Source organism: Phaseolus vulgaris, chromosome 8, assembly GCF_000499845.2.
Source record: "Phaseolus vulgaris cultivar G19833 chromosome 8, P. vulgaris v2.0, whole genome shotgun sequence".
NCBI classification, from domain to species: Eukaryota; Viridiplantae; Streptophyta; class Magnoliopsida; order Fabales; family Fabaceae; genus Phaseolus; species Phaseolus vulgaris.
Genome location: NC_023752.2, coordinates 3,739,565 through 3,802,185, shown reverse-complemented (window position 1 = coordinate 3,802,185; position 62,621 = coordinate 3,739,565). Strand labels below are relative to the sequence as shown.

The 62,621-nt window shown below is 31.1% G+C and overlaps 5 protein-coding genes across 14 annotated transcripts; 3 read left to right on the top strand and 2 right to left on the bottom strand.

Moving 5' to 3' along the window:
- Window positions 1-6,538: 6,538 nt before the first annotated feature.
- LOC137825999 (beta-glucuronosyltransferase GlcAT14A-like) lies at window positions 6,539-9,687 on the bottom strand. Its single transcript, XM_068631833.1, has 4 exons — window positions 8,892-9,687; window positions 8,735-8,810; window positions 7,804-7,919; window positions 6,539-7,241 (listed from the first exon to the last, which is right to left on the bottom strand). Exons 1-4 carry the CDS (start codon window positions 9,475-9,477, stop codon window positions 6,727-6,729), a joined length of 1,293 nt encoding a protein of 430 aa, XP_068487934.1. The 5' UTR covers window positions 9,478-9,687; the 3' UTR covers window positions 6,539-6,726.
- A 776-nt stretch (window positions 9,688-10,463) lies between these two features.
- Window positions 10,464-12,912, top strand: LOC137826000 (uncharacterized). Of its 2 annotated transcripts, XM_068631836.1 has the most exons (3): window positions 10,464-11,242; window positions 12,041-12,329; window positions 12,650-12,912. In XM_068631836.1, the coding sequence occupies exons 1-3, from the start codon at window positions 10,667-10,669 to the stop codon at window positions 12,652-12,654; spliced, it is 870 nt and encodes a 289-aa protein (XP_068487937.1). In that variant the 5' UTR covers window positions 10,464-10,666; the 3' UTR covers window positions 12,655-12,912. The 2 variants fall into 2 exon arrangements, with proteins under 2 accessions (XP_068487937.1, XP_068487935.1); XM_068631834.1 differs by lacking the exon at window positions 12,650-12,912 and having other exon boundaries at window positions 12,041-12,456.
- An 11,477-nt stretch (window positions 12,913-24,389) lies between these two features.
- Window positions 24,390-46,762, top strand: LOC137826626 (inositol hexakisphosphate and diphosphoinositol-pentakisphosphate kinase VIP2-like). 6 transcript variants are annotated; one of them, XM_068632674.1, is made up of 30 exons: window positions 24,390-24,843; window positions 24,994-25,057; window positions 25,496-25,538; window positions 26,315-26,398; window positions 27,630-27,693; window positions 28,755-28,908; window positions 29,447-29,517; window positions 30,145-30,249; window positions 30,369-30,461; window positions 31,940-32,014; window positions 33,237-33,322; window positions 33,422-33,628; window positions 33,706-33,805; window positions 33,908-33,978; window positions 34,273-34,351; window positions 35,139-35,297; window positions 35,442-35,484; window positions 37,033-37,115; window positions 37,297-37,359; window positions 37,448-37,522; window positions 38,472-38,597; window positions 40,654-40,895; window positions 41,432-41,476; window positions 42,099-42,165; window positions 42,735-42,806; window positions 43,164-43,417; window positions 43,489-43,546; window positions 44,384-44,551; window positions 45,574-45,648; window positions 45,957-46,762. In XM_068632674.1, exons 1-30 carry the CDS (start codon window positions 24,766-24,768, stop codon window positions 46,212-46,214), a joined length of 3,162 nt encoding a protein of 1,053 aa, XP_068488775.1. In that variant the 5' UTR covers window positions 24,390-24,765; the 3' UTR covers window positions 46,215-46,762. The 6 variants fall into 6 exon arrangements, with proteins under 6 accessions (XP_068488775.1, XP_068488773.1, XP_068488774.1 ...); XM_068632672.1 differs by having other exon boundaries at window positions 24,398-24,861; XM_068632673.1 differs by having other exon boundaries at window positions 24,417-24,843; window positions 44,384-44,555; window positions 45,578-45,648.
- A 2,478-nt stretch (window positions 46,763-49,240) lies between these two features.
- On the bottom strand, window positions 49,241-50,191 carry LOC137826627 (thioredoxin H2). Its single transcript, XM_068632678.1, has 3 exons — window positions 49,905-50,191; window positions 49,681-49,803; window positions 49,241-49,568 (listed from the first exon to the last, which is right to left on the bottom strand). The coding sequence occupies exons 1-3, from the start codon at window positions 50,043-50,045 to the stop codon at window positions 49,437-49,439; spliced, it is 396 nt and encodes a 131-aa protein (XP_068488779.1). The 5' UTR covers window positions 50,046-50,191; the 3' UTR covers window positions 49,241-49,436.
- A 7,963-nt stretch (window positions 50,192-58,154) lies between these two features.
- LOC137826624 (serine/threonine-protein kinase PBL34-like) lies at window positions 58,155-62,406 on the top strand. 4 transcript variants are annotated; one of them, XM_068632665.1, is made up of 6 exons: window positions 58,155-58,908; window positions 59,550-59,890; window positions 59,993-60,128; window positions 60,524-60,663; window positions 60,751-60,874; window positions 61,490-62,406. In XM_068632665.1, exons 1-6 carry the CDS (start codon window positions 58,725-58,727, stop codon window positions 61,993-61,995), a joined length of 1,431 nt encoding a protein of 476 aa, XP_068488766.1. In that variant the 5' UTR covers window positions 58,155-58,724; the 3' UTR covers window positions 61,996-62,406. The 4 variants fall into 4 exon arrangements, with proteins under 4 accessions (XP_068488766.1, XP_068488767.1, XP_068488770.1 ...); XM_068632666.1 differs by having other exon boundaries at window positions 58,241-58,908; window positions 59,553-59,890; XM_068632669.1 differs by having other exon boundaries at window positions 58,248-58,908; window positions 59,553-59,890; window positions 60,527-60,663.
- The last annotated feature ends 215 nt before the right edge of the window (window positions 62,407-62,621 follow it).

Here is a 62,621-nt window from a genome sequence, read left to right as displayed (position 1 = left end):
GGTTTGTACATCTAATTAAATTATCGTCTTACGTCCTATAGATAACCGATTTTCGAATTCCAAATCTAATTTTGTAAACATTTTTTTTATACAATAAACTATGATAACAACTCTTTTATTTTCCAATTTTGTCATTCCCTCCTTATTTCAGTTGTGTAGTTCAATATTGGGAAGTGAAGTTATGTTGGATATTTTTTATTCGGTCCTTGAGAAGTATGACAAAAGTGTTAAATTAAGATGATTAATTATCTAAAACATGATATGTAACGGTTCTTGTAAAAGATTTACAAACTGTTCTCCTTTTCAAAAAAACACTCCACTTACGATTAAGATGTGTATATGCAAGGTACTCCGATGTTAAAGTCAAAATTAATTTTATATAATTGTATTTTTTTAGATAATATAGTCAAACGAGTATGAAGAATAAAAAAAGAATAATAGGAGAGATTATTAATAAGAGTATCATAGTTAATTCTAAATTTGTTTTTATTTTATTAGTAAATGGTTTAACTTAAAACCAATGGAAATATGGTGAAAGATGCATATAATTATTTATGTATAACTATCAAATCGGTTAAAATTTCCATAAATATTGGTTTATATAAACATTATTGTGTTACACGTTTTGAATTGCCGTTTCTTTATTTGTTTTTTTTTATTTGTTACCTTTATCGTATTGTAGGAATTTATTTGTGATTTACCTTTTCTCTTACTAATGTAAGATAGAAAAAGTTACAAGAGTTGTTATCCCAGTAGAATTTTTATTGAAGATTGTCATGGTCACATTTCATGGGGACGTTAACGATATAGTGGAAGCAATTAGAAAAATTGCCATGGTTTGATTGGAAATTTTATACAAAATTAACTAAGTAAAAATAGAAATAATTATAAACTTAATTATTGATTTAAAAAAGACGAAAAACATTTATAAAGTTAACTATGTATCATGTTTTGTTTTGCATATATAGCAAAGATGAAAAGGTCTAATTCATTGATTTTGAATTGTTCTGTAGTTGAATCATAGAATCTTCCAACTCGTAATTGAATAGGACATTGTTGAATCATTCAATCGCATAGGTCAATTCTTCAATTAACCGATTAACGTGGAAAAATATAAGTTAATTTGTTTTAGGTGGTGAAACTAACTATTAGTGATTCTAATTTGTTTATAATTTGTTAGGTTTCTGATTCTTGGAACTGGATGTAATGAAGTTGAAGACCATAATACACTTTTTGAGTTTTCAATGTGTTTATGATTTTAAATGTTATCTTTCTCGAAGAAAAATTTATCTGATAAAAAATTTAATTTATTATTATTTGAGGTGTGAGTGTCTAACTAAGATGTATAACACACATAAATTATGAGTCGAGCTTCTTCATATAGTTGATTTTAACGATGAAAGTCACAGCATCCGAATATTTTATTAGATAATTAAACATATTTAAATTATTGCATTGAGAAACTAACTAAGGAATTAAGATTTAATAATTGAAGTTAGAATCTTACTTGTTCTGAGATTCCGATTTGAATAACTTAGTGGGTGGATGTTATTTTAGGTACATAAACTACATTAGGTTATTTTCTTTGAAAATTTCTTCCTCTATTATATAAATTTGAACTTACACTTAAGATTTCTTACTTGACTTTTCAGTAAAATAATAAAAAGGTATTCACGAAATGGTAAAAATATCTTAAATAAAAGAAAGTACAAATAAAAAATATATTTATAACTTTTTTTTAATAATACATTTCCATATTTAATTTTTCAGAAAACATTTATGAATTTTGAAAAAGAATTTCTAGAATTTATTTATAGATTGTATTCTAGATTTTCTTTTCTGAAATGAATTTTTTTATTCTTGATTTACCTTTTCATAATGATATTTTGCTTTTCAAATTGTATTTTTTTTAATTTTGGATTTTCAAATTCATAATACAAAATAATTTTAAAATTTTTGAAAGGTGACCGAGTGTAGATTCAAAATGGTATGATGAAGTAAGAATTTGCCATTTTCTTTCTACACTTTCATGATTTTTATCATACACTCTCATAAAAGTGTTAAAAGTATCTAAATTTCTATATTTTAGATGCTAAGATTTAGAACTATATTTCAAAATACAAAATTCAGATATTTGTATTTGAAAATAGATTATGAAGTGGATTTGAAAAAAAATTATGAAGTGTGTGATTTGAAAATGATTACAGATTATGAAATATATTTCAACTTCCTAGATTATGTAATTTAAAATGAATTTTTATATTATAAAAATATATTTTGAGTTATAAAATCTAGTAATATAACTCATAAATATATTTTATATCATAATTTTTTTCACGTGGTATAATTTAAGATCTATTTTTTAATTTTAATTATACAATTTAAAATAAATTTTTAAATTGTAGAGTTTTAAATATTTCTAATACATAGACAATTTATACTTTTTTTTTCTATAAGTGTAAATTCATATATTTTTTATACATGAACAATTTAGATTTTTTTCTTCTATAAGTGTAGAAAGAAAATGAAAGTATGGGATTGGTAAAAGTATTTGTCACTACATTAATGTCTAGTTGATATATGGTGTAGAGGTTTCCTAAAGTCCATTTGAAAGTTTCTTTTTTAATTTTTAGTCATTAATGCATTTTTGTTGTCTTTAAAGTATTATTAAAATACCAAAAATATTTTACCACTCTATCTTTAAATTTCAACTTTTTCTTCAATTGAGTGAACTGTACTATCCCAATTTAAATCAATTTGTTTGTTTTCAAACATTATAGTTAATGGTTTTTTTTTTTTTATGTTTACACATATCTCTTAGAAAATGATAAAAACTCACTTGTTAGTTGTGCAATTGGGTATTTGCAATTGCTACCACTTGTCGACATTGGACCCAGCAAGCATGTGTACACAAAAAGTGAAAGAAAGAGGACAATGACACCAAAACAACATCTAACCTTGCTAATGAAAAATAAATAAGATAATATATTTAATTCGCATGATAAATTTTAATTAGAAAAAATATAGGAAAAAGAGAAGAAACCATTTATCCCATTAGGATGATTTTCTTACACCTACATGGTTGTAATATATTAGTGAGTTGAAAAGTTTTACATATTAAAGTTAGAATAAATAACCAGTTTTCTATTTATTTATTTATTTGTTTAGTACATATATGTCTCTATTGGTCAGCAACACAAGTCCAGAAGAGTTGACCGGCGTTGCCAAAAGCCTTTACACAAACCCCATACGTATGCAACTTTGGTGACGTCATATTATTATTATTATTATTATTATATTCAAAAAATATTTTATTATATTAATTAAGAAAAAATAAGAAAAAAAATAAAATTAAAAATCATGTGACTATTACTTTTCAAAAAAGAATATATTTAATTATTTTGAAATAAAGAAATGTAATTCAATTATTTATTTTATTAAATTAATTAATTAATTAAATAAATAAAATTATTCAATTAAAATATAATACCAACAAAATTATTATGTATATTATCTTTATATAATGATATAAATAATTATTAAAATAAAAAATTGTCAAATCATAAAAATTTCATAAAAATAAATATAAATATTTTGTAGATAAATTTTGTTATGGGTAATTACTTCAATTTATAAAAATGACTATAGATTATTTATTATTATATTATACTATATTGTATTATATTATGTTTATAATTAGCATACTTTTCTATGATAGTAGCTAGTAGTACAAGTACCCCTCAATTTGATAATTAATTATGTGAAGACAAAAGGTCAACATTTTGAATTTTTCAATTCTCATTGACCCGTGACTAGGTCTGTGTAAAGAAAACAATAATTCTATTTCCATCAGTTGTGATGTGTGAGAAATCGATCAACCATAACGAATTGCGAATTAGACCATTCAAAACTTTGGCTTAATATTATTCCGTTCTTTATCATCATAACAATATGTTTTATCTTTTACTTCTAATAATTTCAATTCAAAATATATAAAAAATAGAAATATTTGTATAAAAACTTATAAGGTGAAATCATCACTACACAATAGCTCAATAAACTTTTATTAAAATATATTTTAATACTTTATTAAAAAGTGAATTTTTAATTTAATCTTATAAAATAATATTTCTATTTATTTATATATTATAAAATATATTTTTTTAGTCAATATAGAATTTTAAACAAATAGTATAATTTTTTTCCGTTTTAGAAAAACACTTAGAGATTGGTTTCAATTGAAGCCTTCAAGTTTTGACTTGTCAAAACCATTTGTTGGTGTACCCCGCCAAAGTTAATAGCAACTTTATGAGCAATTAGTATGGGTTGAGAACTATGTGTCTGCAATATCTATATATTCTTCATCTTCTGGCAATGGAGTTTGTAGATTCAGAAGAGAAAGAAAGAGAGAAAATAAGAGGTTGAGGAAGTCTTGTCGCAGGAGAGATGACATTGTACATGCACTGTAAACTTGCATTGTAATTAACCAATGTCATTCTCATGTGACACGATTCCCTTCAATCACTTTCTCATAATAATCTCTTTATTATGCCATTTCTGTTTCTGTTTCTTGTGAACTTGTGAGGGATCATCAAAGTGTTCGCTACCTAATCCAAGGTAAAAGTTAGCAACTGTGTTTTGCTTTTCTGCACTATGTTTCTGTGTTAGTAGAACATTATTAATGTATTGGGATACTCTTTTTGGGTAATATTTCATGTCTTTATTTTATTATTAATTATATTTTAACTTTTATAACTGTCCTACCTATACAATAGAAAGAAAATAAAATAACAGTGAATATAAAGTATCTATTAATTAAAAATGATTGTACATGCTTCTACTACTTCACAATAAGTTATAGTTTTTATAACATAAAGTTCTAACCTGTATTACTCTTTCAACATTATTTTCATTGAATTATATCTTGCACTTCAAATGTAAAAATAATAATGCATATGTTTTATTTAAATAAATATATAAATTAACATAAATATTAAACTTTAACTAGATAACATAATGGAAAATATAAACACGGTAATTTATGTGTATTCTTTAGTATTGCTAAAAAAATCAGAATAAAAAATAGTTACTTGTAGAACAATAATGGCCCAATTGTTATTTCTGAAAATTGGGCTCATTTGAGTGCCACACATTCCACTGCTTCAATTATTAAATTGTTTAGGACTTTTTTTTTATTCAATTCATAGGTGGAGTTATTAAACTAAAAAAAGATAAAACTACGATTAGATAAACTTAGTTAAATAAATTTATTCATGAAAACTTGTACAAAAAAAATTAATATTTTTTTATAAATTAAAATTTAAAATTGAATATTTAAAAGAATTTCTACACATTAACTTATATATAAATTCATTTTAATTTATAAAATTCATTTTTTATTTTTTTATTAGAAGCCTTTTTACAGAAAAGTGTCAGTCCTGAAACAAAAATCACTTCCCCGTTTCCAACTGAGTTTTACTATAATTTTGTAAAAGTATATGACTGGGAAAACACCCTCAACTATTTTACTAAAAAAAGTGTTTGATGGATTTACAGTTATATTCTAATTAAAAAATTCAAAACTAGTTTGATCCCTTAATTATATTATTCCTATAGGAATATAGTTCACCACGTGTAATCGGTGGTCGCCGATGTTGGTTATTTTTTGGGTAGGATTTTCTCACTTTAAGGTTATTCTGCTCCAACCATAAAGGAGAATTTCGCTTGTGGATGATATAGGAAGTCCATTTCTGGTTACTTTATATGGGTTGGGATACCCCTGAAGTATTCCCTTTAATTTTATTTATTCTTTGCTGATAAAAAAAAAAATATATAGGAATATAGGTTTCTAAATAAAAGAAAATTTAATCAATTTTTTAACTGAGTCTAAGATTTCCAAAAAAATCGCAAGTTGTTATCCTTTGATAGTTTTAAGTGGCTATAAACTAAACTCAGCACCTATACTTTTAGTTCACAAGTTCAATTAAAAAAATAATTCAAAAACTTACTTGAAAAAATCCAATAAACTAGGAACCAATCGAGTAATTTAAACAAAAACAAATTATAAAACTAGAAAGTGAAGTACCCTGTGTCTTGTGTCAGTGCTGTATCTAACATGTACCAAACCCTTTGGATTTATTACAACTAAGGCATTTTGTTCTGTGTTTCTCTATATTTTTTTAAATAAAAACAAAATAAAAGGAAAAGAAAATAGATAAAAAAACTAGACCTGTAAAACTCAACCATCAAGCATCAACTTACTCATTCTCAGTTGTATGCAACACCTACAAGGCTACAACCTTCAGCACGTGTTGTTCATTACTGAAGCAAAGTAAAAAAGAAAGAATAAGCATATATGTATATATCTCGCATAGGTCAGATTTCAGCTCTCACCTTCTACACACCTACACACTACCTCACACCAAAGTGAAGTAACATGCACCAAACATTATTCAGTGGTTCCATGGTCAGTTGTTTCACTCATGTCACAAAATTGCAGAATGTGATCCAGCTCTGCTGTCAATATCATGCCACCAGATAGCCTCAATTCTTGTCAATATATAAAAAAATCGAGTTTGTGCTTTACACTCGCAATATTTACATTTCCTACTGAAAAGGTACAAGAATTCATCGATGAGGTTAACTAAATATAGAGAGAAAAAAAACTGAAGCAAGTGGCAAGCGACATAATCTCTAGAAATCACTGCTGTTGGCAGTAGGTTTTTGTCATGCACACTGTTTTGGTCGAAAATTTTCATCAGACATCATCGAATTGATCAAAGTTTGAAGCCTTTCAGAACCTGGGCCAGGCCTAAGGACAGTAGTATTACCAACTACAGAACAAGGATCGCTCCCATTCTCCCTGCTTCCTATGCACCAGCCACCAGGAACAACCATCCCAGGACCTCTAGACAATAGCTCTGCATCGATTTTGTCCAATACTGGATCATCTCCGTGGAACTTCCTCGCGAAGGGGGCGTTGCTGTCAACCATTCTGCTCATCTCATCGACAGAAAGGTAGTGGGGATGTTGCCTGGGAGGATTGTCCCAAGAAATGAAGTGAAGATCACTATTAACGGTTGTGTTCTTGAACTCTTGAGCATTACAAATGACAGTGTGGAAGTACCCTTCAGGGGAAGATACGAAATTTGTGTAGTACATGAGAACAGTACGAGGTAGGTTGTCCCATCCCCATATACAGTAATCAATGAAAGATCTTGACAGTACCATCCAAGCCGAACCTAACATGAGAAAAAAGATTTAGGCAATCATATATGAGTAGGTTCTCGAGCACATAACCTGGACTTTAATATAATTTTAAATCTTTTTGGGAAATCTCATTTCTCAAATTTTTCTACCAATTCATACATTATCCTATGTCTTCTTATCCAACAAAGGAAGTCCATCCAATGGCACAGCAATCACCTAAAAACTATAGCAACTAAAGCTTTCTTCCCAACAAAAACCAAATAAACTCTTAAGCTCCAATAACTTAATTAATCCCAGTAAGTCCAAACCAAAACCGTTCTTCTGATGAAGAAAGCCCTGACTCCCTATAACCCATAAAACTAAAACAGCAACCCACAAGCTAGAACATATGATTGAATTCACAGTCACAATTTTGCTGCAATTATTGTCATGGTAGAAAATTGCAAACAAATGCAGCCACAATTATGATCACATTGTGATTGTAAAGAGTCCAAAAAGCTTGACGTCACGGCCAGATGCAGACCAATTTATAAAACGTTTGCAACTCATATAAAAGCCAGAGAGCAAAAATAGACATAACAAATGGATGAGCACCTGTGAAAAGTTTGAAGGCCGTTGGTCTACTTCTCCTCTGCGTTATCCAAAACACATCTTGCTTCTTAGTCATATACAACGCCGGATCAATAATTATAGGCCTTGCCCGTTGATGACTACAAATAAGCATAACAAAGCTTTAAAACGTATTCATATAGTTTCACACGAAAAACAATTTATTATTAAAATTATACTTAATTGTATTTTCAGTTCCTGGAATATGTGATTGTGCTATGTGTGTGTCCTACATTCCAATTACAATGTAGTGTCTTTCACATTTTCTTCCATTCACAATCAGGTTCTTCTATCCACATTGCATCCAATTCAGATAAAATTATAACTTAAGCAAATGGAATCAAGCATCTATGCACAATCAGCACATAAAAATAATAGTTCGTAATTGGATGAAAACGTTTGAATCATCTCACCGCAGAATATTTACTCCTGTAAATAAATGAAACTCAAAGGACCTCATTGATGCAATAAGAACTTGAAAGATCAAAATGTACATAAACACTACTTCATACTAAATATGCAGTCAAGTAATAGAAAAGATGTTTAATTACTCATCTAGTTTCTATATATTAAAAAAAAAAACTCTTAATCCCTACCCTATATTAAAAAACATCCCTTTTAACCCCCACTAAGGAATCAGGAGTTGTTACTGTTCCCTGGATTATTTACAAGGATTATTATAGTTCTAATTTCTGCTACTTTAACTTGTGCTTATACAGGTGAATGAATGCGTATAATAGAACATGGAATGATTGAAAAGTTGTGTGTAATAGTGTGAAAGGACTAAAAAGATTAAAAATTGTATGTTTATGAACTAAAAAGGAATGTTTTTTGGTATAAATACAAAAAAGGTATTATCTAACTGTAAGGAGAAAATTAAAAAAAGGGGAGAATGCAGTTGATTGAGTATACTCACTCTTTCCACCCAATGTCACTTGTATGATCAATGAAATTAAGATCGCGCGGCAAATGCGACAAGGCGTGCAGCAGATCTACCCAATCAAAATAAAAAAACCATTCCGTTAAAAAAAGAAGAAGCATAGCAATAATAGAAAGAGTTTGAAGTGACGAACCGTCTTGGGTAACGAGGGGGTAATCGGAGGCGCTGAGGTTGATGAACCAATCCCAGTGATGGGTGTCGGAGAGGGCGATGGCGGCGGCGTGGAGGGTGTTGGCGACCATGGTGGGGCCGCGGTAGGTGACGAGGTTGGCTTTGGAGACAAGGCGGACGTTGCGGAAGTGTCGGAAGGTGGGGTGGCGGTCGAGGTGGGTGGCGAGGAGGTGGCGCTCCTCGGGGGAGGAATGGCGGTCGAGGTGGAGGATGTAGCGGTTGCGGGGATGGTAGAGGGCGGATAGGGTGCGGAGGAGGGCGGGGGCGTCGCCGGCGGAGGCGGAGATGAGGTAGGCGAGGACGGGGGGGAGAGGGGAGGGGGGAGGGAGGGGGAGAGGGTGAAGCTTGGACTCGACGAAGGGGGATGGCGGAGAGATGACGGCGGAGAGAGGGAAGGGGAAGATGAGGGTGGCGTCGGGGAATGTTAGTCTGAGGGCGAAGAGGAGGATGAAGTTGAGGGAGAGGAAGGAGACAATGGTGATTACTGGGACAATGCACTTTCGTTGTTGTTGTTGATGATTGTGGTAATAATGTTTTAGTTTCTTCATGGTTTGGGTTTGGGAATTGTGATTTGTTTGTCAGAGATTACTGAAGTGAGTCTGTGTTTTGTTTTGTATTTCCTGATTGGAAGGAGAAGGAAGAAGGAAGAGAGAAGAAAGAATGTTGGTGAGTGATGAGAGAGGGTGAGTCACCACCACCTTCACTTCTTCTTGATGATGAAGAGATGGTAGATGGACGAGTTGGGTTGGATAGTTACTTCCACAACTTTATTCATCTTTTTAATTTAACTATTTCTAGAATTACAAAACACCATAACAGAATTTTTTAACTCAAAATACACTACATAATTTATTAAATACATTGAAATAAAATTAAAAACTAGGAATTTGGTCTAAAATTACCCCTGTTTTTTTTTTTAGATTACCGCATTGTTAACGTGAAGTATCTTTATTTTTTCTATAATATATACAAAAAAGACGTGCGGTTTGCTATTTAGGTGTCTCATTTGGTAAGTGATCCATTAACTGGTGTTGGTGATCAAACTTCTAAGGATAGTTATATTTTTGTTATTATTATTTTCCTACACACACTATGTTTTGTTATTAATGTCAATTACTTTTCAGATTCATTGCAATTATTTTTAGTAATACTTCAAAACTTAACTTCTTTCATATCAAGTCACACAAACATTAACCACTTAGTTTAGAAAGGAACTTGAGTGTTTCATCTTAGTATAATACTTTTTTAAGACAAAAAAACGGGTTTTGATTTAAAAAAACATATATCTTATATATTTTCTATTATGATACATTTTCAGGTTTCCTAACGTTGAAATCTAGATATTTTCTATTATGACACATTAACTGTTTTTATTTAGAAAAATACAGGGCGTCGGTTTGGTGCCACACAAAATTGAAAACAGTTCACCAAATAATTGATAATTTTTAAAGTTCAAGTCATCCAAAATAGTTGATATTTTAAAAGTTTTATGTGGTGGTTGAGTTAGTGATGATAATCCAAGTAATGAAAACTATTTTTTTCATAACCAATCATTTAGTTTCGTTCATAATTAACATGCAAAACAAACACCCTAAAACTCCTTTTAATTTGCATCACTTATTTACGCCCAAACCTATTAATACCAAACTCCACAGTGGCCAAACAAATTAAACTTGTGATTTCCCCTCTTGAATTCATAGTTGTTTTGGCAAATCATCTGTGAGATTTGGTTTTGACATGGAGTTCTTCGAAAAGGCAGAAGTGGTGCGTCTAAGGAGCCACCATAACAAATATTTGTTGGCAGACGATGACAAAGAGGGTGTTTTCCAAGATCGAAATGGGACATACAAAAATGCTAAATGGAGCGTGGAGATCGTGGAGGGTACGAACTTGATAAGACTAAAGAGTTGCTATGAAAAATACTTAACAGCCTCCAACAAGCCATTTCTATTAGGTGCCACAGGGATGAAAGTGGTGCAGACCCTTCCCACAAGGTTAAACTCGTCTTTGAGTTGGGAACCCATAAGACAAGGTGCACAATTGAGGCTTAGGACTCGTTATGGACAATTTCTACGTGCCAACAAAGGCTTACCACCGTGGAGACACTCCATCACCCACGATGTTCCACATCGATCATCATCGGCAAATTGGATTCTGTGGAATGTGGACCTTGTGCAGCTTCGACTAACCCCTCCCAAACCAATTACTACACACCCTTCAGAGGATCCTACAGAATCTCCTTCTCATTCTCCACCATTTCAAGATGATGCCTCCTTTAGTATATATCTCAAGTCTCCTCATCTACTAACTAAGGTTAGATAATATCATTCTCATTCATATGCAATTCCAACACATAACACATTAGCTTGGAGATCCTACATCAACTATAGATTATAATATTTCATAGTATATATGTGGGTGCAAATCTCACCTTATAAACCGGTTTTATGAAGTTGAGTTAGGTTTAAAGTCCACTTCATAATGTGGTATCAGAGTCATTTCGAATCTATCATAACGAGTGTTTGTTGGGTTTATCAGGTCACCCGTTATCGGATCACCCATAATATATAGTCTCACACACGAGTTGACAATCTCGGCGTAAGAGAGTGTTAGAGATCCTACATTGACTAGAGATTAGAACATTTAATAATATATATATGGGTGCAAACCTCACCTTATAAACCAGTTTTATGAGGTTGAGTTAGATTCAAAGTTCATTTCATAATATAGTATCAGAGTCATTTCGAATCTATCCTAACGAGTGTTTGTTGGGTTTATCAAACTGTCCGTTATCGGACCATCCATAATATATAGTATCACATACGAGTTGACAATCTCAACGTGAGAGAGTGTTAAAGATCCTATATTTACTAGAGATCAAAATATTTTATAATATATATGTGGGTGGAAAACTCATCTTATAAGACGGTTTTATGAGATTGAGCTAGGCTTTAAAGTTCACTTTTAATAACATGAATCATATTATTGTCAAACCTCCTATTAAATGCAAAAAAAAAAAAACAAATAATTTTATGTGCATATGGTGATTTAGAACTAGGAGCCATGGATTAAATTGTAGTATCCTTCTTACATGGGTTCCTTTTTATGCAGGATGAAGATTCAGAGGAGACTGGGACACCATTTAAAGATGGAAGGATTATATTTTATAATGTGGATGATGAACATGGGAATGTTTCTAATCAAAGTGAAGAAAAGTTCTTCACATTCCAAGGAAGTAGTGTGGAGGATTTGAAGGAGAAGTTAAAGGAAGAGACAGGGTATGATGAGATTGATGTGTGTTGCCGCAACCCATTCAATGCTGAACTTTATCCCCTTCGTTTACAATTACCTCCCAACAACACTGACATGCACATTGTTGTCATTACTCCTTCCTATAATGGTCAGCATTTTTTCTATCTCTTCTGCAGAATTTAGCAATATTTCGTAAACTATGGATCACAAATGTTGTTTCCTTGATGAACCAAACACATACTTTACTCAAAACTTTAGATTGCATTTGCAAGATTTTGCCAACCTTCTTAAAAGATTCACCATCTAATTGATTGCTTATTTTTAAAGTTTAGTGATAATGCGGGTTAACAAAATTACTTATATGATTGGGTAGTAGTATAAAATTGTTTTATATTGTTGATACTATTATTTAATTACTTTTACATGCATGTACATTCTTATTTTATTATACTAACTTTTGTCTACTAGCATAAACAATCAATGAAGATGTTGACAATCACAAGTTCATCCATTGTTGGAAATGCTTCATGAGAAGAAGGGTTCGACTCAAAATCCATGTTTTTACTTCAACACATAGAAGATGAAAACATAGAAAGCAAAAAAGAAAAACGGCTAGACGTTATAGAAACACCATGAAGAAGTAATGTTATTTTCCAAACTTAGTATTTCTTTTATGTATTTACAACTTTGGAATTCAATATTCTTTGTTCTGTAATCTGTAATTTTCTTCCTCACGCATATCAAATTATTGTAACATTGTAAATGATTTTTCTTTTAATGTACAAAAGATAATTTCAAACTATTATCTCATTTTTAAAATCAACTTCTTTTATATTCAATAATTCCTTCTTTTGTTGAATTTAAAGTAATTAAAAATGTCATATAAACTTATTTTTCTCTGGATTTTCCTTAATAGTAAACAAAATTGATGTATTTAGTTGCCTATTTTGTACCAGATAGATGTTATTTTGTACAAAGACAACGATGAACAAGGATTCTAAGATCTTATGCATGTTATTCAAATCCTCCATCATTAAGAAGTCATTTTATATAATAGAGATGCTCGTAACTTACTCTTAAACATATCTTCTTTATAAACTATAAAAGTTGAAATAAGATCCACTATAATATGCATAACACACATTTTCTTAAAAAATTCAATTAAATATATATATATATATATATATATATATATATATATATATTAGTTCAAAATCATTTTTTTTATGTCAATTATTTGAATTGTGTTATTTTGATAATTGATGTAGATGCACACCTTCATACCTTCCTTATGCACCTCCATATATTAATTGTGAAAAATCAAATTTTTAAAAAAAAATTTAAATAATCCTAAATAAAGCATAAAACATAACTTCATATTTTTAATAACCTTAGTTGCACCTATATACTCCATATCCTTTCAGTTGCAACACTTTCATTCTTCTCAAACCGCAGTGTTTGAGAGAAAAGTTTTATAATATGAGTGTGTATTTGAGAGTTGTCAAGAATATTCGTTATATTTGACATTTCCCAATGTAAAAATAATTTTTTTTTAGTTGTGTACTTCATATTTGCACCTTGCTAGTTTTTTTTTTTCAGAGTTTTATAACTTCCAAAAAAATGAAAAAAAAAATAAGCTAACGAAAAAAGAATCACCACAAGCAAAAGCATCACAAAACTTACTTCAACCACAAACATTCACCACCAGCTATCATAAGCAACCACCACTTCAAAATGAAGAAGAATACACCACACCCTCCACCATACTCAGAAGAGTATTGTTGAAATTAAAAAATATATGGAAGTGTAGGAGGAAAGTATGAAGGTGCAAGGAGAATTTATCAAAATAATTTATTAGTTATGATCATGAACAAACATAGAATGAAACATACAAAGCAAAACTTTTCACATTGGATACCATCTTACTTTAACAACAAAATGTCATATAATTAACTATGCACTATAAAAATACTTGTATTACTTGTAAACTTATGATCATCTTTTCACTACAATAAAATCATTAAATAAAAACTAATTTCAGAGACAAAAAATAATTAGTTGTTATAGTCACTAAATTAGAGATCATTTTAGAGACTAAAAAAATTATTGGTTTCTAAATTAGTTTTTATTATGGATAAATAGTTTCCAAATTGGTATCTAATTACCTACCAAAATTTTAACTACTAATTAACTTTGGTTTCCAAAATGGTCTCTAATTTAGTGACTATAACAACTAATTATTTTTTTTATAAAATTAGTTTTTATTTAATAATTTTCTTGTAGTGTTTAATATTGACATATCAAATATACTAATATCAGCCTATATAATTTTTTTTTTTACAAAATGTAAGCATATATACCAATTAAGCAAGTTTAAAAATACTTATTTTAGCTTTAGAGTTATTTTATTTGTTCTTTTAATAAAGGTAATTTCAAGAAAGTATAAAAAAAAGTGAAACATTTTTAAATTATTTACTGAAAAATGGAAATTATTTGTTAGTTTAATTACAGTTATTAAAAGAAAATTATATTTCAAAGATAGTTATGATTTCATTTTCTTAAAATAGTTAAAGTGGTTTCTCAAATAATCACAAACAAATTGACTTTTCAGACAGCCTAATCTAAAAAATTAACACGAAAAAAAAAACAAAAAACACTTATGATATTTCTTTCAAATTAGAAGAAGTCACAGTGAAGTATGAGATCTCTAGAAAGAAAGAATCCTTCTTATTTCTTAACCCACGGCACCCTGATTTTTTTTTTTCTACACACGTACTGAACTTGAGGAAAAGATTGGTCGGACAAATTCTTCCTACACCCAATATTTTTGAACCTACACCCAACATAATTTTAAAATCCCAAAATATCCTTTATTTTGGAAATGAAAATCCAGTTGAAAACAATTCAATATGAAAAAGTAGATTTAGAAGAGCTTTTTGTGTTCCGGAAATAAAATTCCAGAAAAAAAAATCAAAAGTCCATTCCGAATAAGAAAATTCGTAATACAAAAAATAATATATTAAGGGCATTTTCACTGGAATGGGTGTAGTGATATGGTGCAGGAAGCAATTGTCTGGGTCCTGATATTGAAACCCAATAATTTGGCCCATTAAACATCAATACAACATCGACTCCTTTATTCTCTATCCCCATGTTTTAAACATGCATCCTTGTAGATTTCTCAATTCCAAATTTATTCTTATGAGAATAAATTAGGAGGTGATGGTTGATAGTGGTGACTATTGCGGTTGGTGGTTGATGGTGTTGAGCTATGATTGACGGTGAATGTTTGGTTTTTGTTTTGAAGCTTTAGTTGTGAAATGCACAATCAATCAGGTGAACTCTTTTACAATTTGAAACATTATAAATTAAATTTGTATATTTTCATGATTGAATTTTGGAATGCACAATTCATAAGAGAAATGTGTATTTTGGATGATACATTTCCAAATACATTTTATTGATTTTAGATTGTATAATTGGAATTAAAAAAATAACATTTATTTAATTTTTTTTGTTTTTTTAATACAAAATTTGATGGATTTAGTAGTGGTTGTTGAATATAAGGAAGAAATCTCATCTTTGGAGAAAGAGTCTAATGAAGTAGATAAGTTGTTTGATATGAATGAGTCTTTTGTGGCATCTAAATATGAAGTGGTTGGAGGAGACTCTGTTCGACCATGAGGTTAGTGTAATTGCATTCATTTGTAAAAAATGTGTGGCATGACATATACTTAAATTGTAATATATTTGTGCACGTATTTGGTACACGAGATAACCTACTTCAATGGGACATAAGATAGCCTTTGAACTAGGTTTTGTAGTTGTCATTTCAAGGTCTGACAAAGCAAATATAGACAAAAGGGAATGAAGACGTATGTGTTGATAGGTTGTGGAAGAAGTGATAAGTATAGAAAATACAAAAAATGATTTGATACTTACTATAACTAGTACTATAAAAGGTGATTGTCCTTTTAAATTTTGGGGGCAAACTAGTTCGCAAAAGAGAAGATTGGATATTGATAATGTGTGGAAGTCATAAAGATCAATTGGTCGATACATTGGTTGATCACTCTTATGTTGACAAATTCAAACTAACGGAACATTTCATGTTTATTGATATGAGTAAGAGTTTAGTAAAGTCAACAAACATATTACTTACTTTGAAATATAAGAATAAATATGTAAACTTACACTTTTATCAATTAAAAAAATATAATTTCAATCACAACCATCACATCATTTACAAGTTTTCATAATTTTTTCCTACATTTTTTACTCTATTTATCTGAAATCCAAACAACTTCAATTTCTTCCAACTTTTCCTACAAATCTTTTAAATACATTCTTTCAAATTAACTCCCTATCTAAACAAAACAATTCATATATGATGTGATCTTCTGCGGGTAGGTCAAACTCCTATTCAATAGCAAGTTGCCAACTAAAATTTCAACCACAAATTTTTCCTCCTTTTTAAAGGTCAATATAATAGCATAAAACAAAACAAAATGAGATCAACGTATTAAGATGTGATCTAAAACAATAAAAAAAGGTTTCTTTTAAGATACAAACTATACACAAATGGAGCATTAGCAACTCCCACTGACGATTACGACACCAAGCATTTATGAAAAAAGAAGAAGTATTCTATTATAAAGTTGTTCCAATGATCCATATGTTTTACACATGAAAGTGTTTTGACTCTATCCACTCTTATCCTCTTTCACAGGTCCATCTTTCCACTTTCCTTGGTGAAGGAAGAAGAGTAGTTAGCGAAATGATTTGTTGCTGGAGCCACAGGCACTATTATTATAGTTTAGTACCACTTTGTTGTTGAAAAAAAGTGGAAACTCACTCATTGTATGCTTGATATATTCTTAATGGCATGCTATATCTTTTTTGTTCTTTTCTTACGTTTATGAAAACAAGTTTATTTATAGTGTCTGTATTAATATGACAATCAACATTATCTACTTTTCAAAAAGTTTGTATTGGTATAAACCGAACGATCATTCTAGTAATTAATAGTTCTTTAGGTTCATTTTCTTAACGGAAACATCATCATCTACTTTTCTTTTAATAGCTAATAAGATTTTATTTCTGACTTTAAACAGCAAATAAGAGTTTACTCCTGATTTGTTTTCCTACCGACTATTTATATAACCAATTTGGATTTGAATAAGAGACTCTGGAAATCAGTAATTTCATTATAAATCATCCCTAAATTTAACTTTAAAATGGGGGAGCGTTTTTATCCTTATAGTTGTTACAGAGGAACTAGAGAAAAAATTCAATATATTAATATATACCGCTCTCAAGCTCTATCAGTATAGGAGAAATAGTTTTGTCAAGTTTGAGGACATTTTACTTGCATATTTGACATGTTATCAAAAAAAATAAAATAATAATAATATATATATATATATATATATATAACAAGTCACTTTAGTAAATATATTTATTATTTGTATTGTATCACTTATGGTGTGAATGTAAAGGCATACATTATAAGAGTTCCAATAAATTGATTTTTTTTATATAATTTTTATCAATTAAGTTTAGAGACTAAATTAAAATTTAAATTAAAAATAACTAAATATTAGTTGTTAATTTTTAAAATAGATTTAATATAACTATTAACTTATTCAATAATAATAGAAGAATATGTTCAAAGACTAACAATCCTCATTTTAAAATAGTTTCTAAATCAAATACTTGAATTTTTTTTGGGTAACTCAATTCTTTTAATGAATTATATTATAATATCTCTTATTCTCCTAATTTAAACAAAATTTGAAAATTCTAATTAAAATTAATTCGTTACTAAAATGTATCTTATTTGATCATTGTGGAGGCAGCAGTGATGGTTGGACCGGCCAGACCATCACAGGTTTCTCTTTGGAAGATTTTGATGCAGGGTGGACTTTTAGCAGTGAACTTAGACTGGGGTGCAGGGAAAAAGGGAAGCAGAATGGAAGGAGCAGGTGACATAGCTTTATGTGAAGCTGGAAGTAGGCACTAGTCTTCTGTACCCATCTAAGACAGGCACCAACTATCAACTTTCTTATGCAATATATGAATGTAGAACCTTGCAGAATTTGTGTGCTTTATGCTGGAGCATGAATTAATTTTTGGCACAGTAACCCCATTTGTGGCTCAGTGATGTATTGGGTTGGTTGCCTTAAGTATATACATGAATCATATGCCGCAGAGGTTTTAAAAATCAAAAGGAAGTGAAGGATTAGGAGCATGATAAGGGATTTGCTGATGTCCTCTTGCCGTCTTTGAAGGAGGGGTGATGATACTACAAGTTAAAACTTGAGCATTTCAGTCTTGGAAGCTTGAATGTAGTAAAAGTTGCTGTATTAAAGATGGAAGCTTGAATGTAGTAAAAGTTGCAGTATTAAAGATGGAAGCTTTGAATGTAGAGTACTGCAGAATCTGCTTCTTTTTGTAGTATAAAATGTGCATTATCTCTGTTATTGTGTGTCACGGGCATCACGGCTCCTATGCAGGTTGGAGACTTCCTTGGTGGAATTGGTTAAGGTGTTGGGTCTAAATTTGAGGACTAACTTCCTATTCCATCCAAAGTTCTTGCTGCCAGATTTATGATATTTGCTGTATAATGGTTTCTTTTAGTTTATATGTTGCACACTGCAGGAAAGTGCACATTATCCACATATAGTAGTCTTTATTCCCTCAGTCTGCAGTCACAATACATCCAAACAAGGACAGTTTTTTGCCTATTGATTTGCAGCATGTTCCATGAATAATATTTGCATTTGAGATTCTTTGATTGCTTTTCATTCCTCTTCTGAATATCTTCTGGAAAAAGCTGAAGCATATTCTGCTTTAAGAAAATAAGCTTTTTTACTGACTATATTTGATTTGTATGTCACATAAATTATACAAATAATCAAACCGCAATAGTTTACTAATATCTATCAAAATATTGAAAGAAATGTTAATGTAATATGAGAATAATTATATGCTACCTTCTTCACATTCCCCTTCTAAAGGAAATCAATCTAACAAATTTGGTATAACAGAAGAAAAAAAATAAAAAGATTTAGAAAGTTAAAAATACACTTATAAAGTATACAATAAAAAAATTGAGAAAGTAAAAATAAAATTAATACAATATTAATTTTATTAAAATCAATAATATTAGTTTATTACCAAAAAAGACGAACTCAAATGTTAAAACATGATAAAAGGAGAAATATTAGTTTAATGAAACAAAGTATAAAAAAAGCTTCTAATTCTCTCTTTTTAGGTTTCTTTTTACTTAAACTAAACTAATTTTAAAAATATTTCCACTGTTGTTTATTTTAATTATAGAAAGTTTTGATTTCTTAAAATATTAATTTGAATTATGTGTGTAAATATGAGCAATTATATATATATATATATAAAGAAAAAAAATGGTGTTTACATATTTTATTCTTCTCTCATGAATTTTCATTGGGATGAAGAATTGGTGGTTTATATGAGGAAGAGGTTTTTGTGGCTTGGATAAATGGAAGGGGTGAGATGTGTATGGATCAAAACCCATAGACAGTGTATTTCATCACTTCTATTAAACAAAGTTATGATGATTTGAAAGTGGATTCTTTTTCTTATATCAAGAATTTTATTTTTTCTTAGCAACTTGTTTATACTTTACTTTGACTTTTGTTAGATTGGCAACATCTTTCATGAGGTTAACGATGAGATTGTGGTAGGTGGTGTGTCCAAGGATTCAGGTAATTAGCATGCCTGTTATGGCTTTTTGGAGACGCAAGAAACCCTTTCAAAATGAACATGCAGAAAATATCTCACCTCACATATTGTTAATGCAAATAGGGAAGAGAAAGAGATAGGTTGAGTGAGTGAGACTTGTTTTCTCTTTTGCTTCATCTAAAATTTTGAGATAACCATCAATTTAAATTTCAATTACACTATATTAATACCTCAAACATTAGGAACATTTTCACTTCATTCTTAAAATATAAATAAACTCATTTAAAACCAAAAGTCATCCAAATCAATATCGGGTCCAATGTGAAGTATTTATTGATTTTATTAATTATTAATCTCTATTAACAAATTAATTATTCAATTTTAATATTTTTTTTTAATTACATGTGTACTGGTACGATCGATCGGGTCCCCAAATCCGACCAACTCGTAAACCAAACCCTAACCCAAACAATAAGGTCGACCACGTTGCACATGCAGTCGACCGACATTCAGTGCTCAAGTCAAAGGTTGACCGGATTAGTGAGACTAATCCAAGGTTAAGAGTGACCTAACTCAACCCTAATCGCAAACCAACTCCTTAATCTGGCCCAACAACAAGGGCCCGTCAAGGTAATATAAATATCACGCATTCCAAGAAGAAAAGTACGTCATTATCCACAGTGTTCTGACAACCAAACGTTATTACCCCACTGACTTGAGCGTTGGAGTGTCATCTGCAGGTACCATACCCACCTGAGGAGCTGCACGGCGAGAAAGAGGCAAGATAAGGAGTGTTGAATGTGAGAAAACCGACCGAATAGCACCCGAAGTCAATCATTCTCCATGTCTCCAAATCCGTTCGAGAACAACATGTCTGAGTTTTTAATCATATTATTGAATAATTAATTTGAGTAGTAAAATCCAATTCCTATTATGATAAAAACACATAATTAAAATAATAAATATAAATTATTCCTAACAAATAACATATTTCACTCTCTATTTTATTTTTTAAAAAATTTAAACAATTTTAGTTTTTATTATCTTTCGTTTCTTGTTTTACTTCCCTATTTTTCATTATTCAATCAAAGCAATAATTTCACTGTCACTGATAAGATAATCTCAATATACTTTTTAAAAGAGAGACTCCATCTTTGTTCCTTTTGACAATCCATCTATCTGTTTAGTTGCTTTAATTATTAGTGGGTCATTAATGGTAAACACTGTTCCTTCCTAGAAAAAATTGTTTCACCTTTTTGCCCTTGATTTAAGATATTTATGTGAATACTAGAACTAAAAGTGTTGTTTACTTATCAGAATTGGGTTGAACCAGACTTTTTACTATAATATGAATTGTTACGAATCTTTATCAATTTATTGCTCCAAATTGGAGGGTGTAAAGTAAACAAATTTATTTTTACTGTAACAAATAAATGCGAAAATATTAAATATGCTTACATGTATAGTGAATTAGGAAATATTTCCTGTATTTTACAGGTTTTTTTTATTAAGATGAATTTTAAAATAAAAATATTGAATATCCTAAAATACTAAAATATTTTAAAAATATGTAAAGTTCATTCTTTAAAATACTTAATTGATTTTAATATACTACTAAAATAAAGATTTAAAAGAAAGATTCAAACACTTTTAAAAGACATTTTAAGCAAAATTAATTAAGATAAAAAAATGAAACTTATTCACAAACACATAAACCAGCTATTTTGGAGTATTTAAACCAACTCAATTAAGTTTGTTTAAATTCAATAACTTCTTACTAAAACTTTCTAACAATCTCTAAAGATACCAAAACAATAGAAATATTTTTAACATATATTTTGGTATGTACTATAGTCTCATATTATTTATTTATATCGTTTCGGAACACATATAATTAATAACAATTAAGATTATTATTCTATTCAAACTCTCATAATACAAAAAAAAATCCAATAAATTCTAATAAAAACTTAAATACTAGCTTAATTCCTATAGGAATCAAGTGTGGAAGAATGAAAAACGTATATAAATTAATATTTAAATAAAAGGTTAAAAGAAGAAAAAAAAACGAGATGGGCGGGGCAAACCAGACCATTCTACATTGTCATTTATAATTTTTTTTTAAATATTTTAATTTAAAATCACAACTTTTAATCTATTATTTCGGTACTTGTTTGTGCTTTCTTAAATAAGTGTTTATCCAATAAAATACATTTTTTTTTCTTCATATATTTCTCTAATCTGTGAATCTTAAAAATAAGCAGTTATTTATTTAAAACATACGACTTACTTTAAATTTAAGCAAGATGTTCTGTCTCATTTTAACCTTACACTAGATAATATATATATATATATATATATATATATATATATATATATATATATATATATAATGTAGGTGTTGACCACGTGAGGAAACTGAGTTGAATAAGTTTGTAAGGTTCACAATCAAGTTTTGACAATTTTATACAACTTTATTTTTAATAATAAGATATTATATTTAAATGTGGTGATAAACAAATCAATAAAAAATATTATTTTAAGTTTAAATGGATTGTAGAAAATATTATCTCAAATTATAATAAGTAACAATTTTTAAACAATTAAGAGAAACTTTAAAGTCAAAATTATTGATTTGATATTTTTCAAAGCTAGATGAAGATGAAGTCAAATAATAAAAAGCTCACAACCAAAATAAAAAAACCTTCATTTATATTTGTTCAACCGAGATATAAGTTGAGTAGAAGGATAAAGTTCTTATCCCACATATAAAAGCAGTCAAAATGGGAAAAAATCCTTTAAAAAATTAACTATTGACTAAATCTCAACTAATTGCGAAGGTTACAAGTCAAAGCAGTTAGAATTTGAATTGCAAAAAAAAATCTGATCCATACTAGAAACATTTTGAGAATTACGTGATAAACCTAACAAACACTTGTTAGGATAGATTTGCACCTACTTATATACAATGAAATATCTTTAATCTCTCTGTGTGATTTTCAATACAAAATTTAATAAATATTTTGTAAGCATGCTAATCTGAATGTTCAAAATTCTGCAAAGAATATATTATATATAGCATGTATATATATAACAGTTTAAATATTTAAAAAGGAAAGGTTACTATATTCTGTGATACTTGCTTTCTCGTGAATGGTATGATAAAGAGTCAAGCAAGAAAGAAACAAAACTTAGATAATTTATAATTTCAAAATCTCACTTGGCAAAATGCGTAAAGATTGGTTTACCAAAAGCCTGAATAAAATAATGGAAGCAGATGGATTCCAATAGACTTAAAGTGAATCTGAGGGGACAAAAATGAAAAGAAAGAAAGAAAGGGAGAAGCAGTGAGAGACATTGGTGAATGATGATGGTTGTGGTGCATGTGGGGGACCTGAAGTCATGTTCCACTAGGTGGCCAACATTTCCCATTCCACTTGTCCAATAATTATCCCCGTAGGCCTCCAAAGTTACCCGAAAGCCGATCACCTCATAAAATATAATCGCGGTGTCACGTTGAGATAGCGACACAGAAAGCAACCAAAAATTAGGTTCCACTTGGATCCTTCCCACTCAGATAAAATAGAAATCACAAACACAATATCCCACTCCATCACCTTCCAAACTCCTTTCTCACCCCTCCTACACCTAAAACTTTACCACCTCACTTTCCGTTGCATATTCCACAATCCCTCCAACAGTTTTCACATCAATCCACGCACGCATGCGCCAACCCTTTCTCTATTTTACCAATCCATCCTTTTCTAAACTCTTTCAATAACTCACATCCTTTCTTCTATTTTACCAACCTATCCTTTTCTAAACTCTTTATCCTTTTCAATACTTTTCATTCAAATTAATTACTTTCATTTTTTTCTTATTTCATAGAATATACTATAAATTATAATGTAATGCATTTCACAATAAATCGAGAAGTCGACTAATTAGACATGTGCTTCTGAGTCTCTCGATTAAGACAAATTTGGAGAAAGACTTCTCGAAAAATTATAAATAAGAGAAAATTAATGATAAAAAGTAATGATTGTTTTAATTTTGAACTTGCGAATGAAATATTATTACAATTGATCTGAACGTTGAATGTGTTTACAAGTATCTCATGTGTTTACAAGTATCTCATTTTTAACATTAGAGAGAAAAAAAATCAAAAGAGATGATAGAGAGAAATTAAAAGAAAATGTGCGAAAATAAGATAAGTTTAATAGGAAAATTCTACTAACTTGGAAGAATATATATTAGTATTACCTCTCTATAATAAGTAATAAGTAGATAAAAACTTTATGATTTTTTTCTCATAAACACAAGTTTTTTCAAATAGCACAAGGAAAAATAGTAGAGGCACTTGGTTGGGTAACATTATGAAAAGGGTAAATATTTTTTATTTTTTTTTATAAATTATGGTTCGTTTCTAAATTATTAATTTTATTAAATGTTTTTGAAAGAGGTAGAAAAAGTTTTTTTTTTTCTTGAGAAAACGAAACGAAGCATTAAATTGGCTGGTAGAGGGATTCAGCTAACTACTCTACTCTCGTCTATCTTTATTTTCTCAGCTTCGCCCCGTGAGAACTCGTGAGTTGCGTGCTACTGTACTAGTCTTTTGACTCGTTTTTCCGCCCTCTTTCCAGTATAAATACAAATCCAAGTCGGTGGCTCAAGTTTCCGTCATTTTTCTTCTCATGCTTTCTCTGCTTCGTTTCGGCATTCTAGAGATTTTTCTGCTCCGCATTTCTCTCTCGCACCGCGCTCGGACCTTCGTCTTCTGAGTTCCGTGCTCGTCACTTCTTGTGTTCGCGAAGAGGCGTCGATTGTTGGAGTTTCGTCTTCATAGAGTTTTTTCGGTCGCGATGGCGGAGGAGATGGACGAGGAACAAGTTTTGGCTGCGAATAAGATAACTATTGGTGTCTGCGTCATGGAAAAGAAGGTGAAATGTGGCTACGAGGTTCTTTCTCTAATTTATTATTTATTATTATTTTCACGCTGGATCCTGGTTTTTCATTGTGTGGTGGTTTTCCTTTCACTCGCAACCAGTTTCGTGAATGTTTTGATTGAGTGGCTCTGTTTTGTATTGCAGGTTTTCTCGGGGCCTATGGAGCAGATTCTCCGGAGGTTGCAAGCGTTTGGTGAATTCGAGGTAGGTGAATGTTAACTATTTTTTTCCGACATTCTGGTTAACACGATATTGATTTGGAATTGACTTGTTAATGAAAGTACTGGTGATAGCGCCTTTCGTATTGTTTATTTTGTAATACTAATACAATATAATAATATGTAGTTGATGCTATTTTTTCTTTGCCATTTCTCATTGATTTTTAGAAATGCTATTTTTACAGTAGAGGGAGAGAAAAAAAAGAGAGGAGAGAGAAACATGAGAGATGTAATTAATGATATGATGGAAAGGAGTTAGAAGAGAGAAAATAATATTATATAAATTACTCTATCAACTTATTAAAAACACAACTATTAATATTTTTTCATATTTTTCTATTATATTTTTGTTGTATATGACACAGATGGTCCACGGTTGTGCTTTTTTGAACTTTTTCTCACCAGTACGTTGTAATATATGCAGGTAGTATATTTTGGGGACAAGGTTATTCTTGAAGAACCAATTGAGAGGTATGATTAATATCAGTTGAACTTGTTTGATTCTACATTTTGAAGAACCATATATTGATCTATTTATTGTCCTTTTTTAATAAGCTAGTATCTGTTTGAAAGACTACCTACACAGTACATACTGTCTTATAATAACTTTTCTAATTTTTATTAGTTTTTCTTTTTAGTTCCTTTCTGATTTTTTTAATTTGCCATCGGTACTAGACTCTTTTAGTTGATCTGAAAGAGTCTTTAACTGTGTGTCTGGTGGCACAAAGAAAATAAAAGAATGGTAATGATGTCAAGAATAACTTCTTTGTGGGGGATGTTTACCTCATGGAAGTAGAGAGATTTTCAAATGTATATTTGACAACACAAGAGCATATTCTTTAAAATACTTTTTTGGATACACTCTCTTTCACTGCATGAAATACACTAAAAACTACAAAACCTGGAGAAATAATCATTTGAATAAGAGGTGCCTCCCACACTTTTTTTTTTTTGTGATTTCTTATAAATTTTAACCATTGAGAGAGAATATGTCTAAAAAGTATCTTTGGGAGTGTGCTTGTAGCATTTTTGTTCCTAGAGAACACTTTATTCCCTCATCGTGCATTGTTATGCTATCCCAATACATCCAATCAAGGGAACCATTTTTTGCCTATTATTTTCCAGCATGTTCCTTGAATAATATTTGCATCTGAGACTTTATAGCTCAAATATTTCTTGGTGTCAACATTTAAGTGTTTAGAGTTTCAGTGTTAGCATACTAAATTTATATTATGCTATTATTTCAGCTGGCCAGTGTGCGATTGTTTAATTGCTTTTCATTCATCTGGATATCCTCTCGAAAAAGCTGAAGCATATTCTGCTTTGAGAAAGTAAGCTTGTTTATTTACTAATTATATTTGATCTGTCTGTATGTCAAATAAATTATATAAATAATCAAAACCGGGGTATAGTATATTATTATCAAAATACTGATGCTATTGTAAGATGTTCTGGAAATATTATTGGAGCCTAGGTCAGTTACATAGGATGGAAAAATGCTGATGTAATATGAGGACAGTTACATTCTAGCTTCTTGACATTCACCTTCTAAAAGAAATCAATCTAACAAATTTGGTATGAGTGTTTAAAAGGATTTTGGTACAACAAACCATGCTGATGATATGTTTTCACGGTTTTGGTTTTGGCAAGATTAAGGAGGCTACTATTTTATGAATTTAACAGTGCACAGTTTATGCTATTTTCTGCTAGTTGCAGATAATGTCCCTTTTTTCAGTTGTGCCTCATTGGATGCACATTTGTTATGAGATAAATTGATTCATGCTTTGGCCTTTCATGAAGTAAAGTCCTATACTTTGTTTAGCATGCTTTACTCTTTTGCTGCATTTTATATCTGGCCCACTGTTCCTTTCTACCCGTCTCTTTTGTGATTTGTTATGAGAAGTGTGAATGTTAGATCTCTTGCAATTCCTGAAGTGTATGATAGGAGGAATAGGGAGGGTAGTAGCTTAATAGGGGGGCTAAGGACTTAAGATGGTGGGCATAATGTAAGCGATGTAATGGACATTTAGGATGTAACAACCTTGTGTATTTGTCAAGGGTGGAAAGTAAAGGAGTAATAATTAGGAGCAAGCCATTAGGGAGAGTGGAGTGGTGAAGGGCATTAGATTATTTATATATATCTTGTAACTTCAGTTTTAAATTTTAAGTTCAAGTTCACTGCTTAATCTTTAGAAAGAAAGAACGAACAGAAGATGTGATGATCTACCTACACGTAGGTGTGAGATAGATAGGTAATACAAAAGATGAGTTAACCTATGATAACAAGTTAACCTCTTAACATAAGTTCAGCAATTCTGGCATAAATAAAGCAAAATGGTGGGATTGATACAATTTGGATATCCTTTGATAACATTGTTCTATATTCCCCCTTCCCCCAAGACAATGCTGATGTTCACTTAAATATGTACTGGCATAGGAATAATTTCTTCACATTGTCTGTTTGTTTTAATTGTGTCCTGTTGTTTACTTCTTTTGCTATAGTTTCTTTAAGTTATTGGACGAGAATGCTTATTGATCTAAAACCTATGCACTGTGATTCAGACCCTTTCTAGTGAATGAACTGGAGCCGCAACACCTTCTTCATGATCGAAGAAAAGTATATGAGGTAAAAGGGGGTGGGGTCTTTTTATTTGTTTGGCCATGTTCTAATTGATTTGTTTTCATCTTTCATGTCATTTCACTTTGTTTGCATTAAGCTATCTCCGATTTTCATTTAAGAAATAAGTATATAGAAGATTTCATTTTATCGAAGCCTTGATGGCTTTGTAATATTTTATCTGGCTGCAAGCTGATTGCTGTGATATCTGCTTCTCATATTAAGCATAAGTTAGATGATGCATAATTGATTTGCATGTACAAGGGCATGATTTGCTCTTTTGTACATTTATTTTGTGTAACGCTTCTTTTTAAAAGGATGTAAGGAAGCAGATGTTAGAGATAACAAATATTATCTTGGGTTGTTTGTTAAATGTTATTTGAGCCTTTTTGACCTGCTATGTTTGGATTAGAAAAGAGATGGGATAAAATGGAATTGAATAGACTATAATGGAAATAAAAAACTCAATTTTATTATGTTATGATGGAATAAAATTCCCATTTTATCTCATTCCTCCCAAATTGGGGGTGGGGGGAAATGAGAAGCTAAAGTGAAATGGGTTCTACTAATCTTCATCATATTCCACCCTCTTTTTAATGATCTAAAAAGTGGAACATAATGCCATTACATTTCATTTCCCTCCATTCTATCCTCTTCCACCAATCCAAACACAGGAATCTAATCCTTGCAACATTTGAATTCACAAGGTAAAATGGGCTTGTGCATTGTGCGTTTAGGAAATTGGTCTCCAACAATGGACAAACCTACCTTTGACATTTTTTGGGATCTGACTAGCTCTTGTTGATCAGAAATCTGTGTTATTTTTAGTGTAAAATCTTACCCAGCTAAGAAATTCTAGCTGGAGTTAGTTTCAAGTGTTTTTTTTTTTTTTTTTTTTTTTCTGGGGGTGGGGGAGGCCACCCATATGCTCTCGACTTAAAAGAGTTTTAGACATAAAAAATATTGTATGTGTCTGTATGGTTGGTGTGTTAATGTTTGGCCTATTACAGCCAAATGTTTTTTACTATTTCTTCTAACAGTTCTAATAATGTTCAATTTTGTGGTTCAAGCGTCTTGAAAAGTTTGAAATCCCTGTTCCAAGATATGCCCTTGTAAATAGAGAAGTGCCATACCAACAGTTGGATTACTTCATTGAGGAAGAAGATTTTGTTGAGGTTCATGGTATGCGTTTCTGGAAGCCATTTGTGGAGAAACCTATTGATGGTGAGCCTATTTATTGTATTTAAGACTGAAACTTTTTTGCAATTCCACGTTTCTTTCTGATCATGGTTGAAAGCAATGTGTTGTGTGATCTAATAGTCTGCCTAGGATTGCAACTGATTAATGGACATTGCATTGGGTTGCTTTAGCACGAGAATGATATATGATTCTTTGGAAAGCCATTAGCATTACATGTCTATGGTATGGCTCTAAATACTATACTGGTACTTATCTACTGAGAAACTTATGAAGTTTGTGGGTATTGTAGAGTTAAGTTATCTAACATACTTTTGTGCCATATATTTATATGATAGAAGTTAAGCCCTCATAGATTCTCTTATGCTATTGTTATTTGATTATACACAGAATGCTGTATTGGTTGCAAAATTACCAATGGTTTTTCTTTTTGTAAAAAGTAAGGAAGATTCAAGTTCTCATGAAGACCCTCTATATTTATTTTCTTGTTTACTTGATATATAACCAACTAGACATATATTTTTATGGATGTGGTATAACCCTTATTTTATTTTATTTTGTGAAGGTGATAATCATAGTATAATGATATACTATCCCAGTTCAGCTGGCGGAGGTATGAAGGAATTATTTAGGAAGGTAAGCTTTAGGCTGACTTATCACTCTCCCTAATGAGGCAGGTGTAATGCAGTTAACATTTTAGAGCACATAGTAAGTCATAAAAGACAGCGATTATTTGATCATGTTCTTTGTCTTTCTTTCACCAAAAAATAAAAGCAATGAATGTCCCAAACCGACATGGATTCCATGCTGCATCCATGAAATGTGATTTAATTTTCCTTTCCCCATCATAGCCCGAGTAGTTTAAAAAAATGTATTTATTATTTTTGTTAAATTTAATTTGCTTTAACCCCTTAAGCAGTGGTGGATGCTACTGCTAAAGTATTTACATGGGCACATGAGGTTGTTGTTTCATCATCATCATTATTATTATTATTATTATAAGTATCATTTGTTCAATTTTAAATTGCATTAAAAAATTAATTCATTCTATCAAACAATGCTGGAAGACTATTATTATATTAGATTAGAATGACCATTACATTCCATCTCATTCCATTTCATTTGTATTCCTTCTGTGAAATCAGTTTGTTATGTCCTAAAAGCAACATTGAACTCTGGAATAATTGATGTTATCATTTCTGTTTTTTGGTCTTATGACATAATCAAGTAATTCAGGCTGCTTTGGGTATTTTATGATCTTAGGTGGGCAACAGGTCTAGTGAGTTCCATCCTGAAGTGAGAAGAGTGAGACGTGAAGGGTCCTATATTTATGAGGAATTCATGCCAACTGGAGGGACAGATGTGAAGGTTTGGATGTGAAGTTTATGTTGCCTATGTTTGTTTTGTTATTTCTTCATAACATATGTGATGTTTCTACATAGTTTTTCACAACAAAAGTGATTTTCAACAATTTTACATGATTGTAGGTATATACAGTTGGCCCTGAATATGCTCATGCCGAGGCAAGGAAGTCTCCCGTTGTTGATGGTGTTGTGATGAGAAATCCTGATGGGAAGGAAGTAAGAAGCCTGTCAAACATTATAGGCCCTTCTGCCATATATCAGTTTCGGTTCTTACAGTCTACACTTGCTCCATTTTATTCTTGTATTTAACAGCAGTTATGCATTATTTTTCTAATAATTAGTGTCTTTTTTTGTTACATAAAAGGGATTCCTTTCGGGTTTTCTTATTGTAATAGAGTATTCTTTATTGTTGGTCAAAAGAAATTTTCACTGTGTTTTAAAAGACAAGACATTGGTAACATCAGTTAGTTTCCTTTTAGTAATTGCTTATGTGAATATGTGCGTGTAGACAGTAAAGTAAACTGTTATAAACAAATTAGTTAAAACCAAAAATGTTATTTTCATGTCAAAAGCTGCTGTCGTTAAACTCCCATGTTAAAAGTAACTAAAGTATATATTCAATTCTACTAGGAACTCTAGTAACACCTCATAAAATTGGAATAAAATTTGTTATATTTTCAATTTCTTTTAAGCTATAAATGAAAGAGATTTTGAGGGGTTGTTCATGGTGTATTTTATTGTTCGTAGAAAATATTTAATCATTGTCATATTTGCATCAAGCTTTGGAAACTTGCAGTAGTTTATTAAATTGCAGTAGTAAAATATTATGTAACCTATCTGTCTTCATTCATTCTTGGCATAAATATAAAAGACATCATTTACTATTGTTGGAGATCCCACCTCGACTAGAGATTAGAGCCTCTCATTGTATATAAGTGGGTGCAAACCTCAATCCTTTGAGCCGGTTTTATGGGGTTAAGTTAGGCTTAAAGTCCATTTCGTAATATGGTATCAGAGTCATTTCAAGCTTATCCTAGTGAGTGTTTGTGTTGGGCTTATCGTGCCACTCGCAATCGGGTCGCTATCAGACCACCCATAATATATAGTCTCACGCACGAGTTGGCAGTCTCGGCGTGAGGGAGGTGTAGTTTCTTACCTCCAACACTGCCTAAATAATATTCCGTAGTCCTTAGTGTAGAATATGGAAAAATTACTTAAATAACTGTGAGTGAAATTATAATATTAAATAACACAATTGGCCTCTAGATCTAAACTAAAGTGTAATAATTGAGATAATTTGATTTTTAATTTTTTTAATGCTTGTGCATCTTTTTAAGTAGTCAGTAGTATAAATCGTGTTCTAGAGTTGGTAGCTTGGAGTATTGTTTGTAGGGGTATTCTCTCACAGGTCTTTTCTGCTAATGTATCTCCCCTTGCATATTTTTCATTGCACCACTGCCTTTCATCAGAGCTTTCCTAAACAGTAACTAACAGTCTTTTTGGTTGCCTAAATTGTTTGCTTTTGTTTGTTTTAGTATATCTTTCTATAATTGCATGAACATTCAATGTTTGTCTAAGTTGTAGATTTTGGATGGATTTGAGAAGAAATAAATATTTAACATTCAAAAGCAGGCTGGTGTGGAACAATAATTTGATTTTTCTTGTTGAAAAATATCTACAATTTCATTTGGCAGGTTAGGTATCCAGTCCTACTGACTCCTGCTGAGAAAGAAATGGCAAGAGAAGTTTGCATTGCATTCAGGCAAGGGGTATGTCTAAGAATGTGGTAACCACAATAGTGCATGCCATTTGAAGATGATCCTTTTTTTGCTGGGCTATGGCTTGTTTTGAGTGACCGTTTTCTGAAAGTTTGTTAAAATCAGCTATCTGGCTCCTAGTTTGCATACATAGATTAATTTGCATTCAACTTAACTGATTAGTAATCCTAGAGTTGTTGAACCTTTTCAAATTTTGAAGTTTGGGTTTTGATAGTTAGAATTGCTACAGAATCCTGGCAATAGTTGCATTTCTGTTTCTTTTGTCCCCTGTATACATGTGCTTCAAATGCATAATGGCTTAGTCTTTCTTTTTGTAGTTTATTTTCCTTATAATCGAAGTTTGACCGGTGACTTAAGAAGTATTTAAATCCGTTTTTGACAAGTAACCACCTTAACAAGTTCTATCATTAAATATTTTGTAAATGATTTTATTTTATCATTACTCTATATTCAATTGGAAATACCTTTTCCCCCTACGGGAAATAGTTGTTTTTATTTTGTACTTCATTTGATTTCTTTAAGTCTTGGGATTATGTGGCTAATAATATTTTGACAAGGGGTTGTGTAGTAGAAGGGGTACCATGGTGCTGAGCCAAGTGCGTTCAACACTCAGTACCTTTTGTTGGCTGAGAATTATCACTTTAGTGTGTTTCTTACCTTTAGCACCTTTGGAGAGTCTTTCTGGTTAAGGGAAAACAGACTTTCAGTTGCTAATTATAATTGTAAAAACCCAAAAGGCTTGGGATGCAGCTTGCTTTCTTTGATGTTAAAATGGTTATAATAATAAGAATGTTCAAATAATTATTAGTCGTCTATCCTATGGACTCTTAGTTAGCAGCCAGTATCTTAGGGTTTTTGTAATTGGTATTTTATATTTACTGCAAATGTTATCCTGAGTAGTAATTTATATGGTAAATTTATGTTAATAGAAACTAGCTTTTTCTATGTTGTTTTCTAGTATTAAGGCTTCTGTAGATCAAGGAAAATGGTATCTTGGAAGACTTGGCTCAAGGCATTATAATGCCCTGTCTTTGATTGCCTTGATATGTGGCTGCTAATTGAAGTTTATACATTTTATGCATTCAGCTTCATATGCATTTGACACTCTTTGATTATGAGGTTTTAAAAATGGGTTTTTCTTGTTGAAGGAAAGAAATATTTCAAAGTCTGCTCCTCTTATTCTCCTACTATAGTTCATTCTTGTTGCTTGCAGGTTTGTGGGTTTGATCTCTTGAGATGTGAGGGACGCTCCTATGTTTGTGACGTGAATGGATGGAGCTTTGTTAAAAACTCACACAAGTAATATTTTGTGATTTTATTATTTTGGCTTTGTTAGATAGTTCAAAGTACATCAGCAGTTATTCACTCTGCTTGTAACTACAATTGGATCTTCTTAAGGTATTATGATGATACTGCTTGTGTGCTGCGGAAGATGTTCTTAGATGCAAAAGCACCTCATCTTTCTTCGGCAATTCCACCAACTTTACCATGGAAAGTAAATGAACCAGTCCAACCTTCAGAGGGACTCACTCGTCAGGGTAGTGGTATTATTGGCACTTTTGGACAAGCTGAAGAACTACGTTGTGTGATTGCCATTATTCGCCAGTATGTTCTTTCCCCTTTTTGTAACTTAAATTGGTTAATCATCTTGTTCTTGGCTAATTACTATTTTCTTTTGGCAGTGGTGATAGAACTCCCAAACAGAAGGTGAAGCTTAAAGTTACCGAGGAAAAACTACTAAACCTAATGTTGAAATACAATGGTGGTCGACCTAGAGCTGAGGTGATATGAATTTCTAGTGCTAATGTAATGTTTGCCAACTTTTATTTGAGTCACTGGATTTTATTTCACTCTTTTACTTGATTGATGGTCTTTTGTTTGCAGACAAAACTTAAAAGTGCAGTTCAACTTCAAGATCTATTAGATGCCACACGCATGCTAGTTCCTCGTACCAGGTATTTCATTATGCACACACTTAATGTTTGTTGCACATTAGCATCACATGCAACTCAATTTCAATAATTTGATGTGAAAGTTTAATCAAATTTTGGAAGTGTGGTTGGGGTGGTAAAGTCAGTTTTCTTCTCAATATTTCTTTTGATTGAATTATAATAAATTTGTAGTTTTCTATGTTCACATGTTTACTATTGTTGTTAGCAGGTAATTTCATGGGTTTTCTAATCAGTTTATATTTCGTATTTATGTTAAGCAAGGGTTTTAAACTAATTATAGCTGTATATACTATGTAGACCAGATCGAGAAAGTGATAGTGAGGCTGAAGTCGAGCACGGTGAAAAGCTCCGTCAAGTTAAAGCTGTCCTCGAGGAGGTATTTAATTTTCTTAACTATGAATATATTATTGCCTAAGCTACTATCTATTTAGTCAAGATCTAATTATACGATGATAGACTCTTGCTGTCCTAAAAGAAGGACAGATAGCTACTAACTATTACATGGCGCTGACTCAGCTTATCATACTTTCTAGTTAATGGTAACATAAAACTGATACAGAGAATAGTCTAACACTACTTATACTATCACATTGATTGTGTGCTACGAACTCATGAATTAGTATGTGGTATAAAATCCAATTTTCCTTGCTTTGCGAAGTCCATGATTGTATATACTGCAAAGAAAGGGAAACTGAGGACACAGCTTCCTGCTAGATGTGGCAATATGCAAATATTTGATTGGTGACATTTCTGATTGATGATTTGTCATGTGAGAAGAAGACCAACCAAAAAGCCATTGAGAAGAGTTGATCAGATGAATGATAAGTGCTAACTTAATAGAGGTTAAGGAAGACCAAGAAAAAAGTGAAATCATTATGAAGGAATGGTAGATTTCTTATGGAGCATAATGGCAGCTTTTGATCATGTAGCTAGTCTGTCTTGTGGGAAAGACTTTTAGTGATCTTTCTGTGTTGCACATACAGAAACTTGTCTATTAGTTGTGACGTTCTACCCATGTTGCTTGCAAAATAGGAAGACAATACTCCTACATACACGACTTCTAAAGCTTGAATAACAACATCTTTATTTTTTTATTTTCATAATTTTGATAAAAATAGTCTTGAGATGTTTAGTGTACTTTTGTTTTCTTTTATTCATATCAGGGTGGGCATTTCTCTGGCATATATAGAAAGGTTCAATTAAAGCCACTAAAGTGGATCAAAGTGGCCAAAAGCAATGGTGAAGGAGAGGAAGAACGGCCTGTTGAAGCTCTGATGGTTCTTAAATATGGGGGTGTTCTTACACATGCTGGCAGAAAGCAGGTTCAGACTAATAAACACATCAAAGAATGTTTCTGCATAGTTTGAGTTTGATAGTATTGCTGTTGTTGAGACTTGATAGTAAATGTGAGATTTGTATTTTTGATCCTCTTTCCAGTTGTGTTAATTGTGTTTTTTTCTTTGTAGGCTGAAGAACTAGGAAGATATTTCCGGAATAATATGTATCCAGGTAACTCAAATGATTTTTTTGTTAGCAATGCATTCTGAAGTTTAAACTAAAAGGCACCGAGGCATGCTACAGCAGATTTTTTCTGGAAGTAACTGCAGAAATTGTATCACTGATTTTCTATTTTGATATTTGTGTAGATTATTTGAAAGTCTTCTTTAAGGTAGGAATGGTGGTTGCCTAAATGTGTGCTGTAAGAGATATAAACTACCTATGGCTCTGTGCATACTTGCTTTTTATAGATTTGATACTTATGGGTTGTATATTTTTGGCTTCATTACAATATTTATCTACCCACATATGTAAAAGCATTCTTTGATCTTACACTCACTGCACCCGTTCCAGCGGGGCTTCAATTGGTGGACTTGTTCACCAAGGAGCATCCGAAAATAATATCCCAAGAACTTATCATAAGTTGGGAATGATGATATCTATTCACAAACTTGACGGGTAGTATGAAACACTGATATTTCAATTTGCTCCATCTTTGATACGTGTTTAATACCGGTACTCTAGGATACTTCACCAATACATATCAATGAAGTATCGAAACCTTTTGAGGGCATTAATACTCTTTTTTGTGTGTTGGATGAGGTGTCCACACTTCTAATATACATATAAATGTGGCTCTTCATAAACTGGAGAGGGTAATTTTTCTCTTTATGAATTATTTTAAAAAATTAATGAGGTTGATAATGTTATTCCTATGTGTAAATAATAGGAAGTAATTTATGATGACAATGATTTATAACTTTATATTTCAACAATGTCTAAGAAATGTGTTTTTACTTTCGATTTGAACAATTGTAGTTATATATTTGATATTTTTATGAATTTTTAAACATTTTTAAATATGTATCGTGTATTGTATGTATCATACCTTGTTTTGTTAGAATAACTGTATTGCCATATCCTATGTGTCATATTGTAGACATTTTAGGATATGAAAAAAATTAGTCTCGATATTTGTTTTTATTTTATATTGTTTCCTTATTTCCCTTTTTAGGCTTAGCTGTTTTCCTTATAAATGATTGACTAGAGCTTGTATTTAAACTATATGGAATATATCAAATTTCCTTTTCTTTTGACCGATATACTGCTATCAATTGTTTTTACTGTTGTAAATAGTATATTATTAGGAAAAAAATGTTGTCAATATCTCCATAGCAATCAGGAAAAAAATTAAGGTTTTGATGGTAGAATGTAATTGGTGTAATTGTTATAAATAAATAATTCTTTATTTTCCTACATAGTTCAAGTTTAAGGATAAAGTTCAATTTGATGTTCATATGTGTTGGGTTATACATAAGAAAAATGTCACAGAAGATATTGTGCCACGAACTTGAATCTTCAAAAATACAGGATGTATTTAAATATTAAGATGTTTTAGATCATCTTACTGAGTTCAAAATCAGTTTTTAATGTTTAAAAACTGGGAGTGCTACTTATTAGTCAGAACGATATATTTCAAATATGATATTTCATTCTTCTTGTAATTATAGACATGACAAGGAATTGTCCACAAGCAAATTAAATTCTTAAATGTTGTAGGAGAAGGTACCGGGCTGCTTCGCCTCCATAGCACATACCGTCATGATCTTAAGATATACAGCTCTGATGAGGGTCGTGTACAGGTATGGTTGTCTCACTTAGTTCCTTCAATCAAAAGGAGGCCTCGACTTCCTGAGTGGTTCTGAAAGCAGTTACTCCCCTTGTTATTTAATTTTCTTTTAATGTCGAGATTATGTTGCTAACTGGCATAATCTGTCAAAATGCATTATTTATGAACCATTTTATATTGGTCTGTGTTAACAGATGTCTGCAGCTGCTTTTGCCAAAGGTCTTCTTGACCTTGAAGGGCAGCTAACACCAATCCTGGTTTGTTTGTTTGTTTTTTAAATTTTTGAAAGAAACTTTTTGATCTATTTTTTGTTTTTATGTTTGACTAAAACAATTGTAATATTAGGTTTCACTTGTCAGTAAGGACTCCTCCATGTTGGATGGGCTTGACAATGCCAGTATTGAAATGGAAGAAGCCAAGGTTTGAAGTGTGTACGTTGATTTATGTGTTCTTGTTCATAGGCATTACAGTAATGATGAAAACTTGAAAATTTGTTCAACGTCAAAGACCAATTTTCCTAAAGGCTTAAGCTTAGATGAAGGCTGAATTGTTTTATTTCTTAGATACTCCCTCATGCAAGGCCCTTTTGTCTTGTAGAGTTATTAGAGATGGAAACCATTCATTTTTTTTTGTCTAAGAGGTTAAGCTTTTGGAATTGTGAGTAATGCTAGCAACATATTATATAACAAATGCTTTCCAACACATTCTACTACAACAAAATCTATCCCACTAGGTAAGGCCATCATCTATATGGATTACAGAACACCGTTTGGCTCAATTAAAGACCAAAGTTTCTGCAATGTTATTTACCTCAAGTCCCTCTTTGATCTCTTCCTCCAGTGTCTTTCTTGGCCTCCCTCTCCTCTTCATAGGATTAGAAATCATATAATGCACTTCTCTCATGGATGCCTCTTGAGGCCTTCTTCATACATATCGGATTCTAGCACCTTTGTGATGGACCCCGTGTTCCTATAATTGTAGAAAGGCTCATTTCCTTTCCAATTACCTTAATATTTATGGGAATTGAAACGATCCCTTCCTATTCTCATTTCATTTACTCCAAAATATTCTCATATCTCGATAGGAGGCCTATGAATAATTTTTTATATCTCTTAGATGCTCACCCTACTAGAGCTTTCGGACTAAAGCATGGGTAATGCATAGACTCACTTGATCTTGATCTCATGCATAAGTTTAATTTTGTGTGGAGAGTCAAGGGCAACAAGAATTGAATTCCTGAACCCTTGGCCAGTGGTATCTACTGATTGTGTATTTAAGAACTCATGCATATCAAGTGAGGTTCAGAAAGTAATACAGGAACATTGCTATGCTCTTCAACTTATTATAGTCATGGTTGAATATTCTGCAGGCTCGGCTAAACGAAATCATAACCTCCAGTTCAAAGACAATCCTCAGCAATGGATCAGCTGAATTTTCTTGGATGGTTGATGGTGCTGGACTGCCACCTAACGCGTCAGAATTGCTTCCCAAGTTGGTAATGTTTTTGTAAATTTAGTAATGCATTGTTGTGTCATTAATCTCTTCTTCCATGGCATGATTCAGAGGGGAAGCTAAAAGATCCTTTTTTATGAGAAAAACTAATCTGGTTATCTTGCTGTGCTGCCTTAAGAAGATTCCAGTGTATAACTTAAAAATTGTTTAAAAAGTACATGTTTTTTAAAATAAAATAATCATTGCCTGAATATGTTGAGTGTATGGGAGTGTCATACGAATAAAGCATAAAGGGATGATGAAATTCATTGCAATGTTATTACATTTTTTGACTGAAGATGTGGTTTAGTGCTTATATTTTGCTCATTTAAAACATATCCACATGTAACTCCCAGAATCTAAGCAAGAATGAAATAGTGATAGATTGATTTCTTATTGTTAAAATTCACAATAGATCTTATCTAGATATCTTCTGATCAATTCCACTAATGGAAAACCCAGATCATGGTAGCTCTAGAATGTGACAAAGCTGTCCAATATAAAAAACAAAGCAAAGACTAAAGAATGAACATACCATAATTGCTGGGTGAGTGAATGGGAAAATGGGAGAACCATTCCCTTGTGTAATCTCTTTTAAAATTAAAAATAGAACATCTCTTTTAAAACTAAAAGTAGAAACCCCCTCTCAAGCAACCATAAATATTAATTAATGTGATTTTATGTATGATTGCTTTCATGTTTTGGTCATATATTGTTAGAGATATTATTTGAATGTTACATTAAATAGAGAGACATGATAGCAAAATATGTTACCAAATATTTCTTATTATTAAATATTGATTTTGTTCCGTATTATGCATGTGTGTACAAAATACACAAATACAAGCAATCATTTCAATATGGTACAAGAGTAGTACGATCCTCAGTGGCCTATTTTGTCTTTAATTCCCTGTTAGGCCATTACTTTGTCACTCCCTCTAATCCAATGCAAGCTTTTTTGCTCTTGGGCAACCACCCTGCTCTCCTAGCCTCTGTGCACTTCAAACCCTTTTTTTCCCCAGCAGCTACCATTGCCTCCGAGCATCTTTTCTCTTGGCAACCACTGCAGTTTCCAGACATTTCTTTTTGCTCTCTGGGAGTTGCTGCATGTTTTAGCATCTTTTGCTCCCACTAGCCACCACACTCTCTGAGCTTCTGCACTCTCCAGCAGCTGTTGTTCCCTCTAAGCCTTTTTTTTTCTCTGCACAGCAGGCAGCGCGCTCCCCAAACATTTTTTGGTCTTTGACAGTCGTTACACTTTTTGAGTGTTTTTGCTCCCTAGTAGCTGCTGCACTCTCCAAACATTTTCTCTTTGCGGCTCCAAGTCTAGTAGCCGCCACGCTCCAAGTCTAGCAGCCGCTGAGCTTTCCAAGAACTTTTGCTCTTCGGAAGTTGTCCTGCCCTCCAACACATGTAACAAAGATATTATGTCATTATTTACGTTATGAGATCTAATAGCCAACTGACCAACATGATTTTCTTGAGGGGTTTTGTATTAATGGTATTTGTAACAAGCTTCCCTCATATGCCCTAGGTTGAGGAGAAGTGTTAGAAATATAATATTGGATTATATTAGAGATATGATATGATTTGATAGAGAAATATTGTATCAAATATTTCTAATTATTAAATATCGATTTTGTTTCTTATTATTGTATCTCTTCATTTTAAATAAGAATACTCATGTGTGTACACAATGCAAAATACACAATTACAAGCAGTTCTTTCAATATATGTAAACTTTTTATGGTTAGAAATATGTCGAACAAAGATTGATTGAGTTGCAATACTAAATTTTTTTAAAATTTCAGTTGATTGAGTTGCAATAGTAAAATTTTTTGAAAGATTATATTGAACTTTTTTTTATGTTCGTACCATCTAACTATCTATCAAAATGAAACATGTTTGCTATAAATCTGAGTTCATTACTCTTGATAGGATAGTGTTTTTGTCACAAGTTATTTCTCCTATAGGTTTTCACTACTGTTAAACATGAAACTACTTGTGTGAAATGGTACTAAAACTGTTTTGTCAACTTTTGCTGCCTATGTAATGAATAGGTAAGCTTGATTAAGAAGGTTACTGAACAAGTAAGACTACTTGCCACGGATGAAGATGAGAATCTTGCAGAAACGAGCCTATATGATGTAATTCCTCCTTATGATCAAGCAAAAGCACTTGGAAAAACAAATATTGATGTTGATCGTATAGCTGCTGGATTACCTTGTGGTAGTGAAGGGTTTCTTTTAATGTATGCTCGATGGAAAAAGCTTGAAAGGGATCTGTATAATGAACGGAAAGAGTAAGCATTTACATTTAGTTTTTGTTTAATCTTGTTTGATTTTATTGTATTTCCTTCTATATATGAGTAAACCAAATGGTACTTCAAATGCTATCGACACATGAGAAAAGGTTTTTAGTTACATGAAATGTACACAATAAAAGGATTCCTGATTGAATTTTTTAAATCTATTTATTGTTGAAGTCAAAACTTATTAAACCCCTGTAGTTTACATGGGCACTATTTGTATCTTTCCTTGATTTGTAGATGAACTTGTTCTTAAATCATTTCATCCAAATTATTTTTCTTCTCTGGCCATTGTAATAAAGAATGCTTTACCTTTTTCCCTTGTAATTTGTAGCTACTTGAAAAGTAAAACAATTCTTTTGTGTGTAAGAATATTCAATTCATTTCCTAATTAGAATGATTTTTATTTTTCTCTAGCTTTTTCAAATTACGTTTTTTTTCCTGTGAAAAGATCGTTCAAAAAAACTATCACGACTTCTAATGTGGCTTATTGTTTTGGTTGACACACTGATGGTGTTTTACTTTCATAGGCGCTTTGACATCACCCAAATTCCTGATGTCTACGATTCATGCAAGTAAGTTATCTATTTCCTTAGGCTTTTATGATGACATAGTAGGACCTTTCCAGATCTACAATATTTGTGTAATATTGCAACAGTGGAGATTAATGTGAGATCTCTAACGTATCACCTCTCACACCAATTACTAGGCACTCAAGTGTGGAAAATAGATATTTGTTGTGGTATGATAGTAGTGGATGATACGATATGTCCAACTAGGTTTTGATACGATCTTAGAAAGCGGACTTCATGCCAAATTCAAACTCTCAACTGGTTTGCAGGGTGAGATTTGCATTGATTTATATATTATAATTTGGTCATATCTCCAGTTGAGTAAGATCTCCAACATTTTCAAGTGTCCCTCCATCCAGTTTAGTGTGAGATGTGTCTATGTAGGTATTAAAGTTGAGACTACTAACTAGTTGCTGAACTTTGGGAAACCCACTATAGCCACAATTGTTTAAACAGAAATTTCTAGGTTGAGCAAGTAACAGCCAAACACATAGTACTCTTCAATATATCTGTACATAATCTGCAACTTCATCAATATGAAGGAAAAATTGGCAGTTTCATTTAAATTATGTAGCCTCTTTTATTTCTTATCTTTGAGAAATTAACATTTACTTTTATATTACAGATATGATCTTTTACATAATGCGCACCTTAATCTAGAGGGATTGGATAAGCTTTTTAAGGTTGCCCAGGTATGAATTAGGGAAAATTTTTGCTCAAGTAGAACAGCTTGAACCTGTATAAGCCTGACTGACTAGCCTGAATTTGTGTCCACTACATATACTTTGATATATAACTTGGATGGCTAAATATTGTTAATGTTTCCATGCTTCTTGGGGTTGAGCATAAATTTCATACTTGTATGTAGCCTTGCTGATATTAGTGCATCAAGATACTCCATCTGCACTTTTTTACACTGTTTTCAACTTTGATTCACGTGTAATTTGTTGCCTTTATACTTGTGTCCTTGTAGCAAACGTCATCTAGTTGGATAAGATTATTGTTCTTGTTTGTTATTGTATTTATCCTTGTTGAAAGAAAAACTTACTGCGAAGCCTGAGCACCTTTTACTCAGCAAAAATATTTCTTAAAATTTTGAGTAGTATTTTTGCTTTACCACTTTAAAATAATATTTGGATTTTAAAAAACCAGAAGAGTCAAGTATTCCGTTGTGGAAACAACATACCCACATGTAATATTCCTGTGCGTCATCACCTTGAGCAATGAAGATAGGACCTTTATTATGCCTTGTTATTTGCAGGCACTTGCTGACGGTGTAATTCCAAATGAATATGGAATAAATCCGAAGCAGAAGCTAAAGATTGGCTCAAAGGTAAAGTGTTGGTATAAGGAATCTATATGAAAATTTTCTAGTTTAGGGACAAAGTTGCTAGTGTAATTATCTAGTAGGACCTTGAATTATTTAAAAATGATTTATGTTAGGGATCCTAGTATAAATTTTTACAGTACATTTAAATACTTCCAAACAGTTCAGGGTCGTACAGATTAATTTAACTTTAATATTATTTTTAAATTTTCAATTTGGTACATAAAATTGATTGCATGACATGAGGTAAGGCTAAGGTAAAATGAAAAGAAAATTGATTGTTGCACAGAAAACATTTGGTAGCGAGTAAAAATTGTAAATTGTTATTACATTATTTTATTTCTTTGTATTAATTTGATTCAGATTGCACGTCGATTATTGGGTAAAATTTTAATTGATTTGAGGAACACTCGAGAGGAAGCCATTAGTGTTGCTGAGTTAAAGAGTAACCAAGACCGTGATTCATCCTCCGTGAAAACTGAAAAGGAAGATAGTGACTCCAAGTCAAAACATCCAAATAAGAATGATGAAATAAGGAAATCTATCACTTTAAGTGATATATCAATGGATCAAGATGATGATGATGATAAGGAGACCAAATACCGTTTGGATCCAAAGTAAATATGTTGTTTTTGTTTTTATCTTGTACATTTTTACTCGCATTCTAATACTTTTTATTATCCCCCAGGTATGCGAATGTGAAGACACCTGAACGTCATGTGCGAACACGCCTATACTTCACATCAGTGAGTCCTTTCAGATCAGATTATGTTAATAAAATCTTGAACAGAAGTTTACTTCTATCCCACGGCCACTCCCCCCCCTACGGTCTTTCTGTCATGTCAAAGTATTTTCAAACTGGTTATTTCAATCACAGATAGGTTACTCATTGACTATTCTTGTGAACATCTTAGACCTTTTAAGTGGTTTATTATTCCAAAAAAAGTATTTTTCAATGAGTGTCATTCAAGTGATTTTCCCAAAATCTTGTCATTATGTTGGCTGGGGATTAGTGTTGGAGATTAGGATCCTTTTCCATCTTTAGTACATCAAACTAATTCAACAACCGGCTTAATAAAAAAAAAATGGAAATAGATGTGGAAAAAAACATATATTAAGCCAATTGTTGGATTCTAGGGGTACACAGAATCGAAGGCACATAGTCAAACATGTTGTACAGGCTATTCTGGTCCAGCTGCTAGCATTATTTAGACTCTTGTTAAGGGGATTTGAATAAAATTTTCTTGGAAGGAATGTTCTTGATTAATGATATTTTGTACACCTCGGTTTTTATCAAGGTCTTGATTCTCAAAATTTGAGTTATGTGAAAGGAAATGTTAGGCTCTAGGAGAGTTTTGTTCTCTTAAGCAGTTAGACACCGACCTCACTCCTCCCTTCCCTCAAATCAAACATTCAAAGCTTTCGTTTAACTGTGAAATTATGTTTGAACAAACAGGTATAAAATCCTTTATCTATAATTTCCAAATAGGTGCAAACTCAGCTTCAAATTTTTTTATATTTGCATGAATTTATCTTCGTTTTATTTCCATATTCTTGCTTTTAACTATTATTTATGTTTACAGGAATCACATATCCATTCTCTCATGAATGTTCTTCGCTATTGTAATCTGGATGAATCTCTTCTAGAAGAAGAGAGCCTCGTTTGCTTTAACGCTCTACAGCGCCTATACAAAACAAAGGAGCTGGACTATATGAGCTACATTGTGCTGAGGATGTTTGAAAACACGGAGGTAGGTTATTTTGGGCTTGCCCAAGCAATGTTTCTGAGTTGTTGCTGCACGTCTGCAACATTCCAGTCGTTTACAATTATATCTAGTTGGCATTTTCAATATGGTGTTGATAGTGAGGGGGGTACACAGTGGTGCGATATGTTGCTGATAGTTATTTTAAGCCTTTTAGTGACTTGGGTTGGCTTGTACTCATGTACCATAAGGTATGGGTGATAAATATAAAAAAAAGGATCGGATCAAATCCTTCCGGATGGTTAATGATCCATCCAATATTTTTCAAAATCCAATGGATCCTCCTATCAGTGCTTAATGAATCAAAACTAATCTAAACAAATTTATTGATAATTAAATCTTTCTTAAAATTTACTTCCTAGAAATTTATCTTTTGAAAGTTGTTTTAAAAATATATTTTTAATCTTTTAAAATATATTATTTTAATGGATGGATTGAATATTTACCTGTGAAAATTTGTCAATCAATAGATTTGATTATTATCAAATGGATCAAGACGAATCAGATTTATTAATATTTTAACTGGATTAATGAATTTTTATCGGATTCCTCAATTTTCCCACCCTTACTTAAAGGGTAAGGTAATCTAGTGCCCTATTCTCTTTAGGTGAACTATGTCGTTCAGTTGTGGTGAACTGTACTTTGTTGAGTGATATAGGAGTGACGAGTAGCTAGGACTAGGAAAGAGTCCACAAATAGAACATCCTAAAGAATCCATTATGGTTTGGTATATGAAACTGCCTTTGGCAAGGCTCGTTCAGAATCCTAGAGACCCTAACTAACTATACCAGCTGGAAGTAACAAGTGTGAAAACTAACCAGACAGTTGCAACTAACTGGGCTAACTAAGAGGCAGCTTAAGGATATGAGAACAGAGAAAAGAGAGGTACCTCGTAGAACAGTGCGATATTTTCATTATTTTGATGGGGTATAATTGTCTGGAGTCATGTGATGTGTAGTTTATGTGGTATCTGTGTTATATTGATTTTAATTTTGGTTTGCAAATGGCAGGTAGATTTGGAAGATCCAAAAAGGTTCCGCATAGAGTTGACCTTTAGCCGTGGTGCTGATTTATCCCCCTTGGAGGTAAATGATATTCAATTTATATTGTTTGCTGCATCTGGTGTATGGTTTGAAAGTGAAATTCAATTCAATTCCACTGGGCATCAGGACACAAATGGTGCAACTGGTTTGAAGCTTAGAAATTTCTAAGTTAATCCCTCGCAGCTGCACAAAACAGCCGTATGAGGCTTTAGTTTTTACGTCACTCATTTCGTGGAAATTCCATTTATTGACATGATAAAAGTTCTCCCCTTGACAACTTTTCGTTGAGAGGAATATATGCTGATTTTAAATGTTGAATTTCTTCATTAGCTTATTTCTGTTCGTTGCAGGAAAATGATAGCGAGGCATCTTCGTTGCATCAGGAGCACACACTGCCTATTATGGGTCCTGAAAGGCTGCAAGAAGTAGGGTCCTGTCTCACAATGGAAAAAATGGAGTTGATGGTTCGTCCATTTGCTATGCCTGCGGAAGACTTCCCTCCACCAGCAACCCCTGCAGGATTCTCTGGCTATTTCTCAAAAGGCGTACTTGAGCGTCTTGTAAACCTTTGGCCTTTCCATAAGCATGCCCATTCTAATGGGAAATAGTCCAACTTGTTCAGTACTTTTCCCCTCTACTTCAATGTTCCAACTTAATGTTTCTTATTGTACATGGGAAAATTCTGACACAACCAAAGCGAGCTTTGGGCTCTTTTGGAAATTTTTTGAAACAATCTTCTTCCAGCCAAAAAATGTTGGAAGATGTAAAAAATAACTATAGTAGTTAAATCAAACTCCTTGTCCAGCTCCTTCTATCATTTTGGTTTTGCCCAAAAACTAAAAGGATTGCGGTAAGGAAAACGATGTGTGAAAACGGGTGATGAGCAAAGACTTGATAAGCGAGAACAAACACTGAAGAACTGTGATTGTTGGAAAGTAGACGGGCCTGGCTGGATCAGTGAGAGGTAGTTGGCAGAATTTCTCAAAATCAAAGTAGTTGCTTCAACGAAATAGCGACTAAAATCAAATTATGTTGCCTGCTCCGTCAAAACGCGACGCAAAGCATGCTATAGTCGTGATTAACTACTTTGGATTGAATCATCGAATCGTGTTAATATTTTTTATTTTTTATTGGTTTGATGATAGTTTTGGTTTCATTCTTTGGATTGACTTGTCTGTGCGACACTGACGAAATTTAGTATCGAACGTAGTTCAGGGTTTATTGGTGTACTCAATGGTAAATGAAAATCAGCAAAAAGTAGTAAGTACGGCCTCAAGTGACATCAATTTTGAAATTTTAGTTGCGCCGCACTTACCTTTACCCCTGTAAGACTCAATTTTCTTCATTTTTTTCTTTCTTATCCCAAATTCAATCGAATCTAATAATTGTAATAGAAAATCATGGAACCGTGCCAACCATCTTCACCAAATCCTACAGTGTTTGGTGTTGTGTTCATGACCCCTAAACAAGAGTTTGCCGGTTTTTTAGTTGAATTTTGAACATGTTTGGAAAAGTGTTATTAAAATCTCTCGAACGGCAAATTGTCTTCAGACATTATTGAATAAGTAATTTTATCAGTTTGTTTTTTGACTGATCCACGGACTAAAAATTCAGAGAATGTTTATATTGGTTTTTAAATCAATTTTAGAAATATTAAAATTTGAACTAAATATCTTTTTTGGATCTATTTAATAACAGTGATATGGTGTGGCTTATTCTTAGGTAATTTAAGTACGTGGTCTAGAGTTTCATCAGAGGTATGTGTGTATAGAAAAATATCAGTGGTAACAGAAAGGAAAATATCAGTAAAAATCAATTCTTTAAATTAATATCGGTTCGGAAATATGTTGAGTTCAATCAAAATATTTACGCAAAAATAACATTGAACCAAAATTTTGAAGGCTATTGTGCATAAATTTCAATTTCTATTCATCGGCTATCATTTCAACATTTTAGATTGAGATGTAAAGAGTCAGAGAGACGGGTGATATATCTCAAATTGAAAATCTTGCTTCGCTCCACCAAAAGACGGGTTTTATTTTATTATTATTATTAAAAACACTTAATTATACAACTAGTTTTTAAATTTTTAATTGATTAACTAATGTCTCTGATTACATAAATTAAAATAATTATTAGTTTTACATGTTAAATTACTATATTGTATTATTAATTAAAACTTAATTTATAAATGATAATGACTTACATTACTACTATTACATTATTTATATCTTTCAGATAATATAATAAAAAAAATATTTTAAATTTTAATTAAAAAAAGGACTGCTAACTAAAAACACTAACAATGGTCCAATTTTAAGTGACTAGTAGGTCAACCCGAGTATAAGCCGCCTACTTTGTCACCCCAAAATATAACAAGAAAAATTACTTTTTACATCCCACAGCGGAATCAAATCCATGACCGGACGTGAATGTGGGTTAGATTTTGGAAAACTCATATTGAATTTAGTTTTATTGTATACACTATTATTATTGCATCTTCACGAGCGCTGATCGAACTCTTATTACACTATCTCACTTAAGTTGAGTTCCTTAGCTTCAAGCCTCTACTGAAATTTGGTGTCCTTAACATACCCTGTTGTTAAACAAATGGGAAGTTTTATTATGCCACTTCTCTAAATTATTATTTTAATGTATTTATATATAATCTAATTTTAACATATAAAAGTCTAGTTTTATATTTTTTTTCTCTTTTACAAAATACCTAAGAAAATTGTTCACATCTGTCCTTAATTTTAACGGCGCAATAACATAACACTACTAACAAAGCACTATCTAATCACGTGATAATTTTCACTAATATGACATTAGTCGAGTGCACTTTAGTTTATCCTCTGAAGTGCATGCTTACACCTAAAGTAGGCCAAATCCTTTTGGTAAACATTCCAAAGGCCAACATTATCTTCACAATTACTGACAATTACCAAAATAACAAACATAAAATAAATTAAGGACTAAAAAGTCCAGTAAATCATAGAAAAAAAAATATTTAAGCGTTATACTTTATTGTCTTTTACACTATCTTTTTATCCAAACATTGCGCATAATATTATTTTAACTTTTATAAAAGTCAAATAATCTATTCTTAGTTACATACCAATATAAAAAACTCTATCGTATGATCCAGTTTGCTTAATTAAAATAATCAAGTAATCGAACAACTTTTCATAACAGTTAAAAATTTGTCGAAAAAATTATAGTTGTCCTGTAAAAGGAGTGACTTCAAATTCAATGTAGTGTGATAAAGAAGTATAGTGATTTTGAAAGATGGTGTATTCAGTTCACACTGAAGAAAACTTCTTTTGACATAATTTATACCAAGGCTGGACTGCCACCAACTAGTTTTGCAATGTCCTAAAAACAGATATCAAAATGATTCATCCCAGCTTACCCAAAAGGCTTTTAGTCAATTCGATCAATATTTTAAATTGACTGACCTGTATGGGATCAACCAATCACTTTGACAAGCCCATTCACAGCTCTAACCCTAAGCCTTAACCTGTCATCTGAAGTGAAACTTCAAATCCGATTAAAAACATCACAAACAATATAAGAGACTATCATTTCAAACATTCAAGAAATAAGAAATTGAACACAAAAGCAACACACAGAGTGAGATAGTATTTTCAATTTCGTTATATAATTATAATTGGCTAAACTATGAAACAGACATCATCTTAATGAAGAAGCAACTAACAAGTTTAAATTTTACATATCCACCATGATCATCATAAAAAACACTTTTAATTTGTTTTCCTTCCTTGAAAAGAAAAATACATAGCTGGATAAATAGGATTGAAGAGCTAAGATTACGATCGATGCTTCTCAATCTTCTTCTCGAGCTCGTCCTTCTTTGCGCCAACAACCTTGTCAATTACCTTCCCTTTCTTCAACAACACGAACGTCGGCATCGCCTGCACCTGAAACTCCCCCGCCACATCCTAAACCATCCAATTCAGAAAAAAAAAAAAAAAAAAGAGTTCAGAATCATTCACGGAAACAACAACTGGAGTCAATGAAGCATAGAAAGAAGAACACGAAAGCGAAAATCACCGATAATTCGTCGACGTCGATCTTGACGAAGTCAACGTCAGTGTACTTTTCAGCCATGGCGTGAATCGCTGGCTCTATGAATTTGCAAGGACCACACCACGACGCCGAGAAATCTACCACGACCTAATTAACATTCAATGAAAAGAGGAAGAAGATTAAGATTAAATTTCAGATCCAGCACACAGGAAAAAAAATTGGGGAAAACTTGTGATCTAGGGATTTACGAGCTTAGAGGTGTCTTTGAGCTCGTTGAAGTGCAGCTGCCAACGCGCCGATGAGTGGAACGACGTCACGCGAGAATCCTCCTCCGAATACGACGGCGCATCGCCGCCGGCACCAAAGATAGTAGAAATGATACCGCCCATTGCTTTGTTTTGGTGGTTATTGGTATTCGTTTCTCACTCTCTATGCTTTGAACTGCCCTTAAAGTATGCATAAAATTATAAAGTGGGAAGAGAATTCATTCCACATAAAGATTCTTTATATGCATATAATTAATTATAAATCATTTATTTTAGTTAGGAGATGAATTTTCGTTTTTATACGTAATTAAATCTTATAATAAATAAATAATTTAATATATAGATTATATATTACATTTTCATTAACAAATAACATGATTATATAGATTATATTTTCATTTTAAAATTAATCATTTAAATTCTAATAAAGGTCGCTTTTACTGTTGGCGTTTTCTTTAAAAAAATAATAATTTGAAAATAGAGATAAATAGAAATTAAAAATGTTAAATACGGAGATAAAGATTTTAAAAAAAGGATGATTTTAGAATAAAGCAGTTACTTTTTAACTGCATGAGATTCGTTGCGACATTCGGGTTAAAGATCGGATTGAATTATATTTTTAAGAAACAAAAAAATCATCAAATTCAACCATTTAATTTATTTAATTTCAAAATTAAATTTAATCCAATTTAGAATGATTTGGATTAGATAAGTTTTTCTTCGATTTTTTAAAATAGTAAACAAATGTTAAATATATATGAAATATAATTAAAAAAATAGCTTAACTAAAATGGCTATATTGTTTCCCATAAAATTATTATTTAATTTCTTGTTTGAATTAAGGTGGAAAAGTAAGAATGATATAAAGTGATGAGAGAGTTCCAACAAAAGTTAAGTTAAATTAGAAAGGTGAAGTTTGATTAAATTGATGATGACACCTTAAGAAAATTAGCAAACGAGTGGTGACGGAGATCCCAATTTCTGCCATTTTGTTAGCATCTCTTTAGAAACAGGGAATGGAACCTTTCTCAATATGTTTAATAAAAAAACAAAATTAAAAAAAATTGACGAGTTTTATAAAATTAATATTTTAATTTTTAATACAACATTTTTGTTCTATTTTTATTTGTCTACTTTATTTTTATATATTTGATTTTCCTTGTCCTTCGTAGGTAAAATCATAAATGGCGATAAGGTCGTGAAAGAAAGGAGAGTTCAACGTTGAATTTTTTTTAATGTATTCTTTTTTTGCTATTTTATAATATATTTTTTAAAATTATTTTAATTAATTTAATAATAAACATATTTAAGGATGACAAGAAAATTCCTCCTTAAGGTATTGTTTCAACTTATTTCTCCAATAATATCTAATTTTTTAAATTGTATATAAAATGTAAATGAGTATTAATATCTTTCTTTTCTTGTTATCATTTTAAATTTTTAAAATATTTATAGTTTAGTAACTAAAACATTTATCTTCTATCTTCTCACTTGTCATTGATTTACTTGTTTCTTTTTTTATAACACGATTTTTCATTTTTTTTCTTAAATATTGTGTAATATTTACAAAGTTTACTTAGATCTCTAAGATATTTTTTCTCTTATTACAACCTTGATTATACATTTTTTCTTTTATTTGATTTTGTTCAAATATGTATTGCATTTGAAGAAACACAAACTTCACTCTTACTCAATTAAATAGTTTTTAGGACATACACTTTATTTTTACTATTTTTTTATATTTTTATTCATTTTTTGTTTTTACATGAGAATTATTTTTTTTTTTTTTTTATTGTTTGTTTTTACATGAGAATGTCTCAATTCAAATGTTCAAGTGTTATTTTGATATTGAATCATTGATAATATCATATTTTCTTTTTTGTAATTTTTTATTTTTTTAAAAAAATATTTAATTAATATTTAAAACGAAAAGTGTAAATATGGTATACTCCCATGAAAATAAAGATAAGACAAAAATTTCATACATATTGGATATATGGATGAAGATGATTTTTTTATCTCGAGAATAATGATAGATTTTTATCTCAAAAGTGAGGATGACATAGTGAAATCCACATTCGTCTCATCATGTGATTCATAAATATATCACTTATGAAAATAATTTTAATTTTTTAGAGAAAAAAGAACAATGCTTTTATTTTTGTTTTGTAGATTTTATTTCCATAATTTTTTATTTCTCTTCAGTTTTTTCATGTTTATAATTATTTATTAACATGATTTTAGTTTAATTTATTAAAAATTTGAGACAAAAGTCACCATATAGTTCTTATCCCTAAAATATTATGATTATACTATTTTAATATTTCAGTGTCACTTAAGTTGATGGTATTAAAATGCACTTTAATTGATCATATTAAATCTCACTTCAACTATTGTAATGACTATTCTATAATGAGCTCTTAACAGCGCTTAAAAGAAACTTTTAAAAATGATTATGGACTCGTCATTAATAAAGATGTCGTTATTTTAACAGTTCAATAATTATATGGATTATGGTTATTAAACAACATTTTAATGACAGTTTTATTATAAATCATCATAAAACGAATAACGACAAACAAAACCAATATCATTATCAAAATAATAAAAAAATGTCGAGAAAACAACAATAATTCTATCATAACAATAGTTAAAACTAAAAACAAAATATTCATATTATAATTGTCGTAGTGTGCGTATATTTTTTTTAAAATTGACTTATTTTGCATAAAATTAAAACTTGCAAACAATACAACTCATCCCAAATAGATATTTTGACACAACCATTTACGAATTTGGTTGTTGTAAACAGATTAATCAATTCACAAGTATAAAGGTATATAAAACATAGTAAATTTAAATGTAGTTTCAAAACAATAAATTTTTTTATAAAATCATAATTATACAAAAGTTTATACTAGTATGTCATCGACTCCTAAAATATTATATATATTAATAAAATATTTGATTCATGTTGTTCTAACATAATCATTGCTTATGAGTTTAAAAGTTGTGTGTCGTTTAAAAACTACAAAATTTGAAATTAAGTTAACATTAGTTCATAAATAATAATACCATTTATTAGTGTATTCGATGAGTTATAGCATAATATTTTATCTCAACTTCGTCAATACCAGCTCAGACAATGTTCATCATCCACTGCATCACCTATAGTAGTCACACTCGTAACCTCAAGTTTATTTATTACACTACAACTCAAAATAAACTTTATTAGGTCAATCAATGATAATACAAAAGTTAATAATCATATTTACTTTACATACCTTGAGGTGCATCAAAGTAAATTTTTGTGATCTTGTATTTTACCTACCACTCAATATGTTATATCAGAGTAAGCATTCAAATATCAATATTGATGTCAGAATACGTAACATTATGAGATATGGATGTAATAATAGTTGTTAAATGAACTTAACTTATCAGTCTACTATTTCTTTAAAGTAGTTTGGATACTTTTTATACAATGAATGAAATCATATAGCATATGATCTTGAACTAATATAAGCAATAGTTGCTAATGGTACACATACATTGAAAACTAATTAGTTCAATATATTTGAATAATTTACTATATCTTATTCAATAAAAATAGACTTACTTGGGAATATATGGAAAAAATAAATTTATTTTTGTCCTTTCATTAAGATATTGATGATGTATTTTTGTGTTTATGCTCTTTTATTACCCATTGGATGAAAAAGTTGACTACTTTTATGATATATATATAGATTTAAATGACCATCATAAATAAAATAAATATATGATATTGATATTATAATATAGTGTTAGAATGTCTCACCTAAACAAAATCTTAATATATGTGTATATGTATAATACATGTTATTTATTTATTTGTTTTAAAATTAATATTAAAAGAAATTTAAAATATTGGAGTGAAAATCTAAAAAATAATTAAAAATTTAAAACAAAAATTCATACATTTCATAAACACTAAAAAATGGTTTCAAAATTGATAGAAATGAAAATAGTTTTTAATAGAAACCAAAATTAAAACTTACAAATTTTATAAAAATTAAAATACTTTAAGTTTAAAATTTATCATTAAAAAATTGGAATTATTTAAAATATATTTCATAATTTTATTTCAATTATTTTAATTCTACACTTGTTGAATCAACCATGTAATTTAAACATCATGCACCAACACTAAAGCAGTGAGAAATCAACCCAAGCCTTCACCATTAAAGTGTAGACACCATTACTAATCCTTTTCAGATTTATCACACCCACCCAAATAAACACCAAAAACTCAGATTCAGGTTCTTTTCTTATTCATTTTACCTAATGTTTTAACCCTTACTATTATTAGTTCTAAAACACTTTTGAAGCCAAAGCACTATGGGCTCTTTTTTGTTGCAACTCCACAGTGTCTTTTGCACTTTCATCATCACTGGAAAATGTTAATAATATCTATCTGTGTACTTTTGTTGGAAAGATTATATTAGGTGATTCAGAAACTTTTGAGATTGTATAATTTAAAATTAAAACTTTAGATGTTATATTTGGATTGATTAATTTAGATTTTATTTATTTTCAATATTGTTTATAAATAGTATAATTTGGAATATATTTCTGTATTATATAATTCAGTATATATTTCTAGATTTCACAATTTAAATTATCTTTTTCACTCCTAAATTGATTAATCCAATTTTTTTTAAACTTCTATATTGACAATCTAAAAATTAGTTTTTTAAGAGAGTTTTGATATGGGAGTATAATATAATGTCGAATTTTGTTTCTGCAATGTTCACCGCAAGTGAGTGAATGATACAAAATTACATGAGTCAGCAATGACTAGATAAGAATATTATTATTTTATTGAGTTTTGCTTGATTGTTTGGATTTAAAGGTGTTCATTTAACACTTTTTATTAAAAATATAAAACTGTGAGTATTTTTAAAAAATCAGAGAAAAATCATTATTATTTTTAATAGTTATTTTTAGTAAAGAAATTGTTTCCAAATTTCTTTCTATGTTCTCTTTTTAATTCATGCATGTTTTTTTTTTAATTTATTACATAAAACTGATTTTCTGTTATTGTATGCAAATGTAATATAACTTTTTTTATTCTTTCAGTTATGTATTTTCAACACCCTTTCTTCTTTGAAAGATACACTCACACTATCGCACTACTAACAAAGAAACATATTTTTCAACTATATAAGCTTATCTTTTAGAAAATTTGATATGCATACTTGACTTTTCTGAACCTTATGTGTTGTTTTAATTTAAAAATAATCGTATATTACAATGTAATTTTCCTTTTAAATTCAAAATATAATTTACAAACTTCAAATATCTATTACTGTGAATATTAATTATATCTTTTAATATATCTAAAAAATATTTGTTGTAAATTTATCATACAAAACATGTTTTCATATTATGTGATAGATTATTCGACCTCAAGTCCAATAAATAATATTGTTAGAATCTATTATTGTATTTGAGGTGTTGTCTGCTTTGAAATTTTTTTAATTTCGTCACGGTTTTGTCCTTAAAAGACGTTTTAGTGGGTTGGAAGAGGAAGAAGTATATAAATTTTCCTCGACCTTAATTTCTGAAGGATGTGAGATTATATTGGCATTACCGGAACAACATTATTATTATTATTATTTTAAAACTTTTCTTTCCCTATAGAACATTGTTCTCAAATTATTCCTACACTTCCTAATAAATTTTTTTTCTCTCTTTCAATTTAATACATATTTTATTTCGTAATTGGTAGTATAAAAGTTGATTTCTTTATTGTTGCACATATAAAAAACACAAGGGTCTCACAGTTTCTCTACTATTTCAATCATCATTCATTTGTTTTATCTATGAATCACTTTTATATATATATATATATATATATATATATATATATATATATATTATTGTAAAAGGAGTTAAAAAAGGATTCACTGGTTCTGGTTGAATAATTACATCTCCTCCATCGATCTCTCCTTCTTTCCTTCAATCGCTCAAACTTCGACTCTTAGTTGAAGGGTAAATACAAAAGATTATCTTACGTTTGAATAAGTGTTTGATATTCTGATACAATAAATGTTATAATAATGACGTACTTTTATCTTAGTTATATTATATATTTATAGTATATGATAGATCATTTTATTATTGAACTTTGATTAAGACGTGCGTCGCCGTTATTAAAATTCACATTACCTAATTTTCGTACAATTTAATTACCATTAATATATACTTTAATAAAACAATTGTGTCATTCGGTTGGTATCGGGTACCGATGCGCACAAGAAACATTTGTCCTAACGGTACAATATATATATTAAAAAATTTATTTGTTATAAATTTTAAAAATAAAAAAATATTGATATACATAAGATACCAACTTCTTGTATTTTAAGGAATAGATCTAAAATAAACCAAATTGGTAAAGTCTAACAGATGAAACATTATAAACGAAACCATTTTGTTATCTAAGTTTTAGTTTCTTATCTATTAATTCCTCCGTGTACTATCATCTGTGTCGTGTACCGTATAGTTTATACTTGTTCTCACATGCCTTTTCTATTTAACATTTTTCTCTCTTTGCTTTCGTCTATGGGATACTAAAGTTTCCAACATCTTTTGTCTTTATGTTAATTATTTTATTAACCCCAATAATACAATATTTCTTTTTCTTCTCTTCTCCCCCATTTATTTTGTCCCACTCTCAGTTTTTCATTCTGCCACATTTTAAAAAATGGATTCTTTTAACGCAATCTTTTCCATCGGTAAAAAAATTATTAAAAGCTATAACATAAAACATGATGATAAGAAAATAATCTGGAATTAATTTAAACTAATTAAAGAATTTGAAAAAAAAAATTGTGTTACTGACATTTTGTATTAAAAGAAATAGTACTAAGATACTATGAGACTCGGACACTCTTCTTAAATGACATGTATGTGTCGGACATACGTATCAGACACCGACACTCAAAAGATACTCGTAGGACACGTATCAATAAAGTATCAAATTCAAAAAGTATTTGTTGGATTTATGATAATTCTAGCACGATTTTAACATAATTTTAAAAAGAAAAAACACGTTAATTTTTATGAATTTTTAGTATGATTATAAAAATAAAAAACAGATGTTTTTGAACTAACCATGAAAAATATCTTCTGTTAAAAAGAAAACTGAAACATATTTGTCCACATAAAATTTATTATCAATTTATAATTATATAATATATAAATCGTATTTATGTATCTTATATTTTAAAAATTATACATATTTCTATGTTCATATTTATGTCTGTGTCGTATTAATATCCGTCCATACCATATCAGTGATAGATAGCTAAGATATGAGCAATGGGCCACGCACTAACAAAGAACCAAAACATTTAAAGGCCCAGCGAGGCCGTCTCAGAATGATTGATTCCATTGTCCCTTCTTTCTTCCTCCACAAATTGCCTCAAAAAACGTTTCAAAAGTTAGGCACCATCCTATATTGGTCACGAGTCATGAGTTGTCCCATTCCAGTACACCAAATATGGGTAAAAATATATGTTGGAGACAAAAAAATAACACTATGAGAATAACGTGGCATATTCTGAATGATGGAACCACTCATAGTGCAATTGCTCCTAAGTCCCAAATTGCCTTACACCACTATGTAAACAGTTTTCATAATTATTGTCTCTAACCATAATTACACAATTTAAAACTTAAACGCTTTTACTAAAAATAATGCCCTAATGATATTCATATAAACTTAAAAATTAGTTCTATCACAAAAAATGAGTTCTTTTAAACAAATTGTGCTTATCCCATAATTGGATAGATTGATGTAAGAGATATCAATCAATAATAGTTTGTAGTCTAATTATTCATAGTTCTTCGTTGAGTGATGAGCGATTCAACAATATTAAATGTTTATATTTGCATCATTCAATCCTTTTATATACAATATGAACTAATTAATATAACCTTTATTTTTTATCATGTGTATATATTCTTTTTAGTTGAGAGAATTTACAATGTGTATTTGTTGGTGTGTGGTACACTTTAGTTGTATTATAAATAGTACTTGAGGAAACAAAAATAATGTAATGAATATAAATAAAAGGTTGTGTAGGAAGATAAGCTCCGAAGAATGGGTATTAATTTATTATCTAGCGTAACGCTTGATTATGGTTTTGATATAATGATTGAGATATTTGAGATGTAATTTTTGGGGAAAAAGAAGATTATCTGGTGTGAAATAATTCAGAGTGCAAAAGGAAAGTCAAACAAATAAGAGGAAAGTAGATATTGAAGTTGTAACTAGCAAGTGCTCTTCTCAAAAAAGCAAAAACATAAAGAAATGGCTGTCACTTTCTCTCTCCTGCCCGCCCTGCCCGGTTGCCAACTTTCACATTTGAAGCCTACCCGGCCGGCCCGTTGTTGAAAAACTCTCTCTTTCACATGCAGTTTCCCATTGCCTCTCTCCTCCACCACCTACTCCCCCTCTGGACTAATTTTCAGAACTGGTTTTGTGTTTGTGTTTGTTATTTACCCTTTTATCTGTGTACTTGTGTTGATTCCTTTGTTCTGATTCACAACAGTGATGTTCTTCTTTTAGTTCTGTTGATTGTGACTGTGATCACGGTCATGATCATGATATGGGTTGCAGAGTCTTCAATTATTGGAAGTGAGGTTGCTTGAAGAGGCTTTTTATTTCTTTTTTTTTCCTTTTATTTTCCTAAAGGCTGAAACTTGTGGGGACTTTGAGCATGAAAAGCTCTTTGTAAGAGTTTGTGGAAGATGGGGCTTGGGAATAATGCAATTCAGGCAGGGAGTTTGGATGTGGGTAAGTCAAAGGTAAAGATGCAAAAGGCTGGTGCAGAAAAGGAAATTGGGTGCTGTGTTAAATTCTGTTTCATTGGGAGCTGTATACCTTCAAGATCAAAGGTTGATACTTCCATCAGTGGCACTAGTGCTAACAGTGGTATTTTTCTTTTCCTGTTTTTACGCCTCTCTTCTTTAGTTTCTGGAAATGATTTCAATTTGACATCTATTTTGGGTGAAAATAAATCGTTTTTATCTCTCCCTTTGGTTGAATCCATCCTTTTTCTCTCTCAGAATTTTAAGATACAGTATAACTTCTGCGAGTTGATTAAAGTAATATAAAGTCTTAGGTACTTTGACTCGTGCAGGTAGTTGAATGGCTGCCTAATTTTTTTGCAAACAATTGAGTTTCAAAACAATTATATGTTGTGCATTACAATTGGAAAATTGCATGATCTTTCTTTTTTATCTTGTCCATAAATATGGCTGAATCTACTTAACTCTTATAACAATTTAATATCAACTTGAGGTTCTTAGATGGTAATGATGGGGTGTGAGATTTCAGTCATAAATTCATCATAACAAAAAAATATTCATGGTTTGAAACTTAGTATAATGAAAGTGTAGTTCTTTTATTGCCATGGACAAAACCATTATTGCATGACAATTTTAGCACCACTCCGTGCGTTTGTATTTAGTTACTGCACAATGTTCTTACTTATCCTGTAATGAAGTTGCACACTGTGGCACATCAGGGTCAGATTCTGAAGAAGTTATAATTTAATTTGTGAAATTTTGAAGCAGTGGAAAAAACTTCTGCTTGTGAGAAAAACAAGAAGGAAACCAATGCTCTTCCAGGGTCCTCTACAACAACCAGTAATGCAGAAAGTATCCCTTCCACCCCAAAATTCAGTGAGGAGTTGAAGGTTTCTTCTCGTTTGAGAAAATTTACATTCAATGAGCTTAAGTTGGCCACTAGGAATTTCAGACCAGAGAGTCTTCTTGGTGAGGGAGGATTTGGATGTGTTTTCAAGGGTTGGATTGAAGAAAATGGTACTGCACCTGTGAAACCTGGTACTGGGCTTACTGTAGCAGTGAAAACTCTCAACCATGATGGGCTTCAGGGTCACAAAGAGTGGCTTGTATGAAACTTATATATTCTTCTTCTCAATGTTTTCCCTTCTATGAATTTTTCTCTTACAATTCTCTTTGCTAACATTTCCCTACTTTTGCTCCCTTCTCAGGCAGAGTTAGACATTCTTGGTGACCTCGTCCATCCGAATCTGGTCAAATTGGTTGGTTTCTGTATTGAAGATGACCAAAGATTGTTGGTGTATGAATGTATGCCCCGTGGAAGTTTGGAGAACCACCTCTTCAGAAGTACGCTTTGGACTTGTTTTCTTTCTAATAATGTCTTTACTACTGCTTATTTAAATCTGTTTTCACTTGTTTCGGCAGCAAATTTGGACGTTCTTCACACAATAAAGTTCAGACATGACCTTGATTTTTACTGTCACTACTACTTTTGTCTATACAAACATTAATGCTATATTACCCATTCGAAGTACTACCATAATTTTCGTACAGTATTTGATTCCCAACTTATCTTGGAGTCCTAGATTAGTAGTGAATACACAGGACTTTATGTTAAAAGAAGATGTAAACCAGAACAAAAGATTCTCTTCCTATGGCGCATTATTCTTTCTGCTTTTAGTATGCCCTTTTTATGCATAAGGAAGTTCATTGTTTTCTGGTAACAACCATGATTTGTGCAGAAGGGTCGTTGCCTCTTCCTTGGTCTATCAGAATGAAAATTGCACTTGGTGCTGCAAAAGGTCTTTCTTTTCTCCATGAAGAAGCTCAGCGGCCTGTAATCTATCGTGATTTTAAGACATCTAATATTCTGTTAGATGCGGTATGTGAATTGACCAGAAAAGGAAGTCGTTTATTATTTGCTATCTATTCTCAAACATAAAAATCTAAAAGCAATAATTCTTGTTAGGAATACAATGCAAAGCTCTCTGATTTTGGACTAGCCAAAGATGGTCCTGAAGGGGAAAAGACACACATATCAACGAGAGTCATGGGAACATATGGTTATGCAGCTCCCGAGTATGTGATGACTGGTGAGTTTTCCCTTCTATTTTTGTGTTTCATTAATTTTAGGCTTAACTGCATGATTTAGGCTCTAGATTGCTAATGGCATATATAATCGACTGCTTTTGTTGCATTAAAGTTATTTTTAAGCAAAATATCAGTGTTACAAGTTCTCCAGCCTCTCATAAATAAGCTTCTTTATCCCCAGCAAAAAAAGCTAGATTTTTGTTGATAGTAAAGAGTTGAAATATTAGATGGGGAAATATTTGCAAATTGCTTATAGATGGACTTATGTTGTTGGGTGTCAAACAACTTAAGCTTTTGGAATAGTCTGGTTCATGACATCAACATTGAAAAAATGTTTTATGCATCAACTAATCATGCGCTTATCAAAACCAAATGCATGCTTCATCTTTAAAAGCAGGGAAAGGTGACCAGATGACTTTAAAACTTTCTTCTTCTTCAGCACATATTATACATATTCCTTTGAACTGCTTAATTTTTATCCAAATCAAGCTGTTATAATGACAACAAAAGATGCAACAAAAACTCACAAGGTTTTTCCAATAACTTGAAACCTTCGATTATTGCTTAACTTTGCACTTGCAGTTTCAATCTTGACCTTAACTGTGAATTCTGATTAGGGCATTTGACATCAAAAAGTGATGTCTATAGTTTTGGAGTGGTGCTACTAGAAATGCTGACTGGCCGGCGATCCATCGATAAGAATAGACCAAATGGGGAACACAATCTTGTGGAGTGGGCAAGACCTGTACTTGGGGACCGGAGGATGATACTACGGATTATTGATCCTCGGCTTGAAGGTCACTTCTCTGTTAAAGGGTCACAGAAGGCTGCCCAGTTGGCTGCTCAATGCCTTTGCCGTGATCCAAAATCCAGACCTATGATGAGTGATGTTGTTCAAGCTCTGAAGCATTTGCAAAACCTTAAGGATATGGCTATCTCAACTTATCATTTCCAGGTTGCCCGAGTAGATCGAACCATGTCCATGCCAACTTCTAAAAATGGTATGCAAGCACAGATAACAATATCAAAAAAGGGTCAACCTGCAAGGTCCTTGTCAAGTCCAAAAGGTCCTCATGGTTCTCCATATCATCATTATATCAAGTCACCAAAACCTAATGGATAAGAAGATCATGGTAGTGTCTTTGATTTGCTTTTCTATTCATTCAGTTCCCTCAACTTAGGCTATCAGCTCAACAAAAACTGTTTGTATTTTTTAAAATTGCTCTAAAATTTGAGGAATCATTGGAGTTTTCTGACCTTATCTTGTCTCAAATAAGGTGGGGGGGACCATGAGACAGTTTACTGGATTACAAAGTTTAGTGGGGACTGAGTTGACCAAACTTGAAGAGAAAACTATACAGTTTTCACATGGGGAATTTGTTACTGTGAAGTTGCTGTACTTTTTCTACCATTTCACAGGCTTTCTTCTTCCTTTCAGAATGTATTTTTGTAAAGAAAACAGGATGGTGGTGTTAACTCATGTTATTCATAGAGATTTTTACATACTAATTCGTCAATATACTTTCAGTTAATACTTATCAGTGTAATTAAGTGTTGTACTAGAGATATGCTAGAGTTTGGAATTTGAACGACTTAAAAGGTTCTGAACATTCTTCTTTTGTCATCTGTTGATTAAATGAGTTGTTCAGAGAAAGAACTTTGTTGCTTTTTCACATAGATTCTGTGTTTTGCAGTTGTTATGTCATGCATGAGTGTATCATTCGGAACATGCTATAATCAAGATAATAT

What these genes read in the sequence shown, in the direction of transcription:
- LOC137825999 (XM_068631833.1), bottom strand. Translation starts at nt 9,477, where the DNA reads ATGAAGAAACTAAAACATTATTACCACAATCATCAACAACAACAACGA. An exon ending in CCCCCTCGTTACCCAAGACG is followed by an intron (nt 8,811 to 8,891) that starts GTTCGTCACTTC and finishes TTGATTGGGTAG; the next exon opens with ATCTGCTGCACGCCTTGTCG. An exon ending in GGCCTTCAAACTTTTCACAG is followed by an intron (nt 7,242 to 7,803) that starts GTGCTCATCCAT and finishes TTCTCATGTTAG; the next exon opens with GTTCGGCTTGGATGGTACTG.
- LOC137826000 (XM_068631834.1), top strand. Translation starts at nt 10,667, where the DNA reads ATGGAGTTCTTCGAAAAGGCAGAAGTGGTGCGTCTAAGGAGCCACCAT. An exon ending in CTCCTCATCTACTAACTAAG is followed by an intron (nt 11,243 to 12,040) that starts GTTAGATAATAT and finishes CTTTTTATGCAG; the next exon opens with GATGAAGATTCAGAGGAGAC.
- LOC137826626 (XM_068632672.1), top strand. Translation starts at nt 24,766, where the DNA reads ATGGCGGAGGAGATGGACGAGGAACAAGTTTTGGCTGCGAATAAGATA. An exon ending in ATCGAAGAAAAGTATATGAG is followed by an intron (nt 27,694 to 28,754) that starts GTAAAAGGGGGT and finishes TTGTGGTTCAAG; the next exon opens with CGTCTTGAAAAGTTTGAAAT. An exon ending in GGCAGCTAACACCAATCCTG is followed by an intron (nt 37,360 to 37,447) that starts GTTTGTTTGTTT and finishes TTGTAATATTAG; the next exon opens with GTTTCACTTGTCAGTAAGGA.
- LOC137826627 (XM_068632678.1), bottom strand. Translation starts at nt 50,045, where the DNA reads ATGGGCGGTATCATTTCTACTATCTTTGGTGCCGGCGGCGATGCGCCG. An exon ending in TCAAAGACACCTCTAAGCTC is followed by an intron (nt 49,804 to 49,904) that starts GTAAATCCCTAG and finishes AATGTTAATTAG; the next exon opens with GTCGTGGTAGATTTCTCGGC. An exon ending in TCGACGTCGACGAATTATCG is followed by an intron (nt 49,569 to 49,680) that starts GTGATTTTCGCT and finishes TGGATGGTTTAG; the next exon opens with GATGTGGCGGGGGAGTTTCA.
- LOC137826624 (XM_068632665.1), top strand. Translation starts at nt 58,725, where the DNA reads ATGGGGCTTGGGAATAATGCAATTCAGGCAGGGAGTTTGGATGTGGGT. An exon ending in AGGGTCACAAAGAGTGGCTT is followed by an intron (nt 59,891 to 59,992) that starts GTATGAAACTTA and finishes CTCCCTTCTCAG; the next exon opens with GCAGAGTTAGACATTCTTGG. An exon ending in CTAATATTCTGTTAGATGCG is followed by an intron (nt 60,664 to 60,750) that starts GTATGTGAATTG and finishes AATTCTTGTTAG; the next exon opens with GAATACAATGCAAAGCTCTC.